At 39.8% G+C, this 72,089-nt stretch overlaps 1 protein-coding gene across 1 annotated transcript; it reads right to left on the bottom strand.

The window, feature by feature from the left end:
• Positions 1 to 17,836: 17,836 nt before the first annotated feature.
• Positions 17,837 to 59,699, bottom strand: PKP2 (plakophilin 2; the record flags this gene model as incomplete). The annotated part of the gene is made up of 13 exons (XM_080613197.1): positions 17,837 to 17,905; positions 19,514 to 19,601; positions 20,606 to 20,795; positions 21,708 to 21,861; positions 22,460 to 22,633; positions 23,441 to 23,602; positions 25,029 to 25,146; positions 35,408 to 35,585; positions 40,694 to 40,901; positions 43,364 to 43,502; positions 49,106 to 49,800; positions 51,765 to 51,877; positions 59,486 to 59,699. The coding sequence occupies 13 exons, from the start codon at positions 59,697 to 59,699 to the stop codon at positions 17,837 to 17,839; spliced, it is 2,502 nt and encodes an 833-aa protein (XP_080469323.1).
• Positions 59,700 to 72,089: the final 12,390 nt, after the last annotated feature.

Genomic DNA, 72,089 nt, shown 5'->3' with positions numbered 1-72,089 from the left:
AAGCTGTTGGTAGCTGTCTGGAGAGCCAGAGGGTTGCTCTGAGACACTGGTAGAGCTACTGTAAAACTTTTTCCCCTGTGGAAATGTTCAAAATTGGCCTACATGAGCAGTAGCTTCTTCAACATTTCACATGTCTAAAGAATCAATTTTCTTGTGCATTTTTTCTGATTCTGGCAGAAATACGTTTTGGAAGGCTATGTTTTCATGTGTGATTATTGTTATCATTATGAGAAGGGTATTCTGAAATACAGTTTGTTTCTAACAAGGGATTCCTTACCAAAACCAGGCTAGAAAAAACAGCTGTTCTAATTTATCTGAGCTGGTTACCCTTCTAATTCTCCTTTGCAACATGAGTGAGAAACAGGGTCTTGTTGTTTTTCTATATTCGTATTTTTTTAGGTGCCAGGTGAAATTCGCAAAGCTGGTAGGCAGATAAATCGTTGCTGGTCTTGTCCATGCAGCATGCATTTCAAAGTAATATTGTAATTAGGCCCCGTTCTCACTTTTCTACAGTTAACTATTGGCATGAGACTTCACTTTGTGGTTGTAAATACATTACCGATGTCTTTTAATGACAATGTGCAAAACAAAGCAGAACCCTATATCTAAACTTGGCACCTAAATGCCTCCTTCCAGGATTGTGGGTGTGCGTTGCCAAAGTAAGTTCTCTTCAGGATTTATCTTTGCATCTGGCCCTCTCTTGGCATGGGATAGGCCTGTGCAGTGTGAAATGAAGTTACAACTTCAGCATAATGTTGAAATGTAATAAATTAAAGCCTCTAGGTAAATGAAACTTGTAATTGGTATGTCACTTTCAAGTGAGAATGGCTCAGGCAGGTTCAGCGTTCTGCCCGAGTTGCAGAACTGCTTAATTATCCTGTGTGGTTTTTAACACTGCTGAGAAAAATTAAGTGCTCTAATTTTCAGAACTATAATCTGCTGCTAGTATGCAGCTGGCATCTAAGCATTTCAACCAGATGAAGTGTTCGTGAGCAGTAACACAGGGTCAAAAATTGCTATTGCCAGCACAGGCTGAGTTACTTGTAAAGTACTGTGAACTCTTGTGAACATAGACATTAGAGTGTCATTAAGATTGCAATTCAATTTCAAGATTAAGCTCTTCCTCTCTGTTCCAATGTAGAGCATATGCTGGAAATATGAGAGGACAGACTAAAAAATGTAGTTTTACTGCTGGTCCTTCCTAATTTTCAATGCTTGACATTCCTCAGGACATTCTTCTTATAACCAATGGCATAAATTTGTATAGATGCACACAAACACAGACAGGTATATATAGAGACTCGTTGGAATTTGGAGTGCCTGAATAGATTTCATACCTTCCTAGAAACAATCTAGCTGATATGAAAGCTCTCCTGGCAAGAGAGTGCCCTTGAGCTAGCATATTGCAAAAGGAAGCTCCTGCAATAAATACGTGTGGGAGTTGCTGAATATATTTAATCTACATTTGTCTGTCAGAAATAATAAATCTAAAAAGAAAAATAAAGTTGATTGATTGGTAGTTATTTGACCTTGAAGGTGAAGTAACACCCACCAACTCCTGAACCTGCTGTACTTACAGCAGCCCAAATGCTCATGAACACAGGTAGTGCTTCTTGGAGCATCGATGCTCTTTGTTATTGATGATCAAGTTTGTTTAATAGCTATCAAAAGTTATTTATCAGGAAAGAGCAAAAGAAAGCCCTTTATCTGAAGCAGGTATTTTCAATCCATGTCAATATATGTATAATCAATGTTTCAAATAAATAATTGCCACCTTTCAAAGGCAGCAGAGCACTTCTAAGCTTCATCCTTTCACAATTATCTTCAGGTATTCAGTGGCCCAAGATAGATCAGGGATATAGAAATCACGGAAGTTACAGTCAATCTGAACTGTAAAAAAGTGGCGTTAAATGACAGATTTATCCATATCCTTGTGGCCTTTCTGATCTCTTGAAAAATTTCTCCAGGTCTTTGGCCACGTGGCTGAGGTGCAGTCGTGTAATTTTCCTAATCTATCTTAGTCTGAGGCTGAGTCTGGGCTGCAGAACTGTCTGCATCAGCTGGTTTATACAGCTGAGGTCAGGCATGCTGAGCTGTAGCGTGGATGGATTACTTATATATTTGGAAAATCTAATTCATTTTTTTTAATAGAAAAAACTATGTTATGGAAAAAAAACCCCAACCAAACCAATACATTTCTGTCTTATCTAATGCTTTCCCAATCTATATCTGTAAGTTACGTAGACCTTCCCCCTCTTACTTCTTTCAGCAAGGATGAAAGTTTGATGTAAAGCCTTGCACCTATGTGCGCTTTATGCTCAGGAGGGCTCCACAGTGCCCGTTGCTGCTACAGGATATTAGTAAAGAGCAGCTCCCTGCCAAAGTGATGTGTCTACTGAAACCAGAGAGGACTGTTAAATAAAATAAATAAAATAATAATAATAAAAAAAAAAGGCGCAGCAGATTTACAAGTTAGTTTATGGTCATAGAACTGCGCACTTTTTAATGAAAATATTTGATTGATGTCGTATGACTGCCTCCAGCTCCACAGGGATAAGTGAGTACTGCCAGGAATGGTGATTGTTTTGTTTCTAAACTGTTACACTGCTCTGAAACACTGAGTTGCTATGGATATTCCCATTGTCCTAAAGAAGAGATTTGGTAGTATCTTTGACCTTTTTTTTTTTTTTTTTTGTGGCATACAGCCCTGTACATTCATTTACAAACATGTGGGCTCCTAGCAGACACTGGGAAAATTCCACTTGATGTAACAATAGTCCCTTCAATAAGCTTTTTCAAAAGATTAAAAAGCAATATCAAAACCAACAAACTCCTGCATGAGTACTTTGCTGAGGAAGTGACATGGATTGTCACTGGAAAGTAACTTGAAGTGGATGTTTTAGGGTAGAATGGAGCTATGTCCTTGTGTGTTTGAGATGGCAAAGATTAGATGAATTCACTCACTGCTATTCTAGATGATGCCAGAGAAGACTGGTTGTTTTGAAGGTCACTTAGTTCATAGCAGATTTTACTAGTGCCAAGAGCCTTTCATTGATTTGACAGGTGAGCAACAATAAATAGATGATTAACTTTGGGCACAGGAATCCAGTAAACTCTTCAAGAACAGGTAAAACTTGTTGGTCTTTTCCTGCAGTACATTCTGAACCATGATACTGATACAGAGAATGAAGTTTGAGCACAGTTTCCATGTTGTTATTTCCTCTTTACTTCTGTACTTTCATATGTAAGTGTAGTTCTATTCTTACGTGGCATTACATGATTTTTAATTAAGGTTCCTACATTCTTTAGGAATAAAAATTCAGATTTTTATATATGACTCTTAGTGGCAACTAGGCTTCTTAAGGCCTCAAACACATTGCAAGGAAGACTCTATGGTAGGTTTTCCTACATGACAAGGTCTTTGGTGGTTCCTAAACCACTTATCTCCACTTACTCAATCACCTTGTATGTGGACTCAGTGCTTGGGCTCTACAGAGTAGCATGCATCTCAGTTTTGTAACGACAAGACTAACTCCTCTATTAGTAATTGCTGCTGACTATTTCATACATTTTCACAGAACTATAACTGAGGCTGACCAATACAGCATAATTGCTGAGACATGGGGCTTTTAGCAGATATTACTTAAATTTTACATCAACTAGGAAAGAAACACAGAATTTATCTTGTGAACAAACTATCTCCAACTTCATTACTGATGTTAAAATAGAATGTTACTGTAGCAATTTGCCTTGGAGGCATAACAAGGAAATTATTTCAGTATGAAGTTCTTTCGCATGACTTTGGGCTGTTCTGTTCTGAGCTACGATGTCTATTCCTTCCTTTCTCTTTGTTCCGCATTTACTGACAGATGCAGTAAAACTTTACCCATCTATTAACTGCTACCCACATGCCCAGGTCTTTTCCCATTCCTCTTACCCAAGTAGGTACTAGGTTTCTAAATATATTTAAAAATATAGGCTCAATCTCCATGGGCACTTTTTTAACCACCACTTGTTTGTACCTAACATCTCTAAATGACAGCTGCTAATAAATAAATAAGTGAACTAATAAATAATCTCTAAGTTAACATATTAGTTACAAAAGAAGCTCAAAAAAAAAAAAATCAAATGAAAGTGATTTCTACAGTATGTTACTATTTTTCTCCCCTTTCTTCCCTGATTTTAATCTGTAAGAGAAAATCCCCAACAATTACAAGAATGAAGACCCATAAACCAAAATTAGTCTATACATCCAAGTTTTAGCATTCTAAGGAATGATGACCTCTAATATTTTTACCTACTGAACACAGTTACTAACATTAATGTAGTAACCGTAATAAGAAAAACAAGTGCCACATTAGACAAACATTTACATGGAAGGCCCAAGATTTGTATCTGTCTGGAAGCCATCTATTGATTATAGCTGGTGAAAACAGCTAATGAACAAGGTTAGGTTTCTTACTTACCTGAGACCTTTCTCACAACTGACTGACTGGCTCATTCATCAACTAGGCAAGACTCCAAGTCCTTTAAGAGGTCAGACTGCTTCTTGATGTGGGGCTCACATATAAGGCCCTGATTAGTGAGCTGATTAAAGGAATTTCCAAAACTGGCCTGGTCTGACTTACGGTGACTATTAGAGCTGTAATGTGAGAATTATACTGAAAGGAGAGGACAAAAGCATAAAAGTACTGTAAAGGAAACTCTCAGTGTTGTGAAAAATCAAAGCTCAAGCAAAAATGTGCTGGATCCTGAAAATAGGTGTGGGAAAGTTCTTTTGTAGTGATAATTTTAAGCCCCTCTTCAGGAAAGTCTGTAAGTTAGTGTTCTTTTTTTTTTTCTCAATATGTATTTATCCTTTCAGGTAAGTGTTGTATGAAATTTCATGGGGGCAGAACTCTTGGCTTGATTAGAACACCACCACAGGAATACAGAAGCATTCAAGACCTGTGAAAAACTATCTGCTTTGCTGTGAACCTAAACTTTGTGCTAGGGAATAAGAAAAGTATTTTCTTTATGCTATTAGAAGGTCAAAGCATCTTGTCATTGGCCAAAACAAATTAGTGCTAATGTTAGTTGGAACAAATGTTGCCCTGATCTGCTTCTTGTAGCTAGTCGGGGCCACGTGGAACTTAAATCCCCAACTAGTGCATGAGATTGCCTTCAACTGGAAAATATTTCCTAATCTTCAGCTAAAGTTAGCTTGAAGAATTTTTCTTTCTATCCCCATGGACCTAAGCTGGTTTGTTATTCTTTCACATTATAGAATCATAAAATCAGAGAATGGTTTGGGTTGAAAGAGAACTTAAAGCTCATCCAGTTCCAACCCCCTGCCATGGGCAGGGACACCTTCCACTAGACCAGATTGCTCAAAGCCTCATCCAACCTGGCCTTATGACAAGAAGCTTTCAAATTCCTGTAAAAATTATATGGTACTAAAGGGGAGCAAAACCAAAAGTACCACTAAAATGCCATCTACTGTCAGCAGCTGTCTTGGTTGCACTGGAGATGTTACTATTTGCACTGTGCACATAGTAGGAAATACTGTGTTACCATGCTGTTTTTTTTCTAGCCAAGTCTTCACAGGTGATAAGAGTGGAAATGTCTCTGACCTTTTTAGGTAGCCATTTCTAGCATGGCTTCACTGTCCTGGTAAGTTTTTTGCTAATGCCCAATCTGAATCTCCCAAACCTCAGCATGATGCTGATGCCCTGTTGCCCCTTGCTTCACCACCTATCACTACTGTGACAAGTTTGGTTCTGTCATCTGGAACTTATTTTCAAGAACTTACAGGTTGCTTTACATCCTTGCTTTGCCTTCTCTTAACCAGGCCAAACAAGCCCAGTTCCTTCAACCTTTTCTTACAGTTTATGTGCTCTATGTTTCTTACTGCCTTGGTAGATCTCTGCTGGATCCTCTCCAGCTTCTTGTAATCCCTCTTCTTGATCTAGGAGGGTTCAAGTCACAGGACTCCAATGTGGTCTTACTCCCTGCCAAACAGGAGTAACAAATTCCCTTGGTCTGCTGGCCACGCTTCTCCAAACATAGCCCATTGTGCCATTTCTCCAGTTCACAATGTAAGTGTGCTATTGGTTCAATTTTCACTTGATTTCCATTGTAACTCCCAAGGTCACCTGCTCAGCTGGTCAATCCCAGCTGACGGTGATGTCTGGGGTTATATTCCACACCCAGTACAGAGATCTGCAGTGCTTGAACACTGAAATCTCTGTTGATACAGTGCTTGAGTCTGTGGGTCAAGGTGAGGGTGTCCCAGTCGTAGATCCTAACACAGGTTAGTCTTGTTTCCATTCCTGAGGAAGGTTGGAGTTTTCCTAGGAAACTTGTTTTTGCAAAACTTATACCCTGTTTCTCTTGAATAATACTCATAACCAAACCTGAAGGTATTTTTACACTTTTTCAGGGTTTTTTTGTAATATTTCTGGATGGTAAAATCACTAGTATCTCCTCTAGTAAGCTCTGACCAAATCCTCTGTCTAGTGCAGGCACCAGCAGCAGCAGTGTGGCTGTGAAAGCAGCATGCCTGTGTTTTGAAGAGACCAGCAAGAACACATATTAAAAGAAATGGAATGTTTGTTCTGAACAGTGACAAGTTCATTTGATATACATGGAAGAGCTGGCCACTTGTAATGATACATGCATAACGTATAATGTATGTGATGACAGGAATAGACGCTGTACCCAAACATGTCTGTCTGTGGAACACCAATGGAAAAACAGGATGGCAAAGCTCCTGAGCCCCCCCAAATAATTGTGTTTAGGCATTTAAAAGTTATAGGCCAGTGAATGTGAAGGATTTTAAAGTGGTTTATATTGCTGAGGGTGGGGGGGAGGAGGGGAGGAGGGAAGTTACAGCTTCATTTACAGAAAGCTTTCAATAGAACTCGAAATTTCCAGGTGTTGTAATTTTTACAACCTAAGGCTGTTTATGTCAAACTACAAGCTTGGCTTTCACAGAACTACCCCTCCCACACCCTCAAAATCCCTTAGAATAGAATGTTCTTTATGGGAACAGGTTTCTCATATAAGGAGACTTTAAAAAAAAACCTCAAAACAGTCTTCATCCTATGAAATGTCTATAGCGGATGCAGTTCTAAGTCTGGCGCAAAGAACTAGGTACTGCACAGCACAGGTGTGAGAAAGCTGTTGTATTTCCTTACCTGCAAATTGCAAGGGTCAGAGCTATAGAGAGAAGCATTCACGGGTTTGAAAAAGTCACAGCGGAAAGGAGAAAGTGGCAAGTCATGCCATACGGGGATGGTCTGCTGAGTTCAGCCATGGGTGAAAGTCAGTGACAGTTAAATGGCCTGGCATCCAGAGGGAATGTGAGCATGCAGAGCTTTTAGATACCGCTTTACAGAGAATACTGTGGAGATGGGGTATTCCCACAGACCATCACCTCAGACATTATGGTACAGTTTCTGAGAAGTATGTTTGGGGAAATACGGGACTCCAACCACTAGCACAATATTACTGAAGATGGTCCCCATCAGAGTTCTTCAGGGAATAATAAACAGGCATAAGACATTTGTCACAGCTCTCTTGTTCCTTCAGAAATTATCTTGCATATGAACAGTTTTGGTGAGCTAGGCTGCATCTCTTGATGTATTCCTTTCGAGTGAAACGGCAGGTTGGAAAGCAATGCTGGAAGCCTCAGAAACCTCTTACCACCAACAATGAGATATCCCTTATCTTAGGGGTATCCCTTACAGGGCCCATATTCTTAAATTTCTTCTCATCATCCTGGAGGATTCTTTGTGTATAGACACACTGCAAAACACTAATGTGTGTATATGTGTGTGTGTCCATGGGTTTTTCCTGCACTGTTATAACCTTAACCCTCCCCACCTGGAGAAAGCTTGTACACCCATGAGCAACCACTGTATTAACACAGCTACTGTTGAAATGAAGCAGGACCCAAACAGATGTATCTCACTTTGTTTTGGCAAGAAAATCCTCCAGCCACATTTGCAATATCCTTTGTTTTGGGACCCTCCCTTCCCTCCACCCTCTGCTGACTTTTCTGTGTCTGGGAATGTTTTTGGGTTTTATGGAGCTAAGCAATATGTTATTATAATATGTTATTAGGCTTATAACATAAGCAATATGTTGCCCTGACTCCACTACTCAATTTACAGAAGGTGGAACTACTTTGATGTGGGAGCAGAGATGGAACTGCTGGATTATTTCTCGTCTCAACTTTGTCAGTAAGATGACACCTTCAGGGATTGTCTTCTAAGCCAAAGCAAAAATGATTTGTACTTTATAGCACGTGTGCAGTTTTCAGCAAGCCTGGCGCACACAGTCCTTCCCAAAAAAACATTAATTAATTTATCTTGGAAGGGGGTGGGGGAAAAATAATATTTTCCTTAGTTCAGCCGAAGAGCTATTGTTATGGCACAGAAAGAGGAAAAAATATTGGGAAGATCTTTACAGAAACCCTCCTTTTGTTTTCCTCTTTGATTTCCTTTTCTTGCCCTGAAAAAGCTATTGTTAAGTGACACAAACGTGAAAATAAAACTGTCCCACTGCAGTAAAGATACCTCTGCTTAAAGTACAAGAGCAGAAGTCAGTGTAAACTATGGGATATTTGCTGTCCTTTCTGTGAAGGCAGCAGGTCATGCAGGGGCTTTGCTTGCAGCCAGAGCTAAACATCCTGGGGACTGCCCAGGGTGAAGGAAAGAAACCTCGCCAGTGATGCTGTTAGCAGTCACGAGAGTGTCTTCTTGCCCAAACTGCAGGGCCATGAGCATTTAACAAGAATTTCATATTTAACAAGAATTGTTTTAAGAGATTTCTCTGGCTTGAAATGTTGCACTGATTTTTATTGATTTTTTTTACATGTGTGTCTACAGACAAAAAAATTCTAGCCAAGGCCCTACAACCAGTCTGCATGAGTGGAAACAGTGACAGAGCAAGATACACACCTGTTGCTGCTGGTTGGTATAAACACGTGAGAGACCAGGGACCACTGTCCAGGGCTACACCTTATTTACCTTTGATTTCTTTCCTGTCTGGGAATCAACTAACTGCTGTTTGTGGACCTTAATGAAGAACCTGAGAGCAGACATGTACTTTCCAAGGCTTTTGCCAACAGCAGTTAACACGACTGTTTAATAATCAATACTGCTAAGTGATTTTTCCCAAGGAGAGAATGCCCACATGATGGGTAGAAAGCAGCCTTTGTGCTGCTCAGAGACCTCCCAGGCTGCCATGTTGTGCCCACCCTAGATTAGTTCAAACAATCCTTCTTTGCCAAAGCCACAGGCCATGTGTCTGCTCCATAAAGGCTCCCTGTGGCCATCCCCACTGTGTGCCATCCTGCCCTGCACTGGTGCAGCAGGCACTGGAGGGGAGCAAGCCTGACATGCAATATCTGGCTGGCTGACAGCATTGCTTTTGCTGTGGCAGTGGAGAGAAAAAAGGGGCCTATTCATGATCATAAGCAGATGGGTAAAGCCTTGCGTGGCCCAGGGGTGGGCCAGGGGTTGTTGTTGTGAGTCAGGTAGCTCTCTGGCCCTGTGGAGAAAGCACTTTTGCATTGAAAAAAATACACAGAATGGCAACAGTGGGGCCCAAGTTTTAAATCTATATATAAAAACTTTTTCTAAGGTAAGACTATCTCAGGTTCTCATGCTTTCTCTCTCTCTTTTTTTTAATGCCAATTTAACAAATCTGCATCTGTAGGCACTGCAGTAGATGTGAAGAACATGAATTTGCCTTTAAAACAGATGCATGCTTTTCGGGTGTACTAAATACCCCTTCTTTTATAGGTGAGCATATTGTAGACTACAGAATCCATTGTGCTGCATTTACTGTTTGTAATTACCTCCACAATAAGTTAATTACAGCCCGAAGCTCAGGTTGTGGTGAATCTGTCCACCTTTTCTCATAACAGTAGAAAATAACTGATGTAATTAGTAAGAAAGTCCTTGATGGATGTGTAATCCATGCTGTGTATTCAGAAGGCACAGGACTGGTCAGGTTGCTGGGGCCACAGCTGTGGCTGTGCAAGAGGCAAGTGCAGGCCAGTGCTGACTTCCTAGCTCAATGTGCAGGACCTTGGAAACCTGCAAAACAAAACCCCTTAGCGATGTCCTTAAGCCTTGGCAATACCCACTCCAGCTTCTCGTTTGTTCCACATACAAATTGGGAAGGGAGTTGAGTATAACCCTGTCAGGTTTGCAGTGAAGGTCTCCTGAGACCACTCAGTGGATAAAGAACTGGCTGGATGGCGGCACACAAAAAATTGTGGTCACTGGCTCAGTGTCAAGCTGGAGACCGGTAGCGAGTGGTGTCCCTCAGGGAGATTGGTGTTGGGACTGGTCTTCTTCAACACCTTTGTCAGTGACATGGACAGTGGGATTGAGTGCACCCTCAGCAAGTTTGCCGATGACACCAAGCTGCGTGGTTTGGTTGATACGCCGGAGGGAAGGGATGCCATCCAGAGGGACCTTGACACGCTTGTGAAGTGGGCTGATGCCAACCTTATAAAGTTTAACCATGCCAAGTGCAACGTCCTACACCTGAGTCGGAGCAATCCCAGGCACAACTGCAGGTTGGGCAGAGAAGAGATTCAGAGCAGCCCTGCACAGAAGGACTTGGGGGTGTTGCTCAATGAGAAACTTAACATGAGCCAGCAGTGTGCGCTCATAGGCCAGAAAGCCAACCGTATCCTGAGCTGCATCAAAAGGAGCGTGACCAGCAGGTCGAAGGAGGTGATCCTGCCCGTCTACTCTGCTCTCGTGAGACCTCACTTGGAGTATTGTGTGCAGTTCTGGTGTCCTCAACATAAAAAGGACATGGAACTGTTGGAACAAGTCCAGAGGAGGGCCACGAGGATGATCAGGAGACTGGAGCACCTCCCATATGGAGACAGGCTGAGAAAGTTGGAGCTGTTCAGCCTGGAGAAGAGAAGGCTGCATGGAGACCTCAGAGCAGCCTTCCAGTATCTGAAGGGGGCCTACAAGGATGCTGGGGAGGGACTATTCATCAGGGACTGTAGTGACAGGACAAGGGGTAACGGGTTCAAACTTAAACAGGGGAAGTTTAGGTCAGATATAAGGAGGAAATTCTTTACTGTAAGGGTGGTGAGCCACTGGAATGGGTTGCCCAAGGAAGTTGTGAATGCTCCATCCCTGGTGGTGTTTAAGGCCAGGTTGGATGAGGCCTTGGGTGGCATGGTTTAGTGTGAGGTGTCCCTGCCCATGGCAGGGGGCTTGGAACTAGACGATCTTGAGGTGCTTTCCAACCCTAACTATTCTATGATTCTATGATTCTGAGTCCTCCTTGCTGGATGCACTAGAAGACCATCTAGATGGTCTTGCTTTCTGCCATGCATGTTTCAGAGCTTCTGAAATTTCTTCTTTCTTCTCCATGCTGCTTGCTTGGCCTTTCTCCTTTCCACAGTTTACCCAGCTCATACATTTTTTTTTGCCTGGGTAGTATTTGCTGCTTGACCCTGTCCAGTTACACTTCTCACTGAAGGTTTGGCATCCCTTACTCCTCACCAGAGAGAAGCCAGCTCCCTTCCCTCCTCCCCGTGTTCTGGCTTTCCTGCCCCCTCCTCAATGAACCGCTCTAGCACTCATACCTCTTTCAAATGCCTCTGCTCCAATCTTTCATACCAGAAGACAAATTTTCCTCCATCTCCTTGTGTCATTTAAGCTGTGCGAAAACTTTTGCAATAACACTTACAGGAGCATTACTGCAATCCAAAGCACCAGTTTTTCACTTCCAGCTTTTAAGTATTTTGAGGTTGAGTAGCAGTATCATTAAAAAAACCCCTAAAAACCCTACAACAATGCTTCTTACAAATATGACTTTGTAGATTCTCCTTTTTATCAGCATGTATATTATCACACATGGGTTTCTCATCACAGCCTCCCTTTATTTTAAAAACACTAAGCTTTGTCCATATGCTTTTAAAACAACCAATATTATCCTATTAATAAAATCTTATTTCAAGGCTATACGTATCATATGTTCAGAGCAGTTTTTTCCTAGCACCAGGAAAGAAGAAACTTCTTAAGAATCCTTATTCTAATTTTTGAAAAGACAGACTAAAATTCATGTAATCCCAGCTTTCATTTTAAAGATGAGCTGCATAACACTCCTAAGCCAATGTGTTAACAGAGGGAGCAGACAGTTTGCATGGCCACACTGTCCCTCCTCAAGGCTAAAGGTTGTCTTTGAAAGCCTCCATTGTTCTATTGTTCTCTGCAGCACCCTATCTGTTACTGTGTTGTAACTCCAAATGCAAAGGTAACTACAGCACAAGTGCACTATACAATTCACCTCAATGATGCTGCCAAGCAAAATTTTTATTACAAAGCGGAAGTTTTATGATGAAAAAGCATATTTCCTCTCTGTATTATTTCCTCATTTTTAGCCAACAGCTTTCTTTTCTACGAAGTCTGTTTTAATCTATTACAGATCACTCATCCTGTAGTCCACATCCAATGTTCTCCAGCCTTCGATGGAGTTGTGTGGGGCTTAGACTTGTGCACATTTTTTTTAATTGGGCTTTGCCCCATGTCCAGCGTTTTGAATTAAGTGTGCTTGTGTATCCTGAGGCACAGCGTGCTTTCCAAGCAGAGTTCAACACTGACACTACAACACTGCTGATTTATTTTGTTGATATTCCAAGCCAAACATAGCTATTCTGGCTGGGGCCCATTATTTTATGACCTTCATAGGCTTCAGAAAGTTTCTGAACTTTCTGAAAGATATTTACCCTCTCAGGCAGCAGCTAAAAAAGCCCTTTTCACTCTTAATTACTTTTCATGTTCGCCCAGTGGCTCAGGCTTGGCTATTTCAGTTCCTAGTGAACACAAAGACAGACATATTTCTGTAGGTCAAATAATGCCCTTAAATCTTTCCAGAACTGAGAGAAACCTGAAATCTCTAATTTGAGTTACAGGGACTCCCAGATGTCTAAATACTGGTGTATTTCTGAGCCCCAGAAAGCAAAAGCAGGCTAGAGACTTTTGAGGCCAACCCCTTTCAAAGTGTGAGGGAATGGCAGCTTGGTTCATAGTTCTATAGCTGGTTACAGCTTAGAGACTGCAAAACGAAGGCATAGGTAAGAGAGGGTCTTGTGCAATTTTGGGGGGGAATATGTGTTCAGCATGGAAAAAAAGAGCCTAATGACAAGCACTGTATTTGCAGCTGGTGTCCCTGCTCCCTTTCATGGTCATGGTGATGCCTGCTCTGTGACCATGGGCATGTTCAGAAGGCCCTGATACCTAGTGGGGATTTGGCTCTAAATATTAGCTCTAAACTGTAGCTGTTACATGTAAGGCAAATGCCTGCTTCCTGGTTTTTTTTTTGTTGTTTTTTTTGTTGTTTTTTTTTTTTTTTTTTTTTTTTTGGTGTTTTTTTTTTTTTGTATGCATGTGTGGATATTTAGGCTGCTCTGAAAGGTCATTAAGAATTACAGGATACAAATAAGGGAATGGGAGCTTAGGTTGAATAATCAAAAAATGTGTAGCAAATGTCAAGTTTCTAAACTTCAATTCTTTCCAGTCACACTGGACACCATGCTGGAAGAAAGGACGCAAGCAAACTCTGATCCTGAGCTGACAATACCTCTAATATGTATGTTAAATGTTTTTGGCTCTTAACATGTGAAACGAGATAAAATGGGTTTATTTCCTCATCATATGCAAACCTATTAAAATATCTAAAGTATGACTGTAAAGAATTGCAAAATCCTGATCTATATATACTATCTGCAATAAAACCCTTTATGTCTTTGATATGTTTGTATAAATCTCCCTGCTGCATTTTCAATAGGCAGATGCCATGCAACATCTAAAACAATATGCTAGGTGTAAACTCACATAGTTATATTAACACCTGATTCTTCAAGCCTTGTCCTTGATGCACTGTGACGTTAAGCTCAAACGTGCATTTTCTCCAGTCTGATTTCTGCTGCTGTTTGCAGATCTTTGTCTCATACTAGACGATGGCTTAAGGTCATATTATCTTCCCCATGGGCTGGGTCTACAGTATGAGTCAGGAATGTAAACTGAGGTTTTAATCAGTAACAATTAAAGTAAAAGAATGGAAGAGCATCTGCTGGAGTTGAAATAACTTGGGAAATACCAGTCTCACAACTTTGCACAGCTTGTGTGTGATTCACATTGTGACTGTGCTCCTTGGGCTATCTCATTAATCAACCCCCAAGAGGGGTGTGAAGTGATACTGTTGGTCTTTGGTCCTGAACCCTAAAGACAAGAACACATAATGCTTCTGGCAAGCTGGAGCCTAAGGGCTAAACATGGTTACAAGCAGACAGGCAGCCTGAGATACCCTCAGCTTTAATGAGTTGCCTTTTGAGGACCTACTGCCAGGCTAAGCAGTAACCAGGGAAAGGTCTGGGATTCTTGTATTGTGGTTCATGATGGTGCCGCTTCATCTCACCTGCAGTTTTGTATGGGCCCAGAAGGGAGGGTTGAACCATTTTTAATGGACAGCATATTCCTACTCAACAGACAAACCCTACAAAAAAGCCAAGTAACCCAAACCCTGTGTCAGTGCACAGTATAATGCAATATTTCACAAAGATTAATTCTATTTAGCAAGGGAGAGAGAAGAAAAAGCACTAATATTTAGGAGCAATGACAGCAGAAGATGGGCAGGAAATGAAATGAGGAAAGGAATGACTAATTCTCTGGCAGTAAATTAATGTCTATGTTTGCTGTTATCTACTGCAACATTATCCATACTAATTAATAGTTTCTACTAAAACAATTCAGTGAAAGGTAGTTGTACTGGGCTGTGGTTAGAACATTATCTCAAGATAAGAAGACCTGGGGTCAGTTCCTTGTTCAGCCAAAAACTTCCTGGACTCTACCCACTATGTTTGAAGTCAAATCTCCTCTCTGTAAAAGAGCAAGTGGGAAGGTTATATTTCCCAGGTACAAGACTATGGTGAGGATGACTTTAAGTATGTTTGAGATCTCCAGTGGTAATATGGTCCATGGTAAAGTTTACTGGCAAACACCAGTTTAAGAGAAGTGAAGGCTAAAGATGCCAGGTGCTTTGATAGGTCAGCAACACTAGACAAAGAAAGCTTTAACAGATCTTGTAAGTAAAAACAAGTTATTTGCAGGAGCAGTCTGATGCCACAAGAGCATTACGCAGCTTGCCTTCAGTAACACCCTCCTGTTTTAGAAAAGGATAAGTCTCTCTATCTAGATTTAATTTTAAAATGAATTTGCCGTTTTAAAGGAAGGGCTAAGGCTTGAAAATACATTTGCTGCATTCCATGAATAACAACAAAGACCAAAGACAGATTTTCTGCATTAGAGAAAACACTTTATTATTTCTCTGACTAACATTCTTTGCTTTCTTTGGAGTACTGTGACATGTTTTTGATTACATACAAGTAGGAGATCAGTCATAATAAGGTGTGTCACTGTTCCTCATCTCTGTTTATGGCTTTCAGTTGTTGCCAGGTCTAATATACTCCTTTGTGACTTTTGAACACTGCTTTGATTTTAAAGGAACACTATCATAGAATCATAGAATTATTTAGGTTGGAAAAGACCTTTAATATCATGGAATCAATAGAAACAACCCAAAAAAGTTTGCATCCCCTTCTCAGGGACATCATACAGGGAGATAAGACACATTAAGTAGGACATTTAAAAATACCCAGCATTGGTGTTTTGTTTCACAGAATGAAACCAGTGCTTGAGTATTTCTAAAAGTCCCCTTCCTGATCTTTAGTCTGCAGTTCTTCATTCCCATGCTACTCCGTATTCAGGGTTACTTTTCATGGATTAGTTTTGCCTACTGCTAACTTTTGGGCAGTAAAAGTAGACTTGTCCAGGTTTTCTGGTGATTATTCATTCATGACATATGCAATGTTACTTAGGTTAACAAGTTAGAAGAAAAAAATTAGATTTTAATTGTCTGTTTTCTATCATATTTTAAAAATTTACAAAAACAATTTCCTCCACATGTGGTGCTGTAAGTTCCCTTCCTCTGTGTTGTTTTTGGACCTGGAGTATTTTGAAAATGACATCCTAAAAAAATATAGTATTTTTAAAACCTCTTACTGGAATGCATTTGATTTGAGTTATTCAAAGCAAATGTGTAGGACTAACAGGCCTATGAAAATGATCTGTGATGGGTAAACAGGGTTGTTTGCTTACCTCCCCAGGACATGTTCCGTTCTGTAGGTACGTGTGAGACTTCCTAGGAACCCTGCGAGAACTATGTGCATCTACCAGCAGAATTTAACTCCCTGATATTCAAAGTACGTTTGGACAGTGCAATGTCACAATTTGCTGTTGGTAAGTTTCTGAGCTAGACCTTTGGCCAGGAGTGTTGAACTGAAGTGATGATCTCTCCTGTGAGGTCCCTACTTTAAGGAGTATGCATCCCTTTCTGGATAAGAACAGCTGCAATAGCTCCTGTGCCAGCAGTTCAACATGGGGGTAAAGGATAGGCTTCGTTCATGTAAGAAGGCTTGTAAATATATATGCCAAAGTGTTGTTGCCATGAATGTAGCTTATTTCCCTGCTTTCAGAAGAGTAATGCCAGATCATGTCAGATGATAATCCAATCCACAGAGGTTTATATATTTATATATAAATTTCCTATTGGTATAACAGACAAACTACTCATTTGTTGAGATAAAACTTGCTTACGAAAGGTATCAGATGGTTTTTTTAGTGCTGCTTTTCCTTCTCTGAAGGAGCACACCATGGGAACAGACTTTAGGTGCTTTGGGATTTTTCTCCTCCTGTTACGTATTCCCACATGTGCAAACACAGTCCTTCAGTTATCACACTGCACATAATTGCTGTAGGGAGGAGGATGATTTCAAGTGAGAGAATGTGAAGCAGGATCAGATGAATTCCTTAAGCAGCATGAAGCCTAACCTCCTGTATGTGTATACATATTACTTCAAAAATAAAGGCAAGACTTTACTTCCTTTACTGTATACAGATTATCAACAGAATTGTTTTGAAAATCCAATTTTCTTAAAATAATCACTTGATCACTGGCAAATAATGCTTCCACTAACTCGCAAAGAATGACAGTTCTAAGTTCAGCCCAAAGTGTCTGAAACATAGTGTTTGAAACATAGTGGTTCTAATTAAAAACCCCTTTCTGGACACAGTTATTAAATCCAAGATCCATGTTAAGGAGGATGAGAGAAGCAAGGGATAAGACCTATTTAAGATCAGTTTTGTTGCTGTTGCTAATGAAATCTCAAAGGAAAGAGACTTAAGAACCAGTGAGTTCTTGAATACAAGCAATACAAAAATAATCATTTTAACTTCATATGTGCTTTTATAATGCAGGTAGTGAAACAGCTCCTCGTGTATACTCACAGAGTCTGGAGATTCAGCATGTGGGAAGAAACAAAAGAGTGAAAAACTATTATCTCCTGAGCAGTGCACTTGATGCTTATCTACTGTAGAAAACTATCTGTATAAAACAGTCTGAAAAGAATTTGCTGTTAATCAGCATTTCAAACCTCTATGTATAAATGCCTGTTAGACTAAAGACAGACATCTGAAGCTCTGACTGAATGGTGATAAACCTGGATAAAATTTCACCTCAGACATTCTGAAGAATCCATCTTTGGTTATTCTTATATTGATATATACAGTGATAACAAGGCTATTAGGATTAAAACCATAAAACAGCTACCCTCTGGTCACTCCAGTCTTATATCAGCCTCTTTTTTTTTCTGAGATACTTCCTGGTTCATGGTGGCAACACCAACTGTGTGAAGATAGTCATGTTAACTGATGTATGATCTCACTTGTCTTCAGTGGTGTTATGCTCTGATTCAATCTTTTAGTGAGTTGTAGGCTTTTGTGGTCCGGGTATTGATGAAATCTGCTTTCTTAAAGTCAGCCTTTGGAATGAAAGAAACAGAATAATTCGTTATCTTCAGTACCAATTCTGCAAGGGAAGGTGGGTTCAGCTGCCTAAAAGCTAGATATGGAGCCATGGTGAGGGGTGTCTAGGCAGAGACAATACAGTTTTATGTGATGATCAATCATTTACAATCCTTTACAATCAGCAGAGACAGAACAGGAATCTCCCAGGAGTGATTCCATTCAGTCTAAGATAGTTGAGATGATGAATCATTGGAGTTGCTTAACTCTCTCCACTGACTGTACCAGGAGCCTATCCTTCTAGGTCAGTTCTACAGACTCCTAACTCTTAGGTGACTAATGTCAGCTGAGATTAACCCTATCTGAACAAAGACTACAGGCAATGCCAAAATGACTCAGGATTTTATCAGTCTCGTTTGATCAAGTGATTTCTGTTGCTTATTAGACTGACTTTTCAAAAACATCTAGCCATTTGGTGGCCTGCAGTTTTTAGTGTCATACCTGGTATCTCTAAAGGCATCCAATTTGCACAAGAACAGCAAGTAATCAGTATTTTTTGAAACTCAGATCTGACAAATGTGTCTTACAAGCATACCCAGTGTATGCACCTGTGACTTCAAAATTTTTGTGTCATTAGGGATATTGCTGTACAGTAAAGTCAGGAATATAGTTGCAAAACAAGCAGAGACAACAAAATCCAGTCAGAGATTATATAGGTAGAGCACCCTTATTCCTGAACACAGCTTTCTGGCTTGTGGGGCAGTATACTTGCCGAGTGTGATGCAAGACTCTTAAAGGATACTACACTAAGTAACTTTTTCTGAGCAAATTTTAACAAAAAATCTACAAGAAGAAATATGCTGAGTAATAAATGCTAAAGGCTAGAGCTTTTAAAAATTGAATAATTTTAGTTAATAGGGAATTTTAGGTGGCAGAAATACTGAACAGCAAGCAAACAAGGAATGAAAACAGTTCGAAATGGAGGTTGAAGGTCAGTAGGTTGAAACTGACCCATCTGTGCATTGAAAAAAGCAGTCCTAGAGCTTCAAAAGGAAAGACACAAAACTGATTTGTTGGCTGATTCACGCTGGTCATTTTTTTTTGACTTTGACTGTGGCAGTGAACATTTGCCAACACCTTTGCCAGGTGGTAGCTTTTTATTTGAATATAACTAGCACCTGGGCTCCCAGACCATACAAACACCAAGAATAAGACTGCTCTGGTTTTACAGCAGGAAGCTGCCTCGCCCTTCCTTTGCTTTTCTGGCACCTTGGCCCTGTGTGTCAGGTTGGTTCAGTCAGCAGTGGATGGACACCTACTGTGCATCACTTCTCACCATCTGACACTTCTGGCAGGCAGCAGCAACATTTTTCAGAAACTGATCCAGTGGATACAAAACCACAGAAGGAAAGAATATGAACAAAGATGAGCAAAAATCAAGGGCACACATTACTTGTGCAGCATTATGTACAAGTAATAGGAACACCAAATTCAGAGACCACTTTAAATCCTATCACAGGCTGTTTCTTAACAGTGCAGAAGTGCTAAGGTCTCCAGAGGACAAATGAGAGGGTTCTAGGTCCAAAAGAACAGATTACATATCTTTGTTCCAACCCAGATCTTACCTTTTTGTAAGCGCTGTGAAGATCGGTATGTGACCACAAGGAGTAGAGGAGGACTGAAGCAGCCCTACTAGCCTTGCTGAACATGTTACTGCAATTTTGCAAAAAGAATGATTAAACATTTTAAATTCCCATGTCATAATCACAGTGCATATTCAGACTTCAGCAAATGTAACCTTGTAGCATTTTTCTGCCTCTTTTCTCCTACGTGCTGTTTTACTGCTCTTCAGGTATTCTAGCATGTTTCATGCTGTCCTGACTACTGAAAAAAAAAGAAACATGACTCCCTACTTGACTATTTGTTCAAAATTGGGAGAAATTAAGTACTTTATGGTCTTTACCTTAGAGCAGCCATCATACCAGAAATTTTCAGTTGAGGAAAATACACCTCAGCATAACAACCATTTGAAAGGATCTTTCTAGCAGGTAAAATCTCTGGTTAGTTAGATGGTATTTAAACTATTCAGGACTTCATGAAGGCTTCCTCTGCCAAGATGAATTTCCTCTACCATTTTGCAAAAAGGGAGGAAGGCAAACAGAATAATTATTCATATTCATAAATTCATTATTCAAATACATTAATTAATACTTTTGAGTAAATATTGGTTGCATGTGTTTACATATTAAAGAATAATTACAGGAATTTCAAACCTATTCTCTAAAATGCCACTTTATAAACATCTTTTAAAGTACAGTTCAGTAGGTTCTGTAAAATGTATCCCTGCACTTTACTGATAAAGATTATCAGGACTATGTTACAAGGAACAGGAAAGATAGAAATTTTCTGGGGATAGATAAGATCGGCTGGTCAGTCACTGTATATATCAGAATATAGATAATGTTGTGCAGTTATCTTCTGAAGAGTTATTTAAAATGCTGGAACATGGCAAATTTAGCTGTGGATGGAACAGTTGTTATAAGAGGTTTTTTCCGTATTTCCAAATATGTGCAATTTTACTCACATCACAGTCACTTGCTTAAGCTGTCTTGTACCTTGCGATGCAGTGTTTTTATCCTCCAAGTGGCAGGGAATGCTGTTACTTTTTTCCCCAGGGAAAGCAGAATGGAGAGGGGAAGGCTTCTCAACCATCTTACCTGTCATTCATGCTGATGGTAATGATCTTCGGTAGGCCATCAGCACTCAGGAGAAGCCGTGCATTGTGTGAACTGCTCTGTGTCAGATTGTACAAGGTGTAGCAGACGGATGCTGTGGTTTCACAGACGATATCAGACCCTGGGACTGTCTCAGGAAGTATCGAGACCAAATCAGGCAAAACTTCTTTAGCTATGAGTTAGAAGAGAAACAAAATTCATACTTTTACTGGGGGATTCACCACTTGTAATTTTTAACACCATATGGATTATCCCTTTGAAATCAACCCAACAACATGTTACAGTATTTGCATTAACAGAGAATGTTCTCTAAGGATTAAACAGTGCCCAGGAGACTGTTCTGCAGAATTCTGGAGGTTAATCTCCCCCGTGAACCAGCTGTATGCCTGTAATTTCCACGCCTCCCTCCCTTTCATGGGAACAAATGAAAACAAATAATGTAACTTGATTTTATCCCATAGAGCGGCAAAAATTCAAATATACATTAAATTGAAATGAGACTACTCAGAATAGAAATGGCTTCTGATGTGAAAATAATCATAATATTTTAGAAACAAGGTCCTCTAAAAAGCCTGAGCTGTCTTCCTTGTACCACCTTCTAGCTTCCATTCTCAAAAAACTTATGCATAAAACCTGTGTGAACTGCAAGATTACAAAGCCTTCTGTCTAAAAGAAGAAAATACAGTGTTTGCTTGAAGAATTACAGGTGCTGTATGATTTCTTGTAAAGGATTACATAGCTGTGGCAATACAGAACTCAGGACTCACTCTCTTTTACCCTACTTTAAGCAGAAGACAAACTCCCTCTCCAAATCTGCATAGATTTTACTTCCATTATGCATTTTTGAAAGTAACATCAATGAAAGTCTCTGATGAGGAACACAGAATTTAGCGAAAACTTGAGGTTAGAGAGTCTTTCTTAGTCAAAACTCTTATTTTCAGCCCTGTATAGTGACTTCAAGTATCCATCCTAAAAATCTACTAAACTCATGTATCAGGTTTTTTGCACATTTCTTTTTTTAAAAAAGGAAACTTTAAGGCAAAGAGAGCTCAGGAAGCCCAAGAGACAATGAATCTTTGCTCACCTATATCACTTTGAAGAGAGGTGTTGCGGGACAAGTTCCTGAGCAGTGAGACTGCTGTCTTCTTTACTGTTGGGTGGCTTACATGCAGCATAGTTCGAATACTTGGAAGGCCATTTGCCTTCTGAACAACAGTCCGGGCCACTGAAAACGGCATCTGTTATACAGCATGTGGCAATAGTGTGTCATAACCATGAATGCATAGCCTCATAAAAACCCATAGCAGGTTCTCTGCATCAATTTAAGCATGTTTAAAATAGTTTAAATCCAGAACTACATATAAGCTGCAACAGAAAAGGTAGGTGATATAAAAGAAGTTTCAAGCCCTCTTTCTCCCATGTCCTCTTTGGCCAGTTCATCAGACAAAAGTCATTAGTTTCCTCACCACAAAAGTGATCTATGGTTGTGTCAAAGCTTTCTTCACCCCATGGGACTGATTATATTCCATGAAACCACTTTTGTGGTGCTTTTAACATCTATCTACTCATCCCTTGTTGTGCAATGAATTAGCAAATTCCACACATGGAGGAGTACACAAGGTGAGAAGCATCAGTATTTGCCAAGCAAGAAATAGCTTCACTGCTGGTTATGACTTTCCCTTCAATATTCTTTGATTTCCTTGATCATGTCTGCTAGCTGGTCACTCATCAGTGGTCATTTGAGCTCACTGCAGTGAGCATGTTGCACTGCAGCCCTGAACAATATGCATTCACATTAAGAATTAGAAAACAAGAAAAAGAAAAAAGCTGACTTACTGGTCCAGTGCCAGCTGTGAGGTTCTGAAGAGCTCCCAAGGATGCTTCCTGGGTATAGTTTCTGGTACTTTTTGCTATTAAGGAGAGATATATCCTAATCAGTGTGGAATGCCAGAGTGATTCAACACCTCTGGGATTGCTCTTTTCCTCAGGTAGTGGGGTGTCCTGCTGCTTCTAAACATGCAAACAGATAAAGCCTTTAGAAACACTGACCTTATATGACTTAATGCATCACAAACTAAACTAGCCATTTTGTAACTCTCTATGAGCAGGTTATACACAGATTTTCAAATTGTGAACTCAGATGATAACATGTAAAATTTCAATATTTAACTATACTGGCCTCTCCATCCATAAAGAGGAGATAGGTGCAGGGGAGGCTGCTTCTCATCTCCCAGCAACTGACCCTGGGGGCTGAGACAAAGGAGAAACAGAAATGGCCAGCTACAGTTGTACTGCGGATGGAACAGGAGAAGGCAAAATACACTCCAGCAAAACCAATAGGTGGGGAAAGGTCATAAATCCTTTTCTTTCACTTCTGTCTTCCCTTAATACCTGCTTTCCTCCAACAATGCCCTGTCACCAGAATATTTGTGATCTGTTCTACATGGCATCAAAAGAAGAGGTCCTGAAGTAGCCCAAATGCCAGCAACTCATGGAAGTGGCAAGTCACCCTGTGCTGGTTTTACTGGTGAAACTGTCACAATGCCCACTTTTTGGTAGGGCACTTGCACAATTGCTGTGCATGGTACAGATACCACTTAGAACCATCAGAGGCGATGAAACTGAGTGGCAGTATTCCTCATCTAATGAAACAATGAATTGCTACGAGAATTATTATAAATTTGCATTTTGGGGGCAAATAAGTGTCACATTACTAGATAACATCAATAACAGATTGCTAAGCAGATTACATCCTTAGTCTCCAGAAGCTGCTACAGCTGACTGACAAGATGAGATGTAACTAAACATGTGCTTTACCTCTTTTACTTTTCTGCTTCGTGTTCCAAAACAGCCTGGTGTTTTATCATTGCTAGAAGTATTTCTTCTTTGCATATATATGCTCTGGGCATAGCTCTCAGGGAGCTCTATCTCTAGCTGGTAGGAAAGATTGTGAAGAGTGCACACACAGTTCTCTGTGGCCTAAAAACAACAAAAGAATAGAAATCTTGAAAGCTTTGGCATATGATGAAGCGACATGTATAGGCTCGAGAAGAGCTTTCATTTTTGAACCTTCAGCAACTAACTGCAGCTTCTAATGGCTTGCAGAAGAGCTAGTCTTCGTGCCAGTGATCCACAAGACTGCATTTACACTCATGAATTAAACATGCCCTAGGATGTTCCTGAGCACTGAGGCCAATTGGCACACAGTGCTTGTATTCAGAGCAGGGTGCATGCCTGTTGGAAATGGTCCTGGGACATTATAATTCCTGAATTGTGCCTGGGAATTGTTTGGGCGAGTGCTATTTGGCACAGGCCAGAAGTGTGCCAAGGACTGTTTAAGAGCTTAACAGTAAAGATGATCACGTACACACCACACGGTAGCATCAGCAAAAGGGAAATTTTGTATCTTTCCTAAAGAAGCAGCTAGAATGCTTTTTTAAACCATATGTGCCTTTCTCGGCACAGCTAAGGTTGGGTCTACAATTTCTGAGTGATGAGCCTAGCGGCAAACAACTTTATTACCAGTCCCTCCTTATTTGAAAGTAAAAGGAATGAGTGGTTTTAAGACAAAATGCAGCAGGGATTTACTGGCACAAATGTAATGTGCTGTATTCTCCCTGAAGCTAATGGCACTGAATACAGGGAGATGGAGAAGCTCAAGTAACTAATCCTAGAACAGAGCTATAAATGTGCAGTAATTGCCACTAAACAGCACAAGTTATAGCAGGAACACTAGAAGTGCCTCACTTGCTAGGTTAACTTCTCGTGAGTGACGGCTGGTCTTCTCACCCAACTTCACTCAGCTTTAAGAGAAGCACCTTGTTTAAGCAATGTTTAGGGTTTATCTGCAGTCAGTGATGGGAGGATGAAAATGAAAGCAACTGGCTTCTGGAGGTGTCTATGTCCTTGTAGTTACTAGCTTACACAGCAAGTATAACTATACCTTAGAGAAATGAATCCCATTCAAAATGATGCAAGCTCCTTAATTACGCTGCCACCCAAAGGGATTTAGGTTCTTCATTTCCTAAGGGGTATATAGCACTAAGTATATACAGGAGAGTAACCAGATTAATTTTTTCAGCTTCTAGCTAGCTACCTTCCTGAGACAACTAAACTGATAGTACTGATTCTCTAGGTGTTTTCTCTGAAAGCTGTGATTTTATGTAACTTTTAAAAAGAGACAGAAGTTTCTAGCTGTCTCTGGTGTTTCTGAAAATGTTTTCACAATGCTAAGGTATGTTATTCTTTTAGATTGCAGGATATAAATACTTTGAAAAGCTTCTTACTGGACTTACGTCTTTGGTGGCAGTTCTAAAAGCTCTGGAAATAAGTTTGGAAATTACATCACAACTGTTTCTGAACACTGGCTTTCCCCTAGGACAAGACCTTTCATCTCAAAGAATACCTTGTCATTAGGCTCGTGGTCTGCAATAGCTCCTTGAATATAATAAACAAGAGAATCAATTAAGCCAGCACATTCTCTCATCTTTTTCCTTCCTTCTGGGCCAGCAGAGCTCATATTTCTGTACAGAAAGGAAAATGTTGGTAAGCAAAGATTCAGTCAAAGACATCTCTCCTCTGACAATCTTTTCTAGCTAAATTTTAAAGGTACTAAAGTTAAGGTTGACTGTTTCTGTTCTTCAGAGCTGTCACGAGAATCTGAACCTTGGCTAGGTAAAACTTTCACTTCAGTGCATTCCCAGACAAAAACAAATATTCCAGAAAAACAAACTGTTGTCTTTGGATGGATAATGCAAGACCTGACTCACATCTTCATCTCAGAGTTGAAATAATCCTTTTTAAACAGTAAATCAAACTGGACTTTTTTTTTTTGTGTGTGTGTGTGTTATTCCATTTTTAATTATATTTTTAATATTTAAGACAGTAGCTATGTCAAAATATCAGAGGAAAGTTACCTGTAAAAATATCCATAACACACAACTGTCCTTTATCATTTACCTACATCAAACCAGCTTGTCATCCGAGATGCCCCATCAAGAGACACACATTCTGAGAGCTCTAGCAACATTTGGAAAGTAACATATCAAGATAACTGAAGTCAGTTATGGGGCTAAATTTACATGTGCTTGTGGAAATGCTTCGAGGAGTGCTAGTGGGCAGGAAGGGACGCCAATCAGCTGAGCCAGTAGGTCAGGGCAGCAGCCTGGCATCACTGCTGGGTGAGAGGCTGAGAAGATGAATCACGATGTGGCTGGCATCACTGCCAGGCCAGCAGCGTGAGACAAGTAAGAGTTAAAAATACAACGTGCTCATATGATTCCCAGCTTCCCAGAGAAGCTGCTGGCATCTAAGCAGAAAAATGCTGAAGCCACTGGGAGCTGCTCAGTCAGAGAGGGAAATGCCAGATGCCTTCTGCTGTTCAACCACAGTGGCTCAGACATGGCTCTGCATGCTTCCTGCTTCCTTCAGACCCAAAGGAAGCCACTATTTGCCTGGCTTTCAAGTAACATTTCCTGTGCTTTGTGGTAACCCACGTATGACTTGAAAATGAATTATGAAAAAGATTTTAAAACTCTTGAAAAGCCAAACACACACTTGTTGCTTCAAGTTTGGCTCTAAATAAGCTACTGATTACCAGGGAGGTAAAAACACTTACAGTTTTGGGGTGTAATTATTTTTACAACTGAACAAACTCTGAATTATGGAATGCTGGAATTATAAACCTAGGCCTCATTATTTTGGACTCCCACAGCTCTGCTGGCCAAAAGGCTGTATGCAGTATCACATTCCAGCTTCTTAATTTGAAATAACATTAAACATAACCCAATCGTAGCATCCATCACAAACAGAGAGGGACATGTTCCTTTAGGTAGTTTCAGGGTGTTTATTTTTCATGCTTACTTTACCCGCTAGAAATTATAATGGTTTAAAATTTTATTAATGACCAAGCCAGTAAGTTACAGCATTAAACTTTCCTGTGGTTTGTGATTGTAAAATGAATGTAGTGTTTTACATACTGGCAATGTATTTCTGTTTTTATTTTCCCCTGGAAAGTGCATCGTAATTGTAGTAGGTCATGCTCTTCACAATATCTCTATTTACGAATTCATTTATTCTTCCATGGAATTATGTATCACAGAATCAATATTCAGATTTCTCAATATGGTCTACTACAGATATCACATTGGAATTTAATTTTACCTTTTTTATGTCACATTCGAGGCATGTCACACTTTCATATGTTTATGGTTCTGCTGACAGAAATGTACAAGCTACAGCCCTTCTAGTCCATAGCAAAAATAGCTTCTGAGGCAAACAGACTAAAAATACTATTAAAAGATAAGTGTGGAATTTCTCTTGCCAAAGACACTTCAGTTGATCCAGTATTTCATTTTGTCACAGTACATTATTCTAAAAATCCCTGAACTTATGACAACTACGATCATACTGAGTGGCTGTGCAAGGAGACGCCATCACCTGGCCTTGCTGTCTTGCATGAATACGGTTGGGCACCTGGGGAGTATCACAGAAATGTAATTTTTTTCTTTTTGTAAAGGGTTTCGGCTTTTTTGAAACAATGGCAACATTTTGCTTAGAGAATTGCAAAACTGACTACTAAATCTTGGCTTCCCAAGATTTGAGGTTCTTGACACTTGGAATGCCCGCCTCTGAGCTCAGGAGTTGGACTCCTGTTGTGAAGCTCCTGGAGGCCTTTAAAACCTCAGTGCTTGGGCAATGGCCATGGCTGGGCTGGCTCAGTCATGTGGGTTGTGGCAAATGTCATGGTGAGACTTCATGGCTACCTAGGAATCGTCAAGCCTGCTGTGCAAGTTTGTTTTGCTTGTATTCCATCAGAAGTACACTGGCAAAAGTAGATCAGCTGGAGTCAAAATCAAGATTCTTATCACAGAAGAATTCTTTTGCTACACAATTTCTGATACCTCTACCCTGTATTGGTATTAAATGGTTGGGAGAAAGCAGCGTGGGAAGAACACAGCCTTAGGGAGATTGCTGCTTGTAGAGATGCTCTCCTTTGAATGACTCAGAACTTAAACTTTGGTGCCATCTAACTATTAAAAATCTCAGATTTCCAGCATGCTTATCTATGGTAATCCTGGTGATGTGCCCAAACTATATCACATGCTAATGTGGATGCACCATATCTATCTACATGCATCATTTATCTCATCCTGTATTTGCTGCTTCTGTTCTTGCTTGTGCACATGCACGGTGTAAATGTATCTGTAACCAAAATAGCTGTTTGCCCATGTTCCTGTGGCATTTGTGGAGGATCGTCTAATTTCCTATTGGCAAATATTGTTTTGATCCAGAGATACGAGGTAAATACAAAGAAATGTAACAGTGTAAAATTAAGTGTGATTTTGAAAGAAACAATGCTAATGTATGTTCAGTTAGACTGCAAATGGCACCAAATGAAAGGGGTACTCCCTTTAAGCCAGCACTGAGTCACATACTAGTTGACTACTTTGGGAAAGGTTTTTGCACTGCTTGAACGATCGGCGTGACTAATAAGAAGGGGGCTCTTGCCCCTGGGACTCACTCTGCTAAAACTGGTAATTTGAATTTAACTCAATTATGTGGCAACAATTTCTTGAAGTAGTTTGGGAAGTCCTATTCCCTTCATACCTTACATAGTTCAAAAACATGACAAGTAGGGAAAGATATCTGGGATCTACTCAGTTATTACAGGCTCCAGGCTGCAAGCTGCTTGCTGGAAATAAAATTCCTTTCAGGAACTGGGGGAACAGATAAACTGAAGAGGAGGCAAAAAAAGATAAGAATGGATAAAAATAAACTTAAAGGAATGGCAATGCTACTCAAGAGGCCTTGGTTCAAAGACTTCTTATCATCAGTCATTTGTTTTATGTTCTCTCTTAGAAGCTTCCATTATGAAACTGAGCTGCCATTACGCTTTTCATATGCTCTCACCAACATATGGTGAGAACTGTGGCTTCACTTCGCTCCAGAGCAAATGAGATTTATGTTTATGCAGCCTCCTGGTCTGAGATGCAATAATACTGCTTACTCCAACTAAATCTTTCCACTGTCCTTGTGGGTCACTGTAATTCACAAAGAGCTTAGAAGGGAGCTGGGACAGACAAAGCATGAAAATAATAATGAAAAGGAAGTGTTACTACTATTTTACCAGTTGAAGAAACAGGAACAGAGGTGAGCTGACTCTCCTAGAGACAGGTGTCTAGAAAGTTTTGAAGAATTAGGATACATAATTAATACAGATTTTAATTTCCCTGATGTTTGCTGGAAGGATTACTCAGCAACCCAGCCACAGTCCAGGAGGTTCCTCCAGTGTATGGATGATAACTTCCTCATGCAAATGGTGGATGAGCCAACCAGGAGAGGAGCGCTGCTGGATCTCATCCTCACTAACAAGGAGGGTCTGGTCGAAGCAGTAAAGGTTGAGGGCTGCCTTGGTTGCAGCGACCACGAGATGGTGGAATTCAGGATCTTGTGTGGTAGGATCAGTAGAATAGCAAGTAGAATTGCAACCCTGGACTTTAGCAGGGCAAACTTTGGCCTTTTCAAGCAATTGCTAGGGGAAATCCCATGGGCAAGGCTGCTTGAAGGTAAAGGGGCCCAAGATAGTTGGTTGACATTCAAGAATTGCTTATTCCAAGCTCAAGAGCAGAGCATCCCGACATGTAGGAAGTCAAGGAAGAGGGCCAGGAGACCTGCGTGGCTAAATAAGGAACTGCTGGGTATGCTCAAGTGGAAGAGGAGAGTTTATAGGTCATGGAAGGAGGGGCTGGCCACTCGGGAGGAATATAAGGCTGCTGCTAGAGGATGTAGGAAGGCAGCTAGGATGGCTAAGGCCTCCTTAGAATTAAATCTGGCGAGAGGGGTCAAGGACAACAGAAAGAGCTTTTTCAAACACATAGCTGATAAAACTAACACCAGAGGCAAGGTTGGCCCGCTGGTGAATGGGGTGGGTGCCCTGGTGACAGAAGATACTGAGATGGCAGAGTTATTGAATGCCTTCTTTGTCTCAGTCTACTCTGCCGGAGGCAGTCCTGAAGAGCCCTGTACTCCTGAGACCTCAGATGAAGTCAGGTCACTGGAGCAGTTTGCCTTAGTCGATGAGGAATGGGTTAGGGACCAGTTGAGCAATCTGGACATCCATAAATCCATGGGTCCAGATGGGATGCACCCGCGGGTGCTGAGGGAACTGGCGGAAGTCATTGCTAGACCACTCTCCATCATCTTTACCAAGTCTTGGGAAACAGGAGAGGTGCCTGAGGAATGGAGGAAAGCAAATGTCACTCCAGTCTTCAAAAAGGGCAAGAAGGAGGACCCGGGTAACTATAGACCGGTCAGCCTCACCTCCATCCCTGGGAAAGTGATGGAACACCTTATCCTTGATGCCATCTTAAGGGCATCATGAGGGGTAGTCAACATGGCTTTACCAAGGGGAAGTCATGCTTGACCAACCTCATAGCCTTTTATGAGGAAATAACATTGTGGATGGATGATGGCAGAGCGGTGGATGTGGTCTACCTTGACTTCAGCAAAGCATTTGACACAGTCTCCCACAGCATCCTCATAGCTAAATTGAGGAAGTGTGGTCTGGATGATCAGGTGGTGAGATGGACTGCGAACTGGCTGAAGGACAGAAGCCAGAGAGTTGTGGTCTATGGGGCGGAGTCCAGTTGGAGGCCTGTATCTAGTGGAGTGCCTCAAGGGTCAGTATTGGGACCAGTATTATTTAATATATTCATCAATGATTTAGATGAGGGAATTGAGTGTACTGTCAGCAAGTTTGCTGATGACACCAAGCTGGGAGGAGTGGCTGACACGCCAGAAGGCTGTGCTGCCATCCAGCGAGACCTGGACAGGCTGGAGAGTTGGGCAGTGAGAAACTTGATGAAATATAACAAGGGAAAGTGTAGAGTCCTGCATCTGGGCAGGAACAACCCTAGGTTCCAATATAGGTTGGGGAACTACCTGTTAGAGAGCAGTGTAGGGGAGAGGGACCTGGGGGTCCTAGTGGATGGCAGGATGACCATGAGCCAACACTGTGCCCTTGTGGCCAAGAAGGCCAACGGCATCCTGGGGTGTATTAGAAGGGGGGTGGTCAGTAGGTGGAGAGAGGTCCTCCTTCCCCTCTACTCTGCCCTGGTGAGACCGCATCTGGAATATTGTGTCCAGTTCTGGGCCCCTCAGTTCAAGAAGGACAGGGACCTGCTGGAGAGAGTCCAGCGCAGGGCAACTAAGATGATTAAGGGAGTGGAGTATCTCCCTTATGAGGAAAGGCTGAGGGAGCTGGGTCTCTATAGTTTGGAGAAGAGGAGACTGCGGGGGGACCTTATTAGTGTATATAAATATATAAAGGGGGAGTGTCACGAGGATGGAGCCAGGCTCTTCTCAGTGGCAAACAATGATAAGACAAGGGGTAATGGGTATAAACTGGAACACAAGAGGTTCCACTTAAACTTGAGAAGAAACTTCTTCTCAGTGAGGGTGACGGAACACTGGAACAGGCTGCCCAGGGAGGTTGTGGAGTCTCCTTCTCTGGAGACATTCAAAACCCGCCTGGACACATTCCTGTGTAACCTTATCTAGGTGTTCCTGCTCTGGCAGGGGGATTGGACTAGATGATCTTTTGAGGTCCCTTCCAATCTCTAACATACTGTGATACTGTGTGATACTGTGATACATAGGGCCACAGGATGCTCCAGTTTCAGAGCAGTTAAAAGGAGCACTCTAATGAAACACAGCAGTTGTGATAACTAGCTCCAACACTAAAAATGCAATATTTTTCAGGAGGAAATGTGACCACTAAACATAAATTTTGAAAAGTTCGGTATTGCAGAACTTTGAATACAGGTATTTACAGGTAAAAATGGAACAAGATCATTATCAGTTTTCAAGGTACAGACAGACTTCTACTACGACTTCCTTTTAATCAAAGGAAGAGTCATGTCAGAAATTCACTTACGTACAGAAATGATATTCAAACCCATATATTCTGCATACTGTTGGCATCTTACCCTTTCAGACTCAGAGAAGGCATATGGAGGAGGAGGCTGAGTATCTTCAAGATTTCTACCCATTTTTATTGGAACTGGAGGACTTCCAAGACAAGAAAAAGTGTCTTTGCCTTTAAAATCCAACAAGACTTGTCTGCAAAAGTCTGCAACACTCTTCTAGATAGTTTAATACACCAACTTTACTTGTTCAGCTTGTTGTCAAGCAATGAGTGAAGTCTTTTGATTTGGCTTACTCTTCCTGTTCAGGACACAGTGCTTTTTATCATACTTCAGGACTGAAGAACACCATTACTTATTCTACCTGCTAATGCAGAATGTGTGGTGTACACAGCTTCTTTTTATTATGTTAAGTTTTGTGACCTCCAATTTCTGTAAATCCGTCTCAGAAGCAAAGCTTTAAGACAAATTACAGACCTAGAGAACGGGATTAACAAATCCTTCTAATGTCAGACTTTCTTATCAGTGACTGCATACATAGGCTGCTGAGATTCAGGACTCCACAATACTTCTGGCAGTAACTGGTTAGCAGAATGGGGAGTGTTCTGGTCATTCCCTCATTCCAGTGTTAGTATCTGCAATATTATGTGCCAGATGTGGAGTCTCTTCTCCTCCTGAAATTCTGTAAGGAGGATGAAGAGAGCTTTAATTTATTATTTGACAGCTGTATGGCACAGGGCATATGCCCATGGCAGATGATAGTGTTAGATTTGAAGAGTGGGTGTCCCTTTCAGTCAATAGGAGTATGTAAATTTTTGAAAAGAAGTTTTGGCATTTTCCTATAACTAAGTAATATACTATGCATAATGTATTGCACTTCAAAGCACTATTTTTACCCTGTAATAGAAGCTGCAGGCTATAGACTATATCAACATGCACAACAAACATGTTAGTATTACAAAAGGGAAGACTAATTACAGATTTATATTCTGGCAAATATAAATACCCTTTAAACATCTTCATTAGTAACATCATTCCCTCAGTGCATAGTATTTTTTACTTTGTAGTATAGCACACATTACTTTGTAGTTTGCTGCTCTTTTAGTTTTCCACTTTTCTTTGTGCAGAGATTTTTTAAATTATTTTTTTAAATTAATACTTATGGAAGGAATACTTCTAGTGGCCTAATTTGGGAGGCATGTTAATTTCAAATAAAGAGACACAAACTGATTCACCTTAAAAATCTCAGATATTTGGTCTGTACAAATATGTTAAGCCTCACTAAAAACTATTCTGTGCTAGAAAGTATGTTGGCAATCCTGCAGATCAACCCTACCTGTGTATTTTCAAGCCCTTCTTGTTCTAATTATAATTTTCAATGTCCAAACTCTGAAAAATAATGACTAGAGTATGGACGTAGTATTTTTAAAATAGGTAATGTAACCTTCAGCATCTAGGTAACTCACTGACTTTCTGTATAGAGTAAGGTACATTCAGAATCTACTTTAATTTAAAACAGCTTGGCTACTGTTACACCTTATTCGTCACATATAAAGTCATGTCAAGTTGCTCCATTAAGCTCAGAAAAAGTAATACCACACTAAAACTAAGAACAATGCTGTGCCCTCTTTGGCTGACTCATAGGGAAGAGATGGTTCTAGAGTCCAAACGCAGTGGGAGATCAGGTCATGCCAGTGCAGAACGGCACACCTAACAGCCAGACTTGTTTCTTTACAAATGCAGCTTGGACTAACTAATATGAAAAAAGACAACCCACTTCATTTCATAGACAACGCCACTAGTGTTAGCTAGAGAGATTTTATTATGGGTAGTTAATGTTTCTCAGTATTTGCTTTTGAACCATCAGAGTAAATAAAAGTTAATTATTACTTAGAGATGAAGTTAGCTAGTAGGTAGTGGGCTGACAGGAGTTCCTGCAGAAAAAGATGCTTTTATGTTGGGCATTGTTGGGCAGCTAACAATTCATTTCTCTTCTGAAACCACATGACTCAGATTCAGAGCCATTTACACAGTAAAAATTCACCCAGTACAGATACAACTACTCTGCTATAGCACATGTTAACGAAGCAGGTATGTGTAAGGCAAAACTGGGCAGCTTCCCAGCCTCTACATTTCAAACTTAATTCCTTATACATTGCTAAGAAGAGCTTAAAACTCAGGCTATGCCTTTGCACTTATATATTACTCATTAATTATTTCAAACTATGTCCATTCATGCATTTTTTTAATGTGTAAACAAGACATGCATCTCACACACATATTTCTATTTACTTAATGTGCAATGACTTTGAACTCACAAAAGGCCACATTTTTATGTGTTATTAAAATAAAACTATTATTTTAAAAGGTGTTTTTATTAAAGATGCAATTTTTATACCAATTAGGGGTGTGTTTACTAAGGCCTTTGGTGTTTCTTTATAGTAGCTGCTCTGTTCATGAGGTTATTAGGTGACTGCAGAAGTAAATACACATCTGTAAATCTATTATTCCACCCATGGCTGCAAACTGTCCTCAATTCACTTGAACTTGTGCAAAAAGTTGGGCAGGGTTTACTACAGAAATTGAAAATGTCTTTTTCCTAATTTAGGTTAAGTAATTTTCTAATCAGTTGAGCTATAGATTATGATACATCAAAGTAGGCATCTTTGGCAGCAGCTGAAAACTGAACACTTCTATGTACTTGTAGGTACCATGTCCCCTTTCCAAGTAACTGATCTAGACAAGAAGCAGTTACGGCTTTCAACACAATCATAAATCTGTTCTGCCAATCAGAAGTATAGGCACATACTCAAGCTATGATTAAGAGTTTTAAGTATTCTGAACTTGTAGAGTAGGCATATTTTTATGTGACTCCAATGGATAGTTGCTTCTTATGTTTCATAAATTCTAGAAATCAAAAGTAGGAACTGTTTATGAAAAAGTCATTAACAATGAGGTTATAACTGATAATTATATGGGTGAAAGAACTTCACATCCTATGAAAGTGTCAATGTTGCATTTGTATCAGCAGATCACACAACTATAGACCTAGGCTTTACAGGTCATCACGCTATACATCCACTAGAGCACTGGTCTCCCCAATGAGTGCACAAGACAGTTCATTGGGGTGCTGAAGGAAATATTTTTGTCCCATTAATTAATAAAATTCAAAAAGTAAACCAGTAATTATTTAATCTTTATAACATCCTTTTAATTTCTGTCTTTATGTATATTTTCTAATGCACATAATATATTAGCACAGCAGTACCTGTATAAAACCTATAAATAAATAACTATACGTATATTGAGGGAGTGTTCTCAAAAGCTTTTTATTGACAGGGATGTATGATCAAAAAGGTTTGGACACCATGGCACTACAGTCTTAAAATAACTTTCAAAGGCTCACATAGTTTTAAAGTTTCTGCTAGCTTTTCTCCAGTGCTACTTTGTAATACCACTCCTACAACCATTTATAAAAGCTTTGGTTTTACTACTATCATCATCAGTCAGGGGCTAGTACTATACATCATACTAACAACTGTTACTCTGTGAAGGATCTCTTTGACTTCAATGCAACTATGCTTCAACCAGGCCTCTGATTACTATCATCTGTTATGGGTATTTATAGTCTGTGGAGTACCCATCAAATTAATACATCGGAGCCTTATAAAGAAAGTTGTTTTCACTGCATTGAGCAGTAATTCTTCTGGGTCTGATATATATGGGGCATTTCAAAATATGATCTGTGTGCAGACTTTTCTCTTGGAGCCATCAAAGTTCAAAGCAAGCAAGAAAGTAAGTATGCAGGCCTGTTTTTATCATCACTATTGTTTTGGGTACCTGTAGACTGAGTGCTTACCTCAAGCATCCTGTGGCATTGTAGAAGATATCGGGGTCAGGCAAAACACTTGACTTTGGGTAATCTCTATCCGGCCAGCCCGAGTAAGGGATGAGAACAGCTTCGGTCAGTGTCTGCAGGGCTTCTCTTATCAACAGGTGTTTCAGCTGGTCATTGGAGGACAAATTCCACAACAAACCTGCAATATCCAAAATAAAATCAGAGTGGCAAAAAGACTCCCCCACAGTTTGAAAGACCTAATCTCAAACTCCTTGAAGTTAATGAGTGAAGGACCCTGCCTGGCATTTCATATCCTGAAGAGCAGAAGGAGGTGATAAGATTTCACCAGCCCTGATCTGAGGACATGGAAATAGGATAGAAAAAGGCGCACAATTATCCATGTAATTAAAGCCAGATTGTTATATAGTCAGTCTGATGCCTGCCCAAGCTGTGCAGTTTCCCGTGGCTCTGCATGTGCATTGCCCATCTGTAGCAATCATCTTCTCAGTTACTGAAACAACACAAGTTAAACAGAGCTAACAACACTGACACCACTGATCATTCTCCACACTTCCAGGGAGGAATTCATCCTTTCTGGATGCCTGGCAGAACTAGTTGCATTTCTAAGTACCAAGTAAAGATCAATGAGAGAGAGAATAAACTCACATGCAAAGGGGATAGATGGGAGGTACAAAGAATGAGTTTATAGGTCTTTGGAAAAATGCTGGAAGACAGGAGATGAGAAGTTTCTCCAACACTTGGTAGCAAAATTCCTCATAGGGGGGAAAGATTTTGAAACAGTGGTTGGTCATTGCTGTCCAGACATTTGTCACTAAACAAATCATTAAGTAACACTACACACCGTGCCTACTCACAATCTCCAAACACCAAAACAACTGATTAACTCTGCTTATGTTCTATTCCAACAGATAGAAATTCCTTTTAAAGTACCCTTCCCCTGGAAAAAGATACGTATTTCTGCTTTTCACTACAAAGGCATTCATTGTTTTCCCCAGCTTACTGCTTTTAAGTTTCACAATCATCCTCCTCTGAACATTGGCAGAGTATTAGTGAATGTTCCTTTCATCAGTTCACAACAAAAAGTTTCTTTTGTATCTCCTTACACTTTGAGTTTAATTTCAGCTATTGTAAGCAATAGTAAAACCAAAACAAAAGCCAGCCAGAAGCTACCCATTCCTTCTTCTGGGATTGGCTCTTCAACCTCTGAATCAGGGGATAAAAGGAAGTATGTATTTTCCTGAAGCACAAATAAGGCTTACAGGAAATCACACATGCGGTCCAAAGGGCACTGCTAAGAGAAGCAGGTTAAGACAGAATGGCACAAAAGCAAGGGCACAAGGACAGAACATTCTAGGAACAAGTGCATTTTGAATTATCAACAGATACCTAGAATACAACTGTCAGAAAAAAAAATGAGATGTTGCTCACACTGTAAATTTTACGCCAAAAATCCTTCCTTTACCCACAGGCACTGCCTCACTAGGCTCAGAAGGATTCTCTCCACAGCATTCTGGGTGTGGATGAATTTGTTCACATTAGAAAACATCTTTAGGAGCGGGCTCTTTCCTTGCAGCTATGCTATAATGTATTCATAGGGGCGTAGCTTTCCCTTAGATCGTTATTTGGGAAAATGGGTGTGGTCTCCTTTTAAATGTATATTCCTTTTGATGACACTTCAGTTTGTGCTGTAATCTTCCCTGCAGGAAAAAATTTCTTTCATTTCTTAGATTTATGCTGCATGATAACAAGATCAAGAGGTTAGGTACTCCCTGGAGGCTCATCTGGCTTATCTTCAAAAGCTAGTATTTTTTTGGTTTTGGTTGGGTTTTTTTGCTACAGCCATTTTACTTTCCATTCCTCAGTATACTATCCAAATACTACAGGATGCCATTCCTATCTTGGCTCCTGCATTGTCTCCAAGTGACATCCTTTCCTGCTATCTGGGAGCAACCTCATTTCTTTCCTAAGCAAGAAGCTTGTTTCTATATGAAACAAAGAACAGAGCCTATGGTTCCTTGACTTGTATTAATGATTTTATGAAGCTAGCAAATTCAGTCAATGTGATCTTGAGATCTCATTCTCGCTAGGAGGTGAGATGAGCATGTAAATGGCAGAGAGAAACTGGGCAGCTATTTTCTGCACAGAACCATTAGGTAAACTGGTTCGTGGCAGCTTTCAAACCATCATCATAAGCACAAAGCCATTTTGGTGGGGGTACTGGTTTTGTGCTTATTGTGTGCTCTCCTAGGATGCACAGACTGTGAGGCAGGACATGGCACTTGTTATCTCTGTATACTTTTATTGCTTTCAGTCTTTTCACAGGGTGATACAAAGCACTGTATGACTATGCTCAGACTGTATTCCTCATCCTAGGTCTTGAAGAAAATACAGGCCATCAAATTATTCTTTGAGAATATACAGTATGATATGGTTTAATATTAGGCACGTGTTTGGATCAATACTACGGGTACTAATAAGCCTTAAAGATAAACTTCTAAGGCTGAGAGGTACTTATATGAACAAGTATTAGATCAGATTTCTGACAGGTAATGAAGTACAGTATGAGAAAACTGTGTCTCAGAGTTTTAACTTCCTTCTCCCCACCACTTCCTTATCTTTGTGTATTTTGTTCAGGTGGAGTGCTTTGGTACTGTGCTTCCTACATACCAGTACAAAGAACTTTCCTCTGCTGGGCTTAGACATCTTTTTAAGGAGTATCACACGCTTTCAATCCTTGGCCAGGAGTCTTTCATCAGAGTTCAGTGTGGTATTATCAGGTACCACAACTATTCTACTAATCTCTTACAGGGGAAGACATTCAGTAAATTATCATATCACACATTTGTAAGTCTCTAATTTACATTCAAAGCAGGCAAAAAATAAGTATGATGTTGAAAGTCAGATCGGCTTTTCAAGCTGACCAGACGGAAGTGCAAACGTTCTGCATTAACCTTTTCTTGGAACTGTTACAACACTGCAGTGTGACTGCATGCATAGCTGTGGTATTTCAGTAGTCCTGTAGGAAGCCAAAGGCAATGAAAGAGGAGAAACAAAACTTGTAGGTGAGCCATCAGTCAGATAAGGAAACTGTTGCTCAGCAGGGACTATCCATTTTCACAGAAAGGTACTCAGAGGTTTGCAGTGTGCTTGGAAAAGCTTTATGTTGCATCCCTTCTTGGGCTACACAGTCAATTAGTACACATGACTGCGTAGTAATTCCAGTGTTCCCTAGATATCACTGTACATGCCAAGATCATCTGGAAGCACTGAACTTAGTAACGATAAGTTAACAGTGACTGTCTACCTCCCGTCTGCAGCTCACTCCTTGCCTGCCTTTGAAGGTTGGCAAGTGGCCTGGGAAAGAAAGTGGCTGGAAGGAAAGTTAATATTCTCTTGAAATTCATTCATTCAGGCTGCCCTTTGCCCTCTAGGCTACTTGCAACTTGCTAGGGAGCTGGAAGAACTGCTCAAGTGTTGACAAAAGTATGTCCTGGTGCCATATCCACCAAGACCTCCTGACCCACCAAGTACGCTTCCTCCTGACTGAACATTTGGTCTTGAACAAAGCAAGAAATGCTTTTCCCTTGGTGTAATTTTAAGGCCCTCCTTTGCAACTGATAAGCATGAAAGTATGTCAAAATATTTTGCTCTGTGCAAACTAGAACATTCTGCTCGATATTGCCTAAATATTTTGTTAGTGTCTTGCATGCTTCATAAGTAAATATGCATGTTCAATGACAGCAGTAATTGTAGAAAGAAGGCGGTCCTTCATCCTTTTTCACACTGGTGAAGGGGAAGACAGTAACATTCACAATATCCATATGAGTTATTCTTGACAAACAGTCAAAGCTTTTGTCAGAAATTATGAAATTGCTCTCAAGACAAGAGCATTAGCTTTCTGGCCCCTGTACCACCAATTTCACTGCCTCCCTCACTGGTGTGTAACAGCACAGAGACAACACATTGTTGAATAAGTTACTAAGTGACCCAATTTTGCATCTGATGAATCTGAAAAGCTTTAAAACATTTTAATGTTGCAAAGCTGTTCAGCTGAGCCAAAAGAGCCAACAATATAAAGCCTTGTTCTCCAGCTTAGGGAGCACAGCATTTCAAATATTTGAAAGAATGCAGAATTACAGAAGGTCTCAAACATGCCTTTGCTTCAAGGCAGGGCTGCTTGACACTTTCTGTATCTTTTCAAACACAGTTATCTTAATAGCTCATGTTTCTGGTATCTTTAAAGATCACTTGAAATAAATCCTCATTAATTTATTCACAGTGTTTTCTTCCATTTATAAGTCTGCTCTTCCTCTGCATGCTAATTAGAATGAATGTGGGTCACAAGCAGTTGAATTCCTAGAGGCACAGCATGGTCAAGCAGGGGTGCAGGGATGAAGTGGTGGGCATTTTTTCACTGGCTGCTGCAAAGCTAACCAGGCAGTAGCCACACATCACTTTGTGAATAGTGGTGGATATTTCCTCTCACCATTACTTCTGCTACATTGATGTAAACAAGAGGTGCAATATAGGGTTTCTGATCCAAAGGGCTCCTTTAAAATTGCAATGGGCTTTACTAATTTTTAACAGTTCTTCCCCTCTTAGGGCATGGAAATAAAAGGATGAGAATGTTAGCCCTGCAAAAACAGAACCCGGAATGCAGGTCACTCCACTGATGGTGCTATATGATCTTTACAGCCAAGTGGATGTCCTGCAGAAATCCTCTCCCCTGCATGCAGAAAAGAAGCATGCAAAACTTTCTGCTTGTCACTAATCTGAGAAGACAGGCTCAGGTGTGAATAGCTAGGCAGGAAGGAGCTCAGAGTAAAAATTTGGGTCAGTACAGTTTGTGGGGAGTAGGACAACCACATTCTATCCACAGCACCTGACGGTTCTGGGGGAGTATCTTTGGCAAGGAGCTCCCAGTAAGCACTGGCAGCATACTGTCAAAAAGTGAGGGCTCAGCTGCTGCCTAAAAAGCGGCATTAATTATGGTCTCATTATTGGGACTGCTCCAATCACTGCTCACTAAAAAGGTTTTACAGAATTTGCTATTTGGAGCCTCACTTTCTTTTATGGAATATCTAGGACTTTAAGCTTCTTGCAAATAGACAAACGGATGTAATTTCTGAAGAAGCTTTAAGACGGGAAGTTGCAGTTCCTAGTCTCTTCTTACTGTCTTAAAGACCGGTCCGGAATAAAGACCTTGAAATTTCCCCCTAAGAGAAAAGCTTAGAATAGGTGACAGTGTTCTCATATTTGGTCACTTGACTGCACAGAAAACGTTACCTGTTATTTGCTTTTTAGTCTCTACATCCCTGGTGGTTCGGAGTAGGCGGAGCAAGGGTGGGATCCCTTTCTGCTCTGATACTTCCAATTTGTTGTCATTGTCCTCAAACACCAAGTTCCTCAATGCACCACATGCTGCCCGCTGAACGTCCTCATTCTGAACATCAAGAAGCTGTAAAAGTTTGGAGATACCACCAAGTGAGAAAACCTGTGAGGAAACAAAACACAGAAAAGAACAGTTAGATACTGTAAATTACAAACTCCACCCTCCCCCCCAGCAAACCTTTAAATAGTCATAGGGACTTTTCTTCATTTGCTCCTTTTTGAAAGACTAGAAGCACAGATCATTAATCATTTGGACATGACTGTTAACTTCTGGGCTTTCATATGAATCATAGTTAAAATCCACAACTAAGGGAGGCGTCATATTTTTATAGTTAATGTAAGAGAATGAAACTAAATCTCTTCCAGCTTTGCTAAAGATTTGTACTCTCTGACAAGGCATTTAATTGCTCTGTATTTTAACTTCCATGTTGGTGAAACAGATATTTGAAATTTAACTCTGGAACATTTATAAACTGCTTTGAGATTTCTGGATGTGAAATGTTTCTGATGGGCCAAGCTTGGTTTGAGTTTTTTTCTCGCAGCACTAGCCTGATGGAAAGACAGCATTTTTCCTCTGTAAACTTCAGCGCACTTATTGAAAGTGTATTAAATAAACAGCAATTGTACATAATGCTTCTTATCTGTATCATACTGAGAAAAAAAATAGTAAACTAGTAAACTTCAAAATGTAGACCGCTAAATATTGTAAACTAGTCAGCTACTGAACCACCTACATTTAACAAAGACTACTCTTCAGTGTCTAATTCTTTAGAAAATGAGGTTTTGGCCTGAACTGCATGAAGAATTAAGAAGGTTTTATTTTACAGCAGCTGTGCAGAAACAAATAGTTTCCAAGTTCTACATGTTGTGGCAAATGATGAATCCATATGAGCTGTGATGTGGCATAAGCAAGCCTTGGCTCATTTAGGACTGAGTTTACTATGGAAAATACATTACATTCATGTACAAATGAGGACAGTTTCTTCCAGCATCTCAAAACACCATATGGTTTTGTGGACAAACTCATCCCTGTGTAGAATCAACAGCATGTGAAAGACTTAGGAATCTGATACAATTGTTTTGAGTAGTCCAGAGTTTGATGATAAAAAGAATTCAATACAGCTGACAGGTGTTGGCAACATGAAGAAATGAAATGGAACAAAGCCTTTTGCCCTTCATGCCCTGGCAAGCTACACTGCCTGTCTACCTTTCCTCTGATACACTTGTACAAAAGGCGCAGTTTCTTGCTACTGTACTGCTGACCTGATTCCCCCTGCATTCGTTCAGCTATCATCTAGATGCTAGCAGAAAGAAATACAGAAATACATATATTAGGTAAGTGGAGCATAGAGCATGCTGAAGGCACATCAACCTATTTTATTACAGTAGATAAGCCCTTTTGACACCAATACCATAGATGGTTGGTTTTTTAAAACATTTATGCAGCCTTTCTGTTGGTAATTTTAAGGGATTTATAGCTCTTGTAAAAGAAGTGGTGCTATTTTGACCTAATGTGCAGAGGAGAACTTATAAAACCTATTGAACTGTCATTCTAAATTTTCATTGGTAGACAAAATTGACTAAAATACTGTAAGACCACAAGTTCACAAGCAAAAGAAAAGCCACTAGACCCAAGGACTATCAAGTATTGTGAACAATGCATCAGGAGACAAAGAAAAGAAATGCAGGCTGAAAGGCTAAAAAGGAGAAAAAAGACTATGGCAATGAGAACAAGTTTGCTGGGCACCAAACAGAAAAACTCAGCTAGGATACGTGGGATAGACAGGAAAACAATTTGAACTCTTTTACTTATCCACTTGTTTTTCTAGGAAGCTGCCTGGAAGAAGTTTGAATAATAAACCACCTTAAATAAATAAACACTTTCAAACATTCGATTCTGAAGCTCTGTCCTCAGATTGACCGCTAATTGTATTGGTGTTTTTTACAAAACAGACTTGGATCCACCACGTAGCAAGCTAAAAGGATTGAGTGATGTCTGGCTGTCACTGAACTGGACTGCACTGAACTGGTTGAAATAAACAATCACCTTACACATTAATGTACAGAACTGTCCAGCAAGAGAACCACAACTGTGTTTGAAATGATGTTTTAAAAAAGGCAGAAGATAATAATTTTAATATACCCCTTCAAAAAACTGTAAGACTTAACAAATCTGGTTAATCCAAACAATGTATTAATACAGTTGTGCAGCCCTAGTAAACCCTGAACCTTGGATAAGTTTGCACTGTACTCCCAGAGTTTCATTTTCTGAGAGCTGGTAATAAAGATCTGTAGTTACAGATGGTTTGGGTGAATTCTTACCCTACATTTCAATCACAAAATGCTGAAGACCGAATCTTTGCTAGCATAAACCAGTGCCATTCCACAAATTTTGACGAATCTGCAGCAAAAAGCATCAGCATATTTTAGGGAAAGTATTCAACATCAGTATCCTACAAGGTTTTTTGGACTGTCCTTTTTTTTCTGTTGGCACACAGTGGCCATACAGTATAGAAAGTTATTTGCTTTACCTGACTGTAACCAGCATAAAAAATAATTACTTACTTTTCTTCTGGCATCTGCTTTCTGGAAGCATTCATGCTGTATGAAAGTAACTGCAGCAAGGATCCTAGGTGTGGACTGTGTATTTTCACTCTTCAGTATGCTCACTGCACGCTCCAGAGTCATCTCCCCTTCTGGGCTCCTTGAAAGTATAGACAGAGGACACATAGTAAAGCAGGACTGCAGAAAAATCACCATTTAACCTGTGAAATTTCTTGTAATGCCAGAATTTTCAAAAGTTTCAAGTAACTTTAGCTTTTCTTAGAATTCTTTTCCCCTTTCAGTAGCAGAAAATATTATAAAAGCTTTAAGAGATACTAATATTGCGGGTGAAAAAGAAAATCATAAATGGAAGTGTTGCAACCATGAGAAGTTCCGCACAAAGCAATTCATGCTTCAAATTATAAAACCAAAATGGAAACATCAGAGGATGAAGGACTAAGATCAAGCGAAGGCCATAACAAATTAAAGTGCCTTTTACTCATCATGAAGATACCTGGTTTACTCAGTGGTGTGATGACTGCTTTTTTATATTTGTTTTCATGCCTATCTTCAGTTTCTCAGTTCCCAGACTACATACATGCAGGGCTCAGTACCTGGTTTTTTCAAGCTTAACAAGTTGCTCCCGTTTGAAATAGATGGGCAAAGCCTTTTTTCAGGTGGGACAAAATAAAATAAAAAATACTCTTTAAATCAAGTATGCACATTGCCTGTGGTAGGACTGAAAATACGTATGGCTATTTCCCTCCAAAATTCCATCATGTTGGTTAGAATGATGATTGTATTAGACAACCATATAGAAAATTGGGGAGAAAGGTCAGCAGACCCATTTTTTCCCAATAAATGGAACATAAAACAATTCATGGCACAATCAGGTGCATTAGCTCTGGAACAGGTGGTTAAGCTCCCCAGCTTTTTTATTTACTTTTGGTTTTAAATACTCTCCACCTAGACAAAAAAAAAAAACAAAAAAACAAAAACAGGGGGAGGGGAAATGACGAAACCCATGAGTATTCTATTTTTTTTTTTTAACCAAAAAATTTTGTTGAAACAGGGACGAGAAGGCAGTCTGTGAACAGCATTGTAACAAGTAGTTATTGGCCATTACTCCTGACTTCAGAGCTATCAGAATGAGAATGGTTCACTTGACAAACCTCTCAGTAGGTGCACCTAAAATTAGAAATTTTAACACAATTACCTTTCACGTTAAAATAGGTGCATGGGAAATAAATTGGCTTAAACTGAATTTTTTAGTGGTTTTTTTGCCTTTTTTTTTAATGAAGCAAAAATGTTAAATAATAAACAATGTTCAGAAAAATGAATTACAAAATGGTTTGATACTGAGAACAAAAAATGGATATTTTTTGATTTTTCCCTGCCAGTTACACTGTAAATCAAGACCTGCTGCTTGCGTTTGCCAAGGCAAAAGACAGTATGGCTGCAAGGACAGCAAAGAGGTGAAGAACAATTCTGATGCACCTGTTTCAAATGTAATTATACTCCTGAGGTTTCTACCTCCTTTTGTATTTCCCTCTGGTATAAATCATGCTATTTCTTGTCTTCTCCCTCCTCTGAGTTAGTGTTTTGAGCAAATACACTACATCTATAGGTGCCGAGGCATGCTTGTACAAGATAAAGATGAAATGAAGGGGGCAGTATGTTGAGGAAATCAATGGAGTGGTTAAATAAAAGTGAAATTAGACAGAACGATGGTTAGCATCTCTAATCCCCTGGGCTCTGATATGGCAATGCTTACAGCTTCCAGATTTTCAGAGTTTACTTCAGCCCAGATTTAAAACAAAGCAGTTACTAAGTTACTCTGAGTTGCAAGTCAGATGTACTGATCAGAAACTTATTTAAATATCTTGAACAATGAGTGATGGAAAAAAGCCAGATCATATTTTTTCTTTTTACTCTCTTTAAAATGGGAGAGAAAAACAGGCTTTTCAAGATTGGGTCATGTTTCTCAAATCAACAAGGGTTTTATGACGATGTTATATTTGTGCACATGTGTGCATGCCTACCTGCCTGTTAGTCACTGAAATAAATTTGGAGTCCTTTGACCAAATTCAGTTGCCTTCTACAGAGTGGCAGGTATTTCCAATGTATTAAATTTTTAATCATTTCAGTGAGTAACAGCAAAGAAGGACTCTCTCCATGCACTTCCCAAGATCAAGATTGCTGTATGAGCTGATCTCTCATGGGACACTGGAGAATCTATGTGGGAACTCAGCTTCAGGATGTCAAAGATGTCCCTGAGCAGTAAAGGTCCATCAGCAGTCACTGGCACATGTACAGCCAAAGCCCAAATTTCTGAGTGTGTATTGAGACCATTCACCAGAGTTAGCTGTTCATGGCTGCTGCTTCTTCATGTGCAGTAGTCAAAAAACTTTCTCTAATGTTCAGCACTGCCATACTATGATTGCTTTTTGTCAGATAAAAACAACATTTACTGTTTTAGCTTACAGTAATAAAGGATATAATATAATCCTTGATCCTCAATGGTGTGGCTGCAGCACTGTAACTCCTGTCAAAATAGAATCTGATGCAATTGTTTCATCCTACCCTCGAAACATTTACAGGCAATCTTAATAGCTACGTAGCTGATTAGCGTGCGTAATAACAAATGGACATTTAGGCTACGGTGGTTAAACAGAACAATGATTTGACAAGTTTTGACTTCACCTTAATTGCCAGATTATAACATATTTGAGATATAAACACTGTGTTGTCTAATAATTGTGTGACAGCACATTTAGAGGTCAGATTCTGTAAGCATTTTTTTTTTCCAGACAGCTTCAGGTTGAATCTCTCTCTTTCCTAAGCGATTGGTATGAGAATGCTTTTAACTGCTTCACTTTACCAGAAGATACTGAGATAGCATGTCTATATTTTGACTGTTCTAGTTTGATTACATAGCATGAGCTAATTTTTCTACAGAAAGTTTGAAAATGCTTTTATGTATGTTTCAAATACTATACACAGGTAGTCCACTGCTTCTCTTTAACCTTAAACAACTATTTTATATCTTCTTAATTAGGTCTTGGAAAGACCTAAATAGTGATCTGCATGAAAAAGGACAATTTTCTGGAAAAATCAAATTATTCAGGAAACCAAGGCTCATCTTTTCCCCTCTTTCCATTATTAAGGGAGCAACAGATAAGTGAGCAATATCTCAGATAACATAACCTTAAAATCAAAGAGAATGGGAAATAACAAGAAATTTTAAAGTCTCTACTAACTTCTTAAACTGAGAAGTCTTGTCAGAAGAAATTACTGTACTAGTGCTGAAATGATGGACTTCAGTGAAATATCTCTGATTTGACAGCAGTGTATACCACAAAGTAAAATGATGTCTCTTATGTTTAAATACTTAATTATATATTAAACTGTGCAGTAGCTAGATGTGGATGAACCAGAATGTACTACACCCAAACCAGGCCTTCTGCATCCAGCCCTTCCAGTGGTGAGAATTACAAATTAAATGTGTATTTCAGATGTTTGAAAACAGTAATGATGTAAGTGGGTACCATGCACGTTATTACATAAGCATGTGAAACAGCTACTGTCTTCAGTCAACTACAATGGCTATAGTTTCTTCCTCATCATTTAATAACCTAGTGGTGCAATTCTCCTTTAGAATTGTATCTTACACAGGGTTTTTCTACCAGCCTCTTCACTACCATAAGCTATTATATTTTACAGAGAATTTTTTAAACTTCAGGTAGAACAAAGAGTCCCTTGCTCCCACCAAAACCTAGCTAGCAGAACCTAGGACATTTGAAAATCCAAACAAGATATGTACAAGTAAATTAAATAGAAGTACTGAGACAAAAGAAATCTGTAAACGTCTGTAATACAAACTTCAGAGGCTTTCACAGCAATTCAAATTGTTTTCCTCTGTAATTTCCAGCAAAAGCTGAACTTAAAAACTGGCACTTAAGTTATTAAGTTGTCAAAAATTTCCATTAGGTCACAAATCTTCCACCTGAGCTCAGCATGTTCTCAAGCAAGTCACTTGCACAATGACTGAAGACAGATGTTTACATTTGCAGGCAGGAAGAACACTTTGGTTGATGTTTGTGCAAACAGGCAATCAGACTCTAGCGTCTGCACCTGCAAAAGAACCAAAATTGCCCCTACCCAGAATTACATATCAAAATTGCTGGTTGTGGGTCTGAAATGCACTCAGGAATGTGGTTGAAGTTAAGTAGATTATTCAGTCAATGGGATATATGCTTGTCTGTAAATTGTCTTATTGAGAAACAAAGTCCTCCCAGGTACCTATTTTCAACATCACTACTCCCAAATCTTCAGCTGTTGTGAGCTCTCAGCTACTTTTTCTGGACCCATTTGCTGTAAAGACTGAAAACTCAAAAGTCACATCACAAATACCAGATTATCTTAACCCCTCTATCACCCTGAGGTTAAAGTTTCAATTCAGATGAGATGTGGGCAAAAGACTATATGCTTGTAAATCTAGTCATAACATAAAACATGCAGATGATGACAGAAAATAGCTGATCTTTTGATAACAGCGATATCAGATGATGCCTCATCTCACATGGTAGCAAAGTCAGGAAAAGGAGAAAGGTGGCCTTCAGAAAAATGAACTTAACAACTACACAGTTATGGAAAAAGAAACATTTCTTAATAACACTGTTGCAAATTACACCATTATTTACTTACATAAGAAACCTTGGGATCCTATTTGGATTATGAAAACAACAGAAACTACAGTAAACAGCGCAAGTAACCATCTACTGCTTACTATGTGGTTTATTTTGTCCATTGAACCTGGAGAGCTCTGGGAACATTCAGAATTATTCTAAAATTAAAAAAACTATTCACTCCTGAGGGGAATTTCAGCACTGATAATTTTCTCTTTGAAAATGAAATTGATTGTGGACAGTCTGAAATCTTCTCTGGAAGGGAATTTCAGGGGGAAAAAAGGTAATTTTGGAGGAATAAAAAAGAAAAATAGAACAAAAAAGAAAAAAAAATAGGAAGAAAAATTTTTGTAAAGTTTTAAACAATTTTCCTGAAATCTGGGGATAGATTTGGGAATTTCCGCCATGGAGCTACCTCGGCTTCAAATTAAGATATTGTCCTCAGAGCATGTAGAATCTCATGGTAATAAGCAGCTCTGGGGTCCTGAGATTCAGAGCAGTTTACATTTGTTCTCGGGAAGGATGGTGCTACAGGGCTAAGAGAAATTTCTGCCTGTGTTTTAACTGAAGTTAATCAAAACTAAAAAGTTTCCTTGAAACCATGAAGAATTTTTTAACTGGAAATTGTCAATCTGCCTAAAGCTGTTTCACTGGTGGGTTTCTGACCTATTCTTGTGAGAACTAGTGCCAAAATCATCTGGTCTCTTACAAGCACAAAATTTGCCAATACATTAGTGTGATTGTGATTTAGGCTGTAAATTATTCAGTGAATACTTCATGTCTCCTTGTAAAATTGTTTAACTCTTGGCAAAAAGGTAAACTCCAGCAAACCAGAGTAGGAGGCATGTACCCTGCAGTACGTACATACACTAATATTTTTTCCTTCCTTTCCCCTGTTGCGCTGGAAGCGGATTTTTAAAAGCAAATCTACTTTCTGCATCCTCTGCACTGACACTGCATACACTGTTGTTGGCTGCTGAACCACAAGCCGTCAGTTTACTTTCTCTTTTTAAACAAATAGTTTCCTTTCAGCTGTGACACCCCAAAACCAAAGCAGATTCTGCATTGTGCTTACCCCAACTGAGAGCCATTGATGGTGACTTGTTCACTCTGCAGGAAACCGTTTCTCCCAGCTGCTGCCACAGCAGCTGTCAATGGCATCCTCTTCCCATCTGTTTCTGCAGCAATGCTGGCTATTGAAGCTGGCTGGGAAGCTTCCCTCCTGGTCTGTGTGCTTCTGGAAGTAGTTTGGTACCAGTTGGACCTTAAAGATTGCCTATTCTGAGATCCAAAACGGGAAGCAACCGGTGATCTCACTTGTCCCATTGCACTGCCCGAGGTCAGGTAGTTCTCTTTCTCCAAAAGGTTGGACATACTGCGACTGTTGCCTGCTTGATGGTACAGAGGTACAGTGGGGCTGGGGTAAACACCATCAAGGATTGCATCGTTAACAGCCCCCATGTGGGAATGTCTCTTAAAAGAGCGTCCCCTGCTCACTGAATCGTGAAGAGTGTAACCAACAATCTCAGACCGAGCGTATCTTGGTGGGACAGTTCCGTTGGGTCTCCTGTTATCTCCATGCCTCATGGAGAATCTAGTTGAAATACCTCCATCATAGTGAAAATCATTGGACACATATGCCAATCTTTCAGGACTTTGCTGCGGTGAAACCTCTAGCCTCTTCAGAGGCTGCCTTTGAGCTCTCTCTTCCATTGTCTTGTAAGTAAACCTTGTCCCACAGCCATTTGTATAAGAGGATGGTGAGGCAACCTGTTCAAAGGTGCATAAAAGAACATGACAGGAGTCACAGTAAGATCATAGAATTAGGATTAATAGCAAAGAAACCAAACCAAAAAAGTAAACATGAAAATTCTAAGGTCTGCTGTCAGTACCAGAAAACAAAAAGTGAACTTCACCAAAATTGTGTATTGAGATTCTACAACGCTTCTTTGGATCTGCCTAATGAAAGCACGAAGCAGTACAGTCTAAACATTAGCAGACAAAGTCTAAGCATCTAGGCTTCTGTCATTAACTCAAAATAGGTGTTTAAGTCAATTATGCCTAGTAGCGAACAGTCTGCTTATTAATATTTCAGTTTTCAATTTGAATTGGGTATTAACACCCACGTCTGCTACTACAACAAATCATCATGGCCTTTTTTTTTTTTGTTTAAATCAGTAAGCACAGTGGCATCCAGACATAAAGCCCCCTATATTCCATTTCCATGTTGTATTAAAGTTTTGTAATTCTAAACACATTTTTTAAAGTAAATTGAGAGGCTTACACAAGTTATTAATTGAAGAGGCAGTGCTTAACAGACAGTTGTCAGGCTGAAATCCTTCAGTTTAACTGTTGAAGAGTTACTGAGGGTGACATTCAACTCACAAAATGAATAAAGGTTGCTGAAACTAGAAGGCTGAGGCAAGCATCATTGGATATACCTGTTTATTCTACAAAAGCTATGCAAGGATATCTTGCATATCCTGGCTTTCACACAGGACAAAGAGTCTTCCTCTTTCCCACTTCTCTCCCCCCTGTTCCCTCCCTCCCCACCCCCCTGAAAACTAGTATTTTATTGTGGTTCCTATGTCTCATCCAGTTTTCCTCTTGTTGCTCTCTTCTAGAAAAAAGGATTTAATCTCAAGTATTATGGACTGGATGATAGGTGAGAAGAGAGGCTAGAAGGACACAGAAGGAAATATACTGAAGGAAATGGCTCTAACTCTTCCCATACAGAGTCAGAGCTACTTCATAAACTGGCCAGAAGCTTTAATGCCAATAAGCTATTCTTGAGTAATCTGAAATCAAGAAAGAATTTTCCCCATAATAAAGCTTTTTACTAAATAAATATTTATGTTCTCAAGCTGAATTGCTTTCAGTTTACTAATGATCGTGCAGCAGCATTGCTACTGAGCTATGTGCTGATTTCCAAGCCATACAGTTGCTCCCTAAAAAGGTTCATATCAGTTAACTGAGCTGTGTCACAAACCCTGCAGAAAACCAATTATTTATCTTAGCGTTCAGGCCATGAACCCAAGAAAAGCTGGTCAAAATAACAAGTGCATTTATGATTAGACCATTTAGGAACACCATTGTATTACAAGGAACTGTACTGCTGAAGTTCTTGTAATGACAAAATATTTTACAACAGGATTATTTTAAAGGATAAGGAACACTCTGCCTGTCCTCATGAAAATAAAGCAATCTGGTTTCCCATGGTTTTGGATGCTTAATTCCCTAAGCTCTTTCACCACATTCCAAGCTCCTATCCATGTCATTAGTTACCCTGCAGGATTGCTGGACTTTCTTTAGCAACCTCCAACTGTTTGGCCTGCATCAGTGGCATCATGGCCCCAGCTTCAAGCCACCAAAGTGCTGACTGACCTGCTGCTTGGTGGGATGGGTAAAGATCTGACTTGTCACAGCCTTTGCCTTAGTGGGGTGTTCATATGGTTTTTCATTTTCTACCCCAATGCCAATTCTCACAAAACCAACAGGATTGCAACAAGCCCATCTGTACGACTGTGTTAAATTAAATCACTGGGCTCAGAAACCACTGGAAAGGGGGAAAACATTAATAGATATCGGTTGTAAAAACCTCATTTTCAGGCTTTAAAAAGCTAACAAACAAGCAAGGAAACCTTGAAACACCATCTACATGCTATTATTTGTGGTAAAAAAAACTATGCACATGCTATTATATTTATTTCTACTCACTGCCTTGTTTTCCTCACCTGGTTTGACTGGTAATAAGAGAAACCATAGGGAGTTCTTGGTGCAAAATCATTTTCAGTAATCCCCATGTTATAGACACGCTCTGGAACACTGGATGCACGGTGCAAACTTCCTGTAACCAAAACCTAATATTAGTAAGATTTTAATAAAACATGATAATGTTAAAAAGGACAATTTTCAGTACTTGGGAAATGTCGCAGTCTGCACTGCCATTAATATACATAAGCTGAAAATCAAGACAAGGAAATAATGGAAAGATGTTTGCATTTGGTGTGACACATGCAAAACATGGCTAAATAAAGCTTTCTGAGGATACAAGTCTTTTTTTCAGTTTTGTATTTATTTTACTTAGGATGTATTTTTAACTTTTAGAAGTCTTGTTGTTCATGCAGCTATTTAATGAAAAATATTTTAACAAAGCAAGATATTTTAAATATTGCAGATAATGACAGATTATTAAGTACTGATAAATGGTAGGACTGAGCAGCTATTAAGAACATCTATCTTCCATGATAACCACTTTGAATATATATGAATGGTTTACATTAAAGGCTGATTGTAACATGCACAGTACACAAGAAATTAAAATATTGCAGCTGTAGATTATAGATTGCAGATGTGAAACATGGGTTGATGTGTATACCTCTTAATGTGCACCCTAGAGGTGCAATTTTCACAATGTACCACTGCAAACAAATATCATACACTGAGTATAAACTTTATTTCATTGTTGTCTACCTCAACTGCTCATGTTTCTTCTTCCTTACATGCTACTGCAACAACAATATATTGGAGCAAGTAATACTTCACAAATCTTCTCAAGAGCTTCACCCAAGAGCACAAAAAGTCCATGAATAAATTCTATATGCCACATGGAGGCAAACGGCATATAATGCTGTAAAGTAGCGTTGTTTAATCACACTTCAAATCTGCACCTGAAAAATTCACTAATCCTACAAATGATGTAGAAGATCCAGTGTATCTGCTCTGATTCTTTTTTTCCCCATGATTCAGCACTGAAAATAGAAGTGTGTTGTGATTATTTCTTTCATTAATACTGCATTCTTCTTTACTTAAAAACCAAACAAAAACATCAAAGAAGCGCTTTTATTTATTTATTTATTTTTTTTAAGCAACAGACACTGCTGAAATAATTATTCATGAGATTCCTGTGTTACTATGAGAATTTGCATATAGGAATATAACTAACAGGTTTAAAAAAGGTGAAACAGAAGTTGAAAGCAAGATATACATCAAATCAGTCATAAACGGGGACAGTGTATGCTGCAGAAGTTTATGCTGAAAAGATAAAAGTGGTCAATAAAGAAGTTAATTGGCCGTGAATTTTCAAAGTAGCAGATATTACATAAGATACTACAGAAAAAAGAAATCTAAAGAACAAATCATTAACTTGGTCAAATTACTGAAGTCTCCACTTCAAAAAAATAGCAGGAGTCATATGCCCTTGCAAATTCAGGTGTCAGAAACATGCAGGCAAGTGCCTGCTGGGATTTTTGAAAGCACCTGGTGCATGTATGCGAAACAGCTGAGGCTTTTGGTTAACGTTCAGAGTTAGACTCTGGGCTTCATTAAGCACACATGGGTATTCTTAGGATTTTCAGTACACCTGTGTCTTTGATCCTTACTGCCCACAGCTAGTAGAGGGCTTGACAAGGATGAAAAAAAAAAAAGAGACTCATGTAACAAGAATAGTTTATGAAAGGTTCTTACTAGCATGTAGCTACTTGGATAAGTCTAAATTTGTGTATAATATAGTATAATACAATACCATATCATAGCAGACTACAGTAATTTGAGGCCTAATTCAATCATACTTTGCAGTTATTTTCCTTATTTAATCACACTTTCCAATTCTTTCATTTTTGCCATATAAGACAGATTTAAACATGTATTAAGTGATTTGTTAAGACACATTCACAGTAACTTTGCGTCATCTGACTGGAATGATACACCTTGGTCAAACTCATGATTTGGATTGCAATAATTCCTTCATGACATTACCAGGTTACCATAGCCCAAGGGTTACCCAAGTACATGAGAAAGCAGTAAAAGAAAACCATTGTTTTTTACTGCAAAACATCCCTGCCAACATACACTGACATCCAAAATCTACAAATTCATATAAATCTCTCATTTGTATCATATAATCCCCGTATCAATGTACTATTTCAGGTGCCCAATGAGACTTCATCTTTGGCTATCGCTTGTGCCTGCTTTTTGAAGATTAACTTTATTCATTGTTACATACTGAAGTACTTCCAAAAAATAAGTCTTTCGATAGAAATACATGTACATTTCTGTTTCTTCATAGTTAGCATTTTTTATCCAGTTTACTTGATGAGAAAATACTCTCAGTTATTTAGCTACTTAGAGCATAAAGATCCTTTGAGCAAGCAATTTGTGCATGTTTTTGACAACTCTAAACTCCCTGTCTTTACTAAAGAAATTTAAAAATAATAAGGCCATCCATGAACTAGTTGAAGATAAGCCACGTATCTAACAGTTTCCTCTTTTCAAAAGCAAAATACAGTCAATCAGAAGTTGTAACACTCGGTTATCTTCAAGTAGTCCTCTTTTTTTAACCTTCAATCTCCCTGTGAAAGAGTCAGAAAGCATTTTTATATTTCAGAGAAAAACTGTACATGTTGGTTTACGGAATTTCACTTTGAATTTCCAGTATCTCTTGCTTGCTTTTACCACATCAGTGAGTTATTTTGTCAGCGTTTTACCTGTAGATTTATTAGGTAGATATAAAATATTAATCCTTTTACTGTGTGCTGTTTACTTGTGCCAAAAATCAGTGTGTTAAAGGAAAAAGGGATAACTGAAATGCTGTGTCTTTTCATTAGTTATGAGGTGCAGAATAGGTGAACTGATCAAAACCTGCCTCTGCCAGTAAGGCTTCCTTCAGCTTATTTCCACCACACTGCAAAACCCTACATTTCTTTCCCACCTCTTGGATTTGCTCAGTATAGTTAGAAACTTATGGCTGTTCTTATACACTCAGGGCACTGGTTTAAACAAAAATAAAGAAGAACCATGAATGATTAAATATATATACATATATATGTATATATATAATGGTTTCATTTACTGTTAGGATTAATACTTTCTAACAGTGAGACTCAGTGCTTTAAGTCTCACAAAAACTTTCTCTTCAGAAAACACGCATGTGATTCAGTTACTCATCGATAGGGAACAAATGCTATTTGAGAGGCCATAGGATACCACACTTGATTTCCAGCAGCCAGTCAAGAAAAGGACAGGTTTCCTGCAGGCCCTGTGTCATGTCTGTCAACCCATGAGGATATTTTGGAAAACGCAGGCATCTAGGACAGCAGCAGACAGCCAAGTGAGGGCAACTGAGCGGAATCATTAATCATAGTCTCCCCTCTCCCCTGTCAGTATGACCTAAAGCAGCCCAGGAACATTTTGATTGTGGTCAGTGGAAGATGAATACTAAACCCTTCACTCTTCTAAATGCCTACAAGAAAAGCTGTACAAAAATAACTTTGATATCGCAATAGTTATGACAAAATTTTGAGACCTGAAAAAACATGCTAACAGGAGGGAGACTGTACAGATGACTGAGCAAAATTCTCATATGTCTTCACAGAGACTCTTTCCAAGGCTCCTTTGTTCCCTTGGACATGACAGATCAAACACGTTCAAAGACCTTGCAAGTTCCTCCCCAGAAATCACTGCCTATGGCTGCAGACAGATCAATCTCCTGTTTGCTTGGCTTTTAAAAACAACAAGAGGCGTCTCTAAGATACATGATATATGAAAAAAGATAATTATCCTCCATTAAGGAGTTAGGTGTATCAAATTCCCCTTAAATCATGCACAGTATTAACTATTGCTTGTGAGTCTTTTCCAGTGCTTTTGTATTTGAATGGTTACCGTGAAAGACAAATTTTGGCTTTAAACCCCTCACTGCAGGCACCAGTGTAGCTGTCGCCTGTACACAGAAGTCTGTTAAGGACTGTGATATTTTCATGCATCCTGAGAGCCCGCATGCTGAGTACCCGTTGTCCATTCTTGCTCAGGGCAGACGGGTGATTATATCCTCAGCCGAGACTCCTCAGTGTTCCTAGACTGTCATCTTTTAACCCTTTTTTGTACTCCACCGCTCATGATGGACTGAGATGGTGACATTAAAGAATAGTATATAAAAAACTTCACTGAATCACTTCATCTAGACAGCAGAGAGCCTTCTTTATGATCATGCTCCTTCATCACTCTGCCAGCACATGCCTGGTCCCAAAGGAGCTTTTCAAACAGTTTTACTTTGTGCTGGTCAATACGTTTACACTAGTGCTCAAATTTAAGAAAAGGATTTCTGCTGGCTCAGGAAGCAGAGGTGAGGAATTTAATGAAACCAAAAAAGAGTGGAAGTCACCAACAAGGAATTTTTCTGCTTCCTTTTTCCACAAAGTTATAAACAGAAAATCACTACAAAGTAATTTTGCAAAATAGAAGGCTAAAGATTGAATACTCCGCCAAACTCCTAAAAGCGAGCTATTTTAACAAAAAATGCTACTCCGTATTTTAGAAATGAAGAAACATAAAAAAATAAATAAGGCTCTGTTGTAACCATCTTGCATCCGATGCCGTTGATTTGGAAATCACAGAAGTTTTAATTCTATTTTTCATAAACACATCGTGTTTATAAAACTGTGTTAGAGAAAGAATCTTTACACAGATAGCAGTTTATCAGGCCGTTTGGTTTTGTATGGTATATTACTCAATTCTGCCTTCATTTTTTACAATGGACCTGATAAGGATGTACAAAAAAGTAGGATTTATAGTCCAGACATTATACTAAAGAAACAGAAATACCACAAATTCATTGAAAAAAACAATCAAAATCAAATTAACAAGATCAGAGGCAAGTGGACTGATATATACAGAATAAGGTTTAACAGACTCCTAAAGTGTGTGTAAAATAATCAGTAGTGTTGCATCATATATATGTAAGCTGAAAAACATTAGTCATTAGGGTAATATGATTCTGAATGCCAGTTTTCTTTGATAAGGCTGAACTATCTGCCATTCCATTTCCATCCTTAAATAGAATTCCAAAATTTGACACAGCTGCTGTAGTTCAAAAATTTTAAGGGCAGCATAATCTTTAATTTATAAAGGTTCAGCAACTGCTGAACTGGAAAAGTTACAGCTGTTATTAAACTACTGTTTGAAAACCTATTAACAACATTTGACTGAGTCTTGGAAAGAGTTGAGACAGTACATAACTTCATTTGGCAGCAGGTACAATCCTCAAATCATCTGAGGATGAGCTGAATTTCTTTATAAAAAAGAAGAAATACACCCTCAAAAAGGGGGGGAAAGGGCATGAAACAGCAAACAACATGAGGGCAGGAGGCAAAAAGATGTTTTTCCATTTAAAGGTAATGCTGAAGGCTAAGCAGACACCTTTAATTTGAAACTCTAAGGAGAAATTATGCTGCCTGACAAAGCACTTCCTGTAGCTTCAAAGCTTCCAGTACAGTCAGTGAAAAATGGGTGTGCACAGATGATACTGAGTAAGACCTTTACTACAACTGATTTTTCATACCCAGTGGTTACGTGCTTGGCTAAATTTAGGCATGCATGTGAATAGGCTGGTTAGGTATGTGCTTAAGTACCTTGCTGAATAGAGTCTGAAATACTCCTACAGATAGGACAGTTATATCACAAAGGCTTGCTCCTGCTCCTTCTAAATCTGTATCATCTTTCCTGCACTGCAAACAGTATGGGACCCTTGGTAAACGTATCTAGAAAATTTATATAAATCAGAGAAAGTGTAGGTTTTGCATGTAGAAGTGCATATTTTTAAAAGTACCCCGCATATAAGAATTCAAGTGCTTCCCAAAGCATAGTCAAAGTTCGAGAAAATCTATATAGAAAGCGTACTGAGACACATATCTGTATTTTTCAGGAAAGTCAACATGTTAAATACATGATAGGCATTTGATTCACATTATATATATTTAAGATACAGATAGATAGATATACATATACATTATTATTTATGTATGTATGTATGTATAAATAAATGGAATGTACTCCAGTTCCTTTTTTTTTTTTTTTCAAGTTTTGCACTGGGACTGAAAAATGTATGGTGAGTTGGGCACAAGAACACATTTGAAAGAAGAAAAAGATCATTTAGTACATGAACAATACAGGTAACCATCTCATATGCCACTCCTGATCCTGAAGCTTAAAAGTTTGGGTATCTCAGAAATGCAAAGGGCTCAGATACCTGACTTTAGAAAAACAAAGCAAACCAAGACAACTATCTCCAAATCCATCAGGCCCCTTAATGTATTCAAGAGAAGTTAAGACACATTAGGAGGACAGGAACTTTGTCTTCATAGTGTTTTATGCACGATTTAGGGACGTGATCTCAGGTTCAAGACACCATATAATTTATTAACAATTGCTTAAAAAGCATTTCCCAGGCTCTCTATTGAGAGAAAAAGAAATTAAGTCACTCAAAAAGTGTTTAGAAATCTCATTTGAGAGCAGCCAGGTTAAAGACTTGCATGTGTAGCTGCCCTTTGCGCAGCTGTGTGTACCTGTTTATGTGATTTGTGTACCTGATTTTTCTGATCAGAGTATGTCCGTGTCTGCACTGTAGGCGTTTTTTATACAGAAGCCAGCTGAAGGTACAAGGAAACATTCCTCTGCCTGACAAGACAGATGAGTGAAGTACACAAATATTACATTTACGAATAAAATTAACAAATAGAAATTTACAAATTTAAAGACCTTTGGCTTGCAGCTTTTTGGAAATGAAATGTGACAGCTTCTTTAATGACAGCAAGAGGTTATACAGACTGTAGGTCAGTCGTATCTTCCTATTTACAACAAGTTTAAAGTTTTTATGATGAGGCTTTACTTTGATAACGACACATCTCTTCACCATTGCTAGTTAAGGCGAAACCTCTTGAGCAGCTTGCCTTTAACCCTCAGCTCCTGACAAGGTCACCTGTGTGCGTGTGTGTTCGTCACTGCAGTTGGACCCCGTCTGGGGTGAAAGGCATGACTGCACGAACCTCACTGACGGGTCTTCCCTTCTGGCTACAGGATCACAGAAGCAAGCACTGATTGACATCAATTTTTATCATGCACGTCAAGGAACAGGGTAAATAATACCTGGTAGTGTTATCAGTCCATGTTTCCCAGTCACGCCTTTCCTAGAGTTACCTTTCCAAACTTTCTTTTAGTTCTTTCTTAATCATTATTATTTGGAGGTGAACAAGGACAAACATTTCCTATATTTCTTCCCATTTAATTTCGCAAACAGGGCCAGCGGGTGAAGCTAAAGTATTAAAACAAGCCCAGTAACCGGTTGCAGAATTAGGAGAGCTTCAGCTCGACTATTCCCTCCGGCAGCCGTGAACCGGGAGCAGCCCCCGGCACTCACTCCAGTTACGGCGCTTGGCAGGAAGAAACTTCTGAATTACTTGGGTGGGAAAAAAAGAAAGGGAAGAAGAGACAGAGCCAACGTTTTCTGCCAAACCCGGCGAAGGCCAGCGACCAGCACCGCGGCTGCCCCAAGCTTCCTCCCGGGGCCAGGGAAGCCGCGGTCACGGCTGCGCCCACCCATGGCCAGCTCGGGTCTCACCTCTGGGCCCTTTCCCGTGCTCCTGCCACCTCCATACAGCACAGAGGGGTCGGGGCAGGCACTCACCGTTGTACAGCGAGCCCCGGCTCTTCCTGGCCAGCGTCTGCTGGACCTGCCGCTGGATGCGCAGCGCCTTCTCCTCCCCGGCCCGGCCGCCCGAGAGCTTGAGCTTAGCCTCGGAGGGCAGCGCCAGGCTGGAGCTGTCCAGCTCCCCCAGGATCTGCTGGCCCAGCACCGTGCGGATGTAGCCCTGCTCGGCGGCGAGGCCGCGGCCGGCCATGGGCACCGCCGGGACCCGCTCCGCTCCGCGCCGACAACCTGTTGCGCTGCCGCCGCTGCCTCCTCCCGAGCGCAGGGGCTCAGCCGCTGAAGGCCGGGCCGGGCCCAGCACCCAGCACCGCCCCGGGCTCTGCCCCGCCCGCCGCGCAGGTGCCAGGCACGGCCCGCACCCTCCGCTCCGCCCGCCGCTGCCTCCCGGGACAGGGCAGGAGAGGGCCGCGCGTTCCTCTCCGTTTCCCCGTCCCCTCCCTGCTCTTTCTCTTCCCTTCCCTTTCCGCCGGGGTGAAGGGTCCGGCGCAGCGGCCCTGCCCTGCCCGGCCCTCGTCAGCCGCAGGCTCCGGCTGTGCCGCCTTGTTCCGCACCCGGCGGGAGACCGCGTTCTTGTGGCACACGCATCCCCCACGGGAACAAACAGGCGCACACGTTTTAAACGCATAAATATATACTGTCCTCATGTGTTCTCCCCTAGGGGTACTTTGCATTATGTTATATGTTTAAGATACTTTGATATTTCACAGAGCTGCGTTTTGTGAGCGTGTACAGAAGTTTCAACCTAGGAGTACAAGATGTGAAGCTGCTTTTATTGGTCCCTGCGGTGACGATTAAACTTTCAGGCAGGACTGTGTGTGCAGGGGGTAGGGATGCTGGTTTTGGGTCTTCCCAGCTCTCTAGAGGTTTTTATCCGTGCTGTCTTGAGGATTTACAGAGAGATGAACTGAAGCCTCCTTCTCCCTGTTGGTGGTAAAGCGGTGGTGAGGGATTCGAGCAACTAGAAGTTGAAAAAACCCCGACTGGCTCTACTCCGCAAAGGTCTGTGCCTGCCTGTGTTGCCATAAGTGGCTTCTTGCACATGCAGCTACAGTTCAGTGTCTGAGCCAGAGGAAGGCTGAAGTTCTCACACCATGTCTGGACACAGCTTCGAGCTACTGTTTAAGCACTCCACTCAATGGTGGGTTGAAAGGAGGAGGGAAAAGGGACCATGCAATGTCTGGGGAAAAGGAAAGTGCAGGTTTTAAAAAAAGAAGTTCATGATCCAGGGTTGCATGATTAAAACTTAACAAAAAAAAAAAAAAACAACTCCCCCCCCCCCCCCCCAAATGTAAGTATTTACACGGGAAATTGATGTTTCTTAAAAGCAAATGGAAACTTATGTGGCTTTTAACTTCATGTGTTGCTATTTCAGAGGCATGCAGGGACTCAGAAACAGCTGGTATAGCTTGTTTTTCACCAGAACTTCAAGCAGCAGTGAGGATATAGTGTGGCTGGGGAAAAACTGGGGTAATCCTTGTATTTGGGTATACTGTACTGTAAGAAACTGGGGCACCTTCTTTATTCTGAAAACACTCGGGATGGGGAGGAGGAACTTGCTCCATGCTGAGGAGTCCACAATCCTTTTCCCCTGATTTACTCTTTGTGTCTCTTCCATTTTTTTCTTTAAGAGGGGGAGGGAGCTCTAGCCTTTCTCATCACTTGGTCTGGCTAATGTCATCCCCTTTTGTTCTAACGTGGCATATCACAGGAGAGGTCACGTTAACGATATGTGAGAATAGTTTCACTGGTTGAGAGAAATGGAGTGACACGCTCTTTCCCTGTAAATGCGAAAGGTTATGTACGGGAGCAGGAAGGTTGGAGATAAGCTGTGGGGGTACCAGCTGGGGAAGAGGAGTGGGAATTCATGGGGAGAAAGAAGTTGGAGGTATGTGGCAGAACTTCCATGAACAGGGGAAAAATGGAACAGAAAAATGTAAGGATAAAAACAAAAAACAAACAAAAAAGGCAGGAAAAACAATGAGGAAGACACATCACAGCTAGGAAGGAATGTAAACTATGTTAGAAACTATGCTAGACCCTTCTGCTGACATACAGACAGTCACAAAAGCAGTTCCAGTAAACAATAGATACTACATTCGCAGCACGTATGAGTGAGGGATACTGAGAAGATTAGAAAATAGTCTAAAAAATGTGAAACATTTCCTCCCTTCCTTTTCTCTGCCCTCTTCTCCATTCCTGAAATCCAGCACAAACCTGAATTCTGGGTAGTTTTTATAGTTGAAACCAGTTTGGTTTCATGCACAAAAGACACCTGAAATAGACTCAGGATTTAGAAAATACTCTCGTAGAGGGTGTCCTGAGATGCCACTGACAAGGTTTACAGTCTCTTGGCACACCAGCATTGCCTCTGTTGAAAGAACTGTTGAATTGTCATTAACTTTATTTTGCACGAATGTACACTTCTGTGCTTGTGAGACCCGTGGCAAAAAAAAAAATAAAAAAAAAGAGCAGTTTGCTCTGGGCTTTAAAATCTTTAATGAGACTTCTGAGATACATTTCTCTCCTTGCAACTAGGAATGCTGACTGGAAAATTTGTGAGGGGGATGGGAAGGGAGAGAGAGGAGAGAGAAAGAATTTTGCCTGCACAGCAGTTCAGACAATGAGTAGCCAGGATCTGAAACAGAAATTAATTAAGGCTTTTTCTTACCTGAAGAAAGTATCATGTAACTGATTGCCCCATCAATAGCAATTCCTTGAAGGTGATTTATGTTGGATTAACCCCTCTTCTCAACTGAACTACAAAAATGAAAAACCCAACCCTGAATCTTTTGGGAGGCAAATAGTTTGCCAGTGCCATTTGCAGATGCAAAGCAACATATGTGGGATTATCCCTGAAAGAATTGCAATTTGCAATAGACAATTTTTCATTAGATTTTTGAAAAAAGAGATTGAATTATGATGCATATAGTGCCTAAGGGACGGGGAATCACGTACAAAAACCTTTTGCTTACTGTGAAGTGTTTGGTGGAGTCCAGCAGATCAGAAAACCAGGTATTTCTGCGTAAGACTTACTTCTTACTCCGACCAGATGTGCTTGGCCTAAACCATGCAAACTTCCTCCATCAGAATTCCTTACAAATTGAAGTTGGTCCTTTCACTCCTCTTTCCCTTCCCTCCATCCCTCTCTCTGTGTTAGGACTCAAGGAACAATCTGGGTTTGTACCCTGGAAACAGATTTCTTTCAGCTGCAGATACCTTAGAGGAAAAGAGTGTTAAGAGTGAACCCTGATGTGTTCAGTTTAAATGTAAAATACCTCAACAACAGGGCTTCCTCTTAAATACACACAACTTTATTCCTATGTGTATCTCTAGGACCACATGGAAAATGAAGTGCTGTTTACTTTTTCTTTTTTATTCTGTTGTTTGGGGTTTTTTTTGTTATTTCCCCCCTTTTTTCCCCCTTCCCTCTGTTCCTCCACTCCCCCCAGCCCCCTTTTTTATTATTTTTTTTTTTATTTTTTATCCTATGGCTGATACATGCAAGTGAAGCTTAGTCAAGACTGTTTCTACATCCATCCACTTCCTTCTGGTTTCTTTTGAGTCACACCGCCGAGGGAAAGGAAACCAGTTCTTTTCTGCCAGTAAAAGCCCTGGGAAGAGCAGTAGGCCACACTGCCACCCCCTGTTCCCTTGCTCGAACGGCACGGCTAAGCCGTCTCCCTGTCGCTGCTGCAGGGAAGGTAAAACTTGCAGAGTGGATTTGGAGATTACCCCGGGAGGAAGTAACTCCATGCTTAATAATATGAGATCGGTATTTTATTGTAATTTTGTCATAGGAGATAGAACTGAAATTCAATCCATCTATATTTTGCACCAGGCACTGATAATCCTGCATTTTCTCACAGTAACCTATACATTTCCTTCATCCTGTCATAATTTTGAAAGCACAGAAACAGAAGATTATCTATTTTGTCCTGTAGGATAATTTAAAGTAAAGATTTGTTACAGAGACAAAAGGAAAAGTGCTACTTTTGCATTGGTAAAATGGGTATGATGGCAGTTCTCTGCTTGACAGAGAAGTGGCAATAAAAGCAGTAGGAGCTGTGATTGGGACTCTCTACCTGACATAGACAGAGTTCAAGGGAGTGGCAAATTCCTGAGAAGAGAAAACACACACACACACACACACAGACAAGATGACAATGTTCTCATTGGGACATCACAAACATTAATTCATTTTGGAGAGGTGAGTGTGCAACCGCTGGTTTTGGAAATCCAGGCCATAGCCTAGAGCTGATTACGTATCATGACTTGAAAAATGTCTTATTAAAACTGCTGTATGGCCATGAGCTTTGCTTTGTGTCTCAAGAGAGCTATAGGGTTTGCAGAAATTCAGTATGGTCCTGAAGCTACCGATAACAGTGGCTCCTCAGGCATATGTTTGTTTTTATTTTGTTGTGTAATAGGGCAGGACTAACTTACATCCGGGCCTGGGTGATAAAGCAATGTTAATTTCATCAGTCTTTCCTCAATCTGTTTCTTCCTGCAGCTGGAGGAGTTGGTTATGTAGCTCACCTATACCAGGGTGGCAGATGATGTTGTAGCCCTTGGGTAAAATCTCCGCTTAAGCCACAAACTGTTGATCAGTTTTGCATGCTGTCATTGCCACGCAGACCTCGATCTGATGGGAATAGGATGCTATCACTAGAGATCTGCTGATGATTTACATTGGGGTGCATTCAACCAGGAGATATTTTTGGATGCTGTGCACAGCACAAGTTGTAGGGTCAGATCATACTCTGTCACATTAAGTAGGTAGAACAGTCTCCAAGAGAAAGGGGTGTGTGTGTATGTGTGCAGCTGCCCTTGTGTACAATGACATCTGTCCTTTGTGGTAGTACTGTTTGTGTCATTACTGTGCTGTAAAATGTTTTGACGCAGTGGACAAGACAGCAGGAACAGAGAGAACTGAGATAAGATTTTTAACAGGCCCCAATATGAATCACCTCTGTGGAGATTCCCCAGGCATTCAGGCCTGTTTTACTTGTTAGTGGGTTCCTCTTCACACTGTGGGTAGGGAAGATCCTGGTTGCACAACTCCATTGGTAAGATATTTTTTAGTGAGTAAGAGCAGAAGAGATAGGGTTAGTGTAGATTCTCCATCTCCCTACAGACCCTCTGCATTTCACAGGTCCAGCTGCACACTGTGAACCATAGGCAGAGGGGCAAAAGTTCTGGGGGAAGGTGGTTAAGCCCATTCTGTCCTAGTCAATATCTTGTGGATAACAATCCCTTCACTGCTCCCTTGTTCATACAGTTTATCACAACTGACTCAAGTCTTGCTAGCAAAGCAGGAAAAACTGGGCAGCATGAAAGCACGGGCAATTTTGGTAATGCTGCATTTAAGCCATGACAAAGTGAGTAGCATGGCTTGTCCATGTATTGGACTGTTTGCTGCCGGAGTGCTTGCTGCCTAAGTGTTTACTGCCCGAGTACTTGCTGCCTTAGGCAATTGCCTGTGCCTAAAAGCTTGATCTCCTGACCTCATCTCCTTTCTTTCCAGGTTCCTGTGCTCTGTTTTATCCTACCATTCCTAGGTTCTTTCTTTAGTAAACAAGTGTAATGCTTTAAAAGTGTGACTTCCACCTTCTCTCCCCTTCCCCCCCCCCCCCCCCTTCTTTTTAGAGTCAGAGATGCACATAGGTAGTTACTGGAACAAAGGTTGTGCTCTGCGTCCATCAGTTCATGAGTCATCTAGGCACTAGAGAGATAGCCAGGAAAGATGTAGGAAGAAATATTCAAATGATCTTATCAGATGCTAAGCTAAAAAGAGCAACAATGAAATGTGACTTGTTTCAAAGTTTGGAATGAAAGGAGTGAAACAGAGCTAATTTCGGTAAGCTTCAATCACTGCTTTGAGTAACACGCTTATTCAGCTGTCTCAGGGGTAGTTGTTTTTCCATGCATTAGTATTTTGGTCACTGTAGTAAAAGAGCATGTTGTATGTGTAGGTGGAGGTACAAATATTCTTAAACTGTTGACAGGGGAGCACAACACCACTGTTGACTGGAGCTGGTTTTTCTTGCAGTACCATCTAAAGGCTCTGAATTTTATCAGGGCACTCTTTTGTTAAGGGCTGCATGTCAGAGATTTTTGTCTTCACCTTATGGTATAAGAATAATTCCAAATGACTGATCTGTCATCTTTATATACAAGTCAGGGATGGAAGAATTACAATGCTATTGTAATTTGTAATTGAAATTGAAAAAAATGTATTACTTTTTGGGCCTTAAGTTTGAGAGAGATATATGAGATGTGGTTATCGAGGACAATGGTAAAGCAACATTTTAAACCACTCTTTTTTCTAGTGTTAGTAGAAAGGGTTTTGTTGGTCATATTTCCCTATCAAAGCATCCTTTGAAGTAAAACTAACATTTTGTGATTTTTTATTTTCTTTTTTAATAAGAGGTGTCAACACCCCTTCTCCAGCAAAAATAAAATCATGAGTTTCATGAAAATATCCTAATTTATTTTCCTATGATATTTAGTGAACTGTAGAAAACATGGCTAAAGGGACTAGAGGATGACATCTGTTAACTTCCTGCTGTAAAGTAGGATTAACTATATCTAAAATATCACAGCTATCTATCTAATCTGATTTTAATATGCTAGCCAACGCATGATGGTAGGCTATTTCTTTATCACACTGTTTTTCCACAACCTGAGGATGCACACATGAAAGATCTGTTATAATAGGCACTAATTCACATAACACCAGATTAATGCATCCAAGCTAGTCACCATAAGAAAATGACAGAATGCACTAAAACATACAGGAGATTAATTTGGAAGGAAACCAAAGTGTACATGCATATTCATTTTGGGTTGGATCTTCAATGTTTCTTTAGCAGCTTTGTGCACAAAGCAGTTACAGAGAGCTGGCTGACCTGTTTCCTTGGGAAAAGAATATCTCAGATAGGCTCCAGTTGCCAGAATAGTTTATAAGCAATCTGTGTGTAAGTCCATCAGGTCCAGCTGGCCAACAAAAACTGCTGTCGAGAACTGCCCCATGAACACAATGATTTCCCAATGGGCTTTTTCTTTTTTTCTTTTATTCCCATCCCACTCCCCTTTTTTTTTTTTTTTTTTTTTTTTTTCAGGGGTTAAGTCAGACTGATTAACTTTTTACGGGCATATTTTTTTTTGCAGTGATTTACTATGAATAGGTCAGGTCAAGAAAAGTGCAATCCCAACCTGATCCTGACTCAAAATAAATGCAACTAGTTCTGCAGTATAAATAGCTGCTTTGGTTCTTATACTTTTTGATTTTTATAACTCCTTCTCTTTTTTAGGTTTTGTTGTTAGCATACACAGTATAATACAATGAAAAAGTTCATATTCCAGGCATTTCCAGCACTGTTTAGGGAGTAATGCAAGAACAGAACAATATCTATCTTGGGTCAGACCAAAGATCTGTGTAGCCTACCATGCTGTCATGGTGGCCAACAGTGGATGTCTAGTACAAAACCAGTGCGAAGGTGTAGTAGTACTTCTTTAGTGTACTTCTGCAGCTTACAAAAATATGCAGCTCAGGGATATCTTCAGTCAGAGGCAGCTTTAATTGTTTTTAATGATTTTTCCCCATGAATTTGAATGTCCATTTGCATCACTATTTCCCTTTTGTAACAGGTTATTCAGCCTAATTATAGGCTATGAGAAGATATAATCCCTTTTCTGTTTTTTGAATATGCTAGATGACAATTTCACTTGATGTCATCTATATTAGCATCATAAAAAAAAAAAAAAAAAAAAAATAGAAAAAAGGAATAAGAGTTTCTTATTCATCCTCTCTGTGCTACAGCTTTTACAGTTTACTGTTTTGTTTCTCTGCAATTGGTTTTTCAGGCTGAAGAGTCCTACCCTTTTAATCACTCTTGACATGCAAGTTGTTTCAGACTGTAGATCATATTTATTAGCCTTCACTTTTCCAGCTCAGCTGTACCATTTTTAAGATGGGATGCCAGAACTGCACACAGTGTTTAAGGTGCTGAGACACCTTGGGTTTATATCCAAGTGATATGTTCATTATTTCCTTTTTTCTTTCCTATTCTGTACCTAATAATTCCTTTATGGCAGCTTTTTTGACAGCTTCTAAACTGACGTTTTGAAGTCAAACACTAATGCAGGGGATTCCTTGGCCTTTACAGTTTCTGCAAGGATGTTGAATATAAACACATTTTAGTTACTGTTACACAGAGTTAGTCCTTGTTAGTAATATTGTAATGCAAGCCAAAAATACCACTGGGAAAAGAGTTGAAACCAGACTCTTGAGTTGCTTGACTAGCTTATCCATGCAACATTCCTGTACAATGTCTAAAAGTACCCTAGTGTGACATTTAAATCTACATAAGAGTAGCTAAATTCTCCTATTATTATGGTATTTCTAGTCCTGGCAGACTTCCTGAATCTGATTTTACTCTAGCTTGTTAACTATTGTTAGCTGGCCTTGTCTGGAACTGATTGGTGGTAATGTATATACTTTGCCTTGAGAGTTGCTTTTGAATATTTTGCTTGACATTTCTGTATGAGACCTGAGATTTGCAATTGGATATCCAACCACTGCTGTAGTTTTAGTGGTCTCACAAGGTATCCAAGGTGCTGTAGAATACACGTCAGCTTTAATGAAGGTCTAGTGTGTAAACACACACTCAAACACAGAATTTTAATTGGTGGAGAAGAGCCATAGGTCAAAAGGAACTAAACCAAAATATTAAAGAGAAACACAGTCCTTATCTGTAGAGAGTAAATAATAGAAAAAATCCAAAGTTGAACTGCTTGTTTTGTTCCCAAGACTGCGAAAATATTTTACATGTATTCATGAACTATACTTGACAACATCACCAAAACAGCGCGTTTGGCAACTAGTTCCCTAGCTACAGGCATCTGCAAAAGGAAAGCAAACTTTGAGGATTTTTCTACAAACATGCTCTAACTGTGCCTTGATCAATGTACTCAAGCACTTTTATGTCCTCCCTACCCTTTGCTCCTCTGTTGCATGTATATTTACCAGTAGCACAGCATCTGTCATCTGTTAATCCAGGTGCTAAATCTAAACAAGGGAATGTCTCTATATATACATGGAGTATTCCTTGCTATATGCTATGTCTCTGAAGTTGAGTGTCATTTTAATATTAACAGGAGATTTGGATGTTGTTTCTTCCTTTGCCAGTTTGTGGAATATTTCAGATAAATTATAAAAACGTATGCAATCCCATTTTGGTCTCTGTAGTATCCCATTTCATTTTTAGCTTAATAAAAATTGTAACTATAGGATTTTCCTTCTCTTGTACACTTTGGATTACTCTGATATACTGCGCCAGCAGCCGCTGGACTTCACTCCTCTTTGTCAACTCCAGACAATAACTCCTAATGGGATAATAGATAAAGGACTTCCTGAAAATCTGAAGTAATCCAGCCAAATATCTCCATGGTGTGCAAAAGCTACTGGCAGTAACGGAGATACAGAAAGAATGAATATTGCCTTGGCGCCCACTGAATTTTTTTCATTTGGTTTTGGCAATAAGCTTATAATTTTTTTTTTTAAAGTGAATCTGTCAGTCTCTCCATAATCTGAATCCAGGCTTGCTATTCTTATTCAAGTTGTATTTTTTCCAATACTAATGAAATTTAATTGATCTCTAGACATGCTGTTGATGATAACTTATTTCCTGCTGCTACAAAAAGCCAATATCTCAATAGGCAATTTAAACTGGAATGTTCAGCAGAAAAGCAGTCTAAGCAGACAAGGACATTTTTTTATCTAGATCTTAGCTGGAAGGAGCGACTGAACAAAATGCAATGGCCAGTAATTTAACTGGCAAAATAATTGTGAGAATCTTCTGTTACTGACAGGCCTCCTGCCAAACTCTCTAAAAGCCCTGCTGAAAATTTTCCTTGCTAGGCCTAGAATCACGTGCAGCCAATCATTGGAATTTCTTCTCCAAACTCTACTTTTTTAACATGGAAAGGACAGCAAAGGCTACCAGTTTTTAAATCAATGTTTCACTTAAAATATAAAATAGTAAATCAGAGCATGACAATTACTTAAGTAATTTTTAGAGTTAAACCAGAGGAAATATAACAAATTTTCTTCCTGCCTATTCTGATGCTTGCAGGTCTGGCTCTTTCCACTTGTCCATCAACTGTCATTGAAGAAACCCATACAGCCTCTTCTGGGTTTCTAATGAAGTGTCTGTCTCAGGATACCCTTTCAAGTCACCTCTCATATGAGTTGCCATGTGAGCTGAAATGTTCTGATTTCTTCCCTCACATTTTCAGTTAAATGCTTCTGCTTTTTCTTTTGTGTTTGGTGTAGCAGTAGTTAGCCCACAGGGTAAGAGTGCTTACCTTGCTGCTGCTGAAAAACTAGAAGTCTCTTTTTTATTAGGTTAGTATTCTGTAAGATAGGCAGATGAAGGAGCAGGGTCGAATCTTCTGGCGGTAGCAGGCAGGTGACTGGAACTGCACAGCTATGGGTCTGCTCCCTCTTGCAGGCTGCCCTCCACTTATCTTGGGAGTCTCTCAGTTCCTGTTGCTGCTTCATGCTTTTCTCCCTCTCTCCAAAGAGTTCAGTATTAACTCAGAGTGCAGCAGTCTAGATGAGACGGACCTTTGCCTCTTGCAAAATGCCAAACTTGAGAGCATGCACAGTATTGGAAAGAAATGAAGTAGTTTCATCAAAAGTATATAGGCATACATATATGTAAAATGCATACATGTAGTTGTATGCATTTTAGATGAAAAGATGATGAAAATTAGTGTCTGCGTAGAAACTGCAGACTGTTGGAAAACATGCATGAGTTACTTTCCATTAGCTTTTCTCTTGCTACTGGGATCCATCAGCAACAGCTTGTTTATTCCCTCCAGCCCTGAGTAATTTAGCTTTTTTTTTCTCCATCATAGGGAGATGTTTGAAAAAATGGCTCTATCTGCACAGAATATAGGCTAAATTCCACAGCTTTGAAGCAAGGGAGCTGGCAACAGTTCAGCTCAAGAAAGCTGAATCCTGTTTATGTAGATCTCTGGTGCTGTATCAGCTTTCTAGGATTTTTTTTTATTTCTCTACTTCCTCTCCTACTCCATTTTGAAAGCTGCTCTGGGCTTTTTGAACTATTGTTCAGTGCTGAACTGAATTCTGCTGTGAGGTATGGTGGTATGTTAGTAATGGGTGATGTGACTCTTCTGTTTTGTATATGAGCACACAAAGGTATGCACAGACAAGCACAGACTAATGCTGTCATTCTTCCATCCAGGGGAGTTCATTGGAGAGGAAGAAACTCTGGATTTTTTATCTTCTCATAGATATGGAACAGGATTGCAAATAGTTTTCCAGAGATGTCAAGGTTTTAGTCATGTGCAATACTCTATGGACAAAAGACCAAAGAAAAATAACTTAAGAGGTGAAGAGCATACGTTTTGCACTCATCAGTACTATATGGGACCAAGGAATGCATGTGTTATCCAAACCAGCATAGAAGTTTTACCCTTTTTTTATTAACGTATTCACAAAACTATGGCAGCATAGAGCTCATTCATCTAACTTCTCATGGATTGCTGTTTGCACTGGGGGTGGGAGATGAAAATATGTTGGGTTGCTGCTATTTTCCTGATCATTTGATGGGGAATTTGGCCACAGAATAACATGACTGCACAGTATAATGTTTAGCTTTGTGTGGCCACATTTCCTTTCTCTGAAAGCCAAGGTATGAAGGGGGGGCTGCTGTGCATTGCACCCTTGTACAAGCTGACATTTAGCAAGGGCACAGTCTGTGTCTGCCTCAGAAACACTCTGAATTGCTTGAGTTCAGAAATAGCCACAGTAATTCAGTCCAGCAGACAGGGCAAAGAAATGCTGTATGACAACTCTGAGCTTGCTATTAGAAAGTGAAGAAAATAGGAATCTCTAGGAAATCTCCTACTTTACCTGAAGTCATATGGGTCTTAAATTCTGAGCTCTAAGCCAAGATTTTAACCCTTCTGTTGGCAAATGGTTTGTTCTAATTATTAATTTCTTTATTTCTTTGAGCTATTTCTGTTTATATTTATCAATTATTTTATTTATTTCTGTTATATTTATCAAATGGTTCATTATCTTGTAGCAATATGCTGTTCAGCTAGGTAAGAGAATCTTCTCTCTCTATTTTTGGCTCTTAGAAGATAAATAATATCTTCTATTTTGTAAAGGATAGCTGTATAGATTATTACAGATGTCAGTGTTGAATGCGGTTAAGAAAACGAAAGAATCTATGCATCAAACACTGACTATTTTGCTTAAACACAACTACAATTGTTCAAAAACTGATTTACAATTGCTGACATAATTTATTGATGATTACTGTACATGGAAGAAAAGTGTGACTGCACTTGTCAGCCACTTTTCCTACACATTGATATTATTTTTCAGAAATTATAAACCTTAAAGCCTACTGAGAAGTAAATTAAAAAGCACTGAAATTTATTCCCTGAATTGAATCTCCAATTAACATTAGAGTTGCTCAAAGTATTGTATATTTGCCTCTTGCAAACTTAGAAAAAGCCTACTTAGAATATGGCTAATGAC

The sequence above is a fragment of the Psittacula echo genome (assembly GCF_963264785.1).
Source record: "Psittacula echo genome assembly, chromosome: 1".
NCBI classification, from domain to species: domain Eukaryota; kingdom Metazoa; phylum Chordata; class Aves; order Psittaciformes; family Psittacidae; genus Psittacula; species Psittacula echo.
Note: the sequence above shows the minus strand (reverse complement) of the source record. Positions and strands in the feature narration are given on the sequence as shown.